This window comes from Capra hircus, chromosome 19 (assembly GCF_001704415.2).
Source record: "Capra hircus breed San Clemente chromosome 19, ASM170441v1, whole genome shotgun sequence".
Lineage (NCBI taxonomy): Eukaryota > Metazoa > Chordata > Mammalia > Artiodactyla > Bovidae > Capra > Capra hircus.
In genome coordinates this window covers 29043890-29115978 of record NC_030826.1, presented here as the reverse complement: position 1 = coordinate 29115978, position 72089 = coordinate 29043890, and the positions used below count along the sequence as shown (strand labels likewise).

The window sequence follows — 72089 nt, the reverse complement described above, 5'->3', positions numbered from 1 at the left end:
CTCCTGAGAAACCTATATGCAGGTCAGGAAGCAACAGTTAGAACTGGACATGGAACAACAGACTGATTCCAAATAGGGACAGGAGTATATCAAGGCTGTATGTTGTTACCCTGCTTATTTAACTTATATGCAGAGCACATCATGAGAAACGCTGGGCTGGATAAAGCACAAGATGAAATCAAAATTGTCGGGAGAAACATCAATAACCTCAGATGTGCAGATAAAGCACCCTTATGGCAGAAAGCAAAGAAGAACTAAAGAGCCTCTTGATGAAAGTGAAAGAGGAGAGTGAAAAAGTTGGCCTAAAACTCAGCATTCAGAAAACTAAGATGATGGCATCCGGTTCCATCACTTCATGGAAAATAGACACAGCTACCCTGACAGACTATTTTCGGGGGGCTCCAAAACCACTGCAGATGGTGACTGCAGCCATGAAATTAAAAGACACTTGCTTCTTGGAAGAAAAGTTATGACCAACCTAGACAGCTTATTAAAAAGCAGAGACATTACTTTGCCAGCAAAGGTCCATCTAGTCAAAGCTCTGATTTTTCCAGTAGTCATGTATGGATGTAGGTTGGACTATAAAGAAAGCTGAGTGCCGAAGAATTGATGCTTTTGAACTGTGGTGGAGAAGACTCTTGAGAGTCCCTTGGACTGCAAGGAGATCCAACCACTCCATCCTAAAGGAAATCAGTCCTGAATGTTCACTGGAAGGACTGATGCTGAAGCTGAAACTCCAATCCTTTGGCCACATAATGCAAAGAACTGACTCATTCTAAAAGACTCTGATGCTGGGAAAGATTGAGGGGAGGAGAGGAAGGGGACGACAGAGGACGAGATGGCTGGATGGCATCACAGACTCAATGGGCATGGGTTTGGGTGGACTCTGGGAGCTGGTTATGGGCAGGGAGGCCTGGCGTGCTGCAGTCCATGGGGTCGCAAAGAGTCAGACACAAATGAGCAACTGAACTGAACTGAACTGAGAGGGCCAGCCCTCAACAGAGAATAAGGAAGAATGCGTGGGTGCATGCTTAATCACTCAGTGTGTGCCATTCTCTACCACTGCATGGACTGCAGCCCTCCATGCTCGCTATCCATGGGATCTTCCAGGCAAGAAACCTGAGTGGTGCCATTTCCCCCTCCAGGGGGTCTTCCTGACCCAGGGATTGAACCCACATCTCCTGCATTGGCAGGTGGATTCCTTACCACTGAGGCACTTGGGAAGCCCTATAGGAAGAGTAAAGCTAGCTTTATAGTAACAGCTGGCATGTAAAACCCTATATCCTTAGCTGCATTTGCAAGACTTTATCTATCTGGCCCGTGACCACTTCTGCCACTTCATTCCTTACTACAGTATTTCTGGCTCCTTTCATTCCTTACCCACTGGCCTTTATTCTATTCCTGTGCAGCCAAGCTCCCCTCCCAAAGAGCTTGCGTTTGTTTCCTCTGCCTGAAATACTGTGCCTGGTTGATATTCTCCTGGCTTGCTCCTTCAATAAATGTCTGCTCGAATATCACATCTTCAGAGAAACCTTCCCTGATTGATCTATTTAGACACCACACAGCCACTGTTTCCTTATCCTAATTTTTCTTTCCGTCAGAGAATTTATCACTAATTGACACTTGATATCTGTTGTCCCCACATACACACACTGGAATAAAATTTCCAGGAAGGCAAACTTTGCCTGTTCTGTTCCCTAGCACTTAAAATCTTCTCAGCGTGCAGTAAGTCCTCAGTGATTGTTTGATGAATAAACAACTGAATGAGTGTTATAGTTTTATTTTTTAATATAAATTTATTTATTTTAATTGGAGGCTAATTACTTTACAATATTGTATTGGTTTTGCCATACATCAACATGAATCCACCACGGGTGTACATGTATTCCTCATCCTGAACCACCCTCCCATCTTCCTCCCCATACTATCCCTCTGGGTCATCCCAGTGCACCAGCCCCAAGCATCATTTTCCATGCATTGAACCTGGACTGGCGATTCCTTTCATATATGATATTATACATGTTTCAATGCCTTTCTCCCAAATCATCCCACCCTCACCCTCTCCCACAGAGTCCAAAAGTCCGTTCTATACATCTGTGTCTCTTTTGCTGTCTCACATACAGGGTTATCGTTACCATCTTTCTGAATTCCATATATATGCGTTAGTATACTGTATTGGTGTTTTTCTTTCTGGCTTACTTCACTGTGTATAATAGGCTCCAGTTTCATCCACCTCATTAGAACTGATTCAAATGTATTCTTTTTATTTTTTTTTATTTTTAAAAAAATCTTTAATTCTTACATGCGTTCCCAAACATGAACCCCCCTCCCACCTCCCTCCCCACAACATCTCTCTGGGTCATCCCCATGCACCAGCCCCAAGCATGCTGCACCCTACGTCAGACATGGACTGGCGATTCAACTCCTACATGACAGTATACATGTTAGATATGTATTCTTTTTAATGGCTGAGTAATACTCTGTTGTGTATATGTACCACAGCTTACTTATCCATTTGTCTGCTGATGGACATCTAGGTTGCTTCCATGTCCAGGCTACTATAAACAGTGCTGCGATGGACATTGGGGTACACGTGTTTCTTTCAATTCTGGTTTCCTCGGTGTGTTCGCTCAGCAGTGGGATTGCTGGGTCATAAGGCAGTTCTAGTTCCAGTCTTTAAGGAATCTCCTATAGTTTTAAAATTAGCAGTTCCACATGTGATTTTTATCACTATCCTGGCTTGGTGACAGATCTCAGCTGGTTCCATTCAACCTCATCTTTACTATCATACCCTCAACAACCTTTTGGGTAGGGTGATAAATTTATCTGAGTTTGCCAAGGACTGTCCTGATTTTAAAACTGAAAGTCTCAGGAATCTCTTCAAATCCAAGCAAATTAGGAAGAGGGTCACCCTGCTTGGAAGTATCCAGGCTTCATCTTCCTTCTTTTGATTTATTGTTGTGTGTGGTGTTGAGGGGCAAGGGGTAACTTGAATGTTCTGAGGGGATTCCTTGGTGGTCCAGTGGCTGGGATTCTGCACTTCCACTGAAGGGGATGTGGGTTTGATCCTTGTTCGGGTAACTAAGATCCTGTATGCTGCACAGAAGAGCGAAAAAAAGAAAAAGATGTTTTGTGCCATCTGAACAAGAAATTGGGTGGGATGGCAGGGCCGGATGAATAACAGTCAGGCTGTGGTCAGCTGGTGAGCCTTACCAAACAACAACAAAAAAGACACGGAAGAACAACATAGAAGACATTGTCTCGACTTCCAGAGCCCACTGGCACTGTCAGGGGTTGGTACAATCTCTAGAGAAAGCTCCTGGCTTCTGAGTCTCAGGCTTTCCTGTTGACATGGTCTCACCCACTCTGTGTCCCTTTCAAAAACCAGCCTATGATGCATTCATTAACTCAGTTGTCACAAGAAGCCCATGAGTTAGGTATTATTATTAGCCCCATTTTACAGACAAGGAAACTGAGGCCCAGAAGAGTAGAATAAGTTTTGTCTTATTGCCCAAATTCACATAGTTTAAAAGGTGACGTCAGGATGTGAACCCCAGCATTCTGATTCTCAAAGTCCACTCTAAGTGACTAAATTATTATGCAGATTTTAACAATGTAAATATACATTTGGGCTGTGCCCAGCAAAGTTTTTGATCACGGTTTAGAAAAATATTTTTATTATAGAATAAAATGGTATGAAATTTGAAGAAATAAGTTATTAATCATGAACAACAAGGTTCTACTGTATAGCACAGGGAACTATATTCAATCCTGTGATAAAAATAACAGAAAAGAACATGAAAAAGAATGTATGTATCACTGAATTGTGCTGCTGTACAGCAGAAATTAACACACTGTAAATCCAGTATAATTTCGATCAAATAAAAACTTTAAAAAGTAATCAATCACGCTTTCCTTTGTTCTAATGAGGCTTTAAGCAACCGAAGTAATCAAAGCACAACATAAAAGGTCAAATGATGAAGACTTTAACTCTCACAGCCATCAGTGAAAGTCATGAGGCCAGATTGAGGGAGGTCTTCAGTTTACTGGGCAAACTCATTGGTAGAATCTCTTCTCTGGACACAGCATTCCCAGGTTAGGAACACATGCTCTCCAGGATGTTTTCGGAGAAGGATGCCTGGTTTGTGTGTAATTCTGAGAAGCGTGTATAATTCTGAGAACGTTAGTGCCTTACAGGATCTTGCAAAGCCAGAAGCAGCTGTCTTGTAGTGAAAACACAAACTGGACTTGTTCTAGTTCCCACTCTGCCACTTACTAGCTGTAGGACTAGTCACTTAATCTTGCCAAGCCTCAGTTTTCCCACCTGTAGAACTGATAAATCTATGTTCTCATTGACTAAAGGAAAATCAATTGAAACAATTCTCTGGATAATCTTCTATCAACTTTTTGTTTTGCAAAATTGAAGTGCATAAATGCTATAGCAGTGCAGAAGGTTGTTTTTGCACTGGGCTTCCCAGGTGGCACCAGTGGTAAAGAACCTGTCTGCCAATGCAGCAGACGTGAGCTTGATCCCTGGGTCAGGAAGATCCCCTGGAGAAGGAAATGGCAACCCACTAGAGTATTCTTGCCTGGAAAATTCCATGGACAGAGGAGCCTGGTGGGCTACAGTCCTTGGGGTCGCAAAGAGTTGGGCACAACTGAGCGCACACACACACACTGGATAATCTCCTATCAGCTTTTTCTTTGCAAAACTGAACTGCATAAATGCTAGCAGTGCAGAAGATTATGTGTTGCACTTGAAAGTGTTCTGAACTAGCACTCTTGAATCTGAGAGTTAAATGGGAAAGGTTCTGTTTAATTAATTAAGATTAATTAGGTAACCTGTCCGGAACCTCAATTTCTGATTCTGTAATGTCAGGGTTCGATTAGGTAATAATATTCAAGGCAATATTCTAGTTCTGCAAGCTACTATTCTCACTCAGTGTTTTTAATTAGGTGATTAAATATAAATTTGTATCCTTCACAAATGTACCTGTCCTGTGACTTTGGCCCAGAAATTTCAGTTCCTGGCAGCAGGGGAACTTCTCGCTGCTTTGTGAAATTTCATCTGTTACACAAGCTTTTAGATGGTTGTGAGGGGTGAGGGTGATCCTCCTATTAGGACAATTAATTGCCCTTTCTTCTCAAGTAGCCCTCCAAGCAATGACCTTGATTACACTTGCTTTCTGGGCCTGTCTAGTTGGCCCTGCTATCACTTTCTCCATCCAAATCATTTCCTCTGAATGCACCTCCTATAGTGATTGGTGGAGAGATTTGCTCCCAGGGAAATCAGGAAAACTTTTTCCTCCGCCTTGACACCTGTCGCCCCTTAATCCTCGCCTTCAGTGCTTCCACCCCCACCATCCTGCTGACATTCATGTCAGGATCACCTCTGTGACTGACCCAATGCCCTCTTCATCATCCTCCTTTTCTCCCTCTTGCCTATAGAGCCTTTTATTACATCCTCTCTCTTGAAAATACCACTTCCCTTGAGTTATTTTGACACAAATAAAGTCCCCGTCACTTTAGAGTTGACAGAATGATTTTGTAACAAGACTGGAGAAAACCCTCATGAACAGATGAGTCTTGAAGTTGGGAGAGATGGAACGATGCCATGGGTGTGAGCTACGGACTACTACTCCAATTTAAAAAATAAATTCATATTTCCCCCTTCAGTATTGCTCCTGGGCTGGTGTCATGCCCCTAGATTTCTAGGCTGCTGTGAAGGCTGGATGAAAGGCAGGATTCTCTGATTCCATTTCCCTCCTCCAACCCAGCGTCATCAAAGTCCTGTTGGTCCTTCCTTCAGGGTATCCCTTGGGTTTTCTCTTTCCTTTTACATTTCATTTCTGTCCTACTGAATCAAGGCCCTCTTTCTTTTCCACTCTGATTATTTTTTTATATTCAATGGAAATAGATATTGCTTGCTTGCTAAGCCACTTCAGTCATGTTCGACTCTTTGCAACCCTATAGACTGTAGCCCCACAGGCTCCTGTGTTCATGAGATTCTCCAGGCAAGAATACTGGAGTGGTTTGCCATTTCCTTCTCAAGGCAAATAGATATTACTTGTATGTTTAATATGGACCTCCCAGGTGGCACTAGTGATTAAAAAAAACCCACCTGCCAATGCAGGAAACATAAGGGACATGGGTTCAATCCCTGGGTCAGGAAGATCCCCTAAAGAAGATAATGGCAACCCACTCCAGTATTCTTGCCTGGAGAATCCCATGGACAGGGGAACCTGGCAGGCTACAGTCCATAGGATCACAAAGAGTCAGACACAACTGAAATGACTTAACACACATGTATATTTAATAAATATATTGAGTGGATTTTAAGATATTAATATAATGTGGGGTAGGGCCTCAAAAAATAAGTCTTGAGCTCAGAGAGATCTTATATTGGCAAACATATTCTTTTCACCTCCTAGGGTTCTCTCTCTCTCTCTCTCTCTCTCTCTCTCTCTCTCTCTTTTTTTTCTTGCCAGGCCTAAGTGTGTGTATGTACGTGTGTGTGTATGTATTTACATTTCTGCTTAAAAACCTTGAAACGTTCTCCAGTCATCTCAGAATAACGTCCTGATTCCTTCCAGGGGCATCAGGAGCCCACCAGAGACAAGCCCAGCCCACTTCTCCAGCCTCATTTCCGTGTTGCCCCCAACCCTTCCCTCTAGGCTAGCCCAGTCCACTTTCCTGAAACACCTTCCTGAAATCTTGCTTCTAACCACAGTCCCTGCGATCCCCCACAGTCCCTAAGCCTGAAACCTCCTCCCTGTGCTCTCAAAATCTCCCTCCTCTAAGAGAGAGTAGAGGATAGAAGAAAAAGTCAGGCTTTGGAACCAGACACCAGGGATGCCACCTCTGGCTCCATTGTGTACAAGCTGCGGGGCCTTTTGGTCAATCACTTAACCCCCTTAGGCCTGTTTTCCATGTGGACAACGGAAATAATAATGATTATTATTAGTACTTAATAATATAAGTAATATAACCCCCTAAGGCTTGCAGAGAAAAATAAACATAATAAAACATACAAAATTTGTGACCCTATGGACTGTAGCCCACCAAGTTCCTCTGTCCATGGGATTCTCCAGGTAAGAATACTGGAGTGGGTAGCCATTCCCTTCTCCAGGAGATCTTCCTGACCCAAGGATTGAACCTGGGTCTTCAGCATTACAGGTAGATTCTTTACCATCTGAGTTATCAGGGAAGCCCCTGTAAATTGGAAAGAATTATAAAAAGCATTATTATCATCATCTCCACAGTCACCAGCCCCTTCAGAGCTCTCCTCTCTTCCAAAGTGGTATCATATCATTAGTAAGAACTCTGATAATATTTTACATACACAACGCACCTTATGGGTTTCAAACACCTTGTCCAATCACCTAATCCACTGGGCATCCCACTCATCTTGGCACTAAAGTTTACCTTGGAAAAATAAATTGTATTTTTTGTGTCTCTGTACTCTCTTCCCATGTCCATTACCAACCACCTCCTTTGAGGCAGAGTCCCTATTTCATGTCTCCATTCCTCAGTATGCCAGCACTCAAAAGTGCTGGGCTTGCAAAAGTGAAAGGTTATAGGCATTGGCTCTAAAGCCAGAGAGGATTTGAATCCCATTTCTGCCACTTGCTGGTTGCGTGGCCTCAGGCAGGTTACTGAAACTCTCAATGGCCCAATTTCTTCAGCCATAAAATGGGGATGATGTTAGCACCTACCTCCCAAAACTATTACAAAGCCTAAGTGAGCCAATATGGATAAAGCCTGGGTGCGTGGTGAGTTCTTAATAAATATAAACTCTTACTCTTAAGTGAGACTCAGTCTGATTCCATTCTTTTCCACTTTATCACTCCAACCCTCTTTCAACACAGATTCCCCATGAATCGTCTTGATTGGTTTATTCACAGGAACAACATTTACTGAGCATCTGCTACATACAAAAGAGGCTGTCCCTTGAATTAAAGCAGCTGTGTGTTTGCCTGATCACTCTCTGTTGCTTTGTTCTGGGCCAAATGTTGCTAAGAAACAGAGACAAGTCTATGGACTGCAGTCTTTAGCATTCTGTTCTCGTTTTCTTGAGCAGGGAGTAAGATGGTGTTCCAACAGCACATCACTAGTTACAAGAAAGTTCTTCGTGGTTCTTTACTGGTAGGCTTCTCAGATTCCTTACCATGCTAATATTTATGGTGAATTTCCAATAGCAGGGAATAGAATTGGCCACATTTCCCGAACTCATTTAACCACAGAACCTTTTATTTCACAGTTTCTCTCAGAATCAGCATTCTGTCAAATCTGCTTTAGAAAATGCTATTGTGGAAGTTTTATTCCTATCTGCTTCTTCCTCTGCCTACAGTTTCATCTTCACTAATGCACGCTGTCATTTGGAAATGCCTTGTTTACGTGAGACTACCCGCTGGAAAACTAGAGAAATTTTTTTTTTTTAATTTAAGAATAGTTGATTTGGGCTTCCCCGGTGGCTCAGGAGTAAAGAATCCACCTGCAATGCAGGAGTCGCAGGAGATGCAGGTTCGATCCCTGGGTTGGAGGAGGGCATGGCCATTCACTCCAATATTCGTGCCTGGAGAATCCCATGGGCAGAGGAGAGTGGCGGGCTACAGTTCACAGGGTTGCAAAGAGTCAGACGCAGCTGAAGCGGCTTAGCACGCAGGCACACATAGCTGATTTACAATATTGCGTTAGTATGGGCTATATGGCAAAGTGATTCAGTTATTTTTTTTCAGATTACATTCCATTATAGGTTATTACAAAATATTGAATATAATTCAGTACACATCGATCATATACAACATAAACAAGTCAGACTGTATTACTGTAAATGGCTCTAACTTCTAATATGTATGGTTATTCCTACATATTCAAGCATCACTTCCGTCTCAGCCAAAAAAAAACCTATGCAAACATAAGAGTTGTCACACAGACTATGTATTTTCATTAGAACTTCTAGAACTTTACATTTTTTTTTAATTTAAGCCTGCTTTTAATTTTATAATGGGGCTTCCCAGATGGCTCAGTGGTGAAGAATCCGCCTGCCGATGCAGGACACACAGGAGATGCAGGTTCAATTCCTAGGTCAGGAAGATCCCCTTAAGAAGGAAGTGGCAACTCACTCCAGAGTGCTTGCCTGGGAAATCCTATGGACAGAGGAGTCTGATGGGCTATCGTCCATGGGGTCACAAACAGTTGGATATGACTGAGAGACTAAGCACAACACAGCAGAAATCATCATATTAAGTTGAAGTAAGCCAGACAAATATCATGTGATATGGCATATATATGAAACCTAAAAAAAAAAAATTGATACATATGAACTTATATACAAAACAGAAATAGACCCACAAACATAGGAAACAAATTTATGGTTACCAAAGGGGGAAATGGAGGGAGAAAAGAATAAATTAGGAATCTGGGATTAACAGATACACACTACTATATAGAAAATAGATAAACAACAAGGACCTAGTATATAGCGCAAGGAACTATACTCAATATTTTGTAATATAAGGGAAACAGATTTGAAATATAAATACACGTGTGTATACATATATGTATATATATATACATATATATATAACTGAAACACTTTGTTATATACCTGAAACTAATGCAATATTGTAAATCAACTATACCTCAATTTTTTCAATGTTAAGAAAAAAGAATGGGTGTGTTAAATGGCCAATATTATGTTTTCCGGAAATTTCTGAGAAGAGGCACACACTGCCTCATGTTTACAGTCCTTGGTAAAGGAGACGTAGTTAGTATCCATGCTATTGATCACCCATTGCTTGACAATTCATCCTGTGTCTCTGCCCTTCACTGACCTTCTCAACACACTCTGCCCCAGTTCCACTCAGTCCCTAGTACTCTCTAAGTCTCAAAGATCTGTGTCCAGCATCAAAATCCCTACGCAGCTGACTTGGCATTACACAGCCTCCGCTGGTCATTTATCCAAGTAACTTAACAAGAGTGAGAGATCAGTGCTACGACGCATTTACATCTAACAAGTAAATGGTGATCCCCAAATATAGCCAAGCTAGAGCGCTGGGCTTGCAGATTTGGGGGTATAAAGGGAGCCCCGGGGGTCACGTTTCTGAAACCGCTTTGACCGCAGCATCGTGAGGTAAGTGCTCACAAGTGCCCACTTTTTTGCTCCATGTCACTCTGACTATTCCTGATTAGGTTATGTGGAAAGAAGAAGAGAAAGCAATACAGTAGCCTTTGCTGAGGACCTAGTGCAAGGAAATGTGTTAAGGGCAGTACAGAAGACAAGATGACAAAGCCTTTCAAGAAGCTTCTACAAGGAGTAAAAAAACAAGAATATGAGCAATTATGAGACCAAAAAAATTACCTTGCAGGATATGAAGCTGAATACAATGCATACTTACCCCTCTAATTGTTTGGGTCAATATTATAACATGCAGTCAGCAAATGAACCTGCTAATTTGTGATATCTCTTCTGCAATTGCCTTGAACTATTATTTGAAATTTTTGTGATCATTTAAACACTTTTCTTATGTCAGGATTTCTGGAAGATAATTGTGGGAAGAAATCCTCTCATGCATTTTATCCATCTCAGAATGCATCTTCAGTCTGCTTATGAATGACTGGTTTCCAGATTGCTCTTGCATGGTGTGGCCGGCGGACCTTGGGCTGGGTCATGTCTGACCCTGCAGGAGCATCTCTCAGAAGGGACTTGTGAGGCTTTGATTTCTGGCCACCATCTTCACCAGAAAGCCTCCTGTCATACATTCACAGAGCTAAGAGGAGTCTTGAGATTTTCTGGTCTGTCTCATTTGACAGAAGGGAACCAAAGCCCAAATAAATTACAACAGCTACTTTACAGAACTGGCATTAGAAACCTAAGGTTCGGCCTCCAAGTCTGGTTTCTTTTGAACTGAGGGTTCAAAATAAAATACTTAATCATTTAATTATTGCTGGAAAATGTGGGAGAATTCTAGGATATAGCTAGAAATCTTTCAAAGACTCATAAAAGATAAAAGGAGGCAACCAAAGTAGTAAAGCCAGTGTTGAAATGTCTTTTTCTACCTAAATGGTATTTCATGACGTGATTCCCTGATTCTATAGAAGTACTCTATGGTAAATGGGAAGTTGAAGTCAGATTTTATATGGAAAATTACTCAGACTCTTATGATACCTCGAGATCTTCATGCAGGTTATAAACTTGTGAACTGAGGTTAGTCCCAAATAAGTTATCAGCTGACGTACCTTCATCTTCTCCAACGGAATATAGGATATTTAAGAGAGTGCCCTTCCTAGACCTCTTAAAGAAGTCTTGCCTATAATTCACAACTTTTCTCCCATTGCCAAAGAACTCAACTAACTGATGTAAAGATTCAGGTAATAGTCTGGATGATTCTTCCTCTTCCTTTCTTCCCTGACCCCTCACAGCCCCCTACACTCAGCCAGAAGCATCATCTCTGTAAGTCCCCTAACATTTCATTTAGACTCTTACAGAATTTGCATTATTCTTCCTTGTTTAAGGATTTATTTGAGCACTTCTCTTACCCCTTACTATATTTTGCATTCTTTTAGAGACGAGACTGTCTTTATCCTTTTTTATACCTGCTTAAGGCGCTAACTCCTGGAGAAGGAAAAGGCAACCTACTCCAGTATTCTTGCCTAGGAAATTCCATGGACAGAGGAGCCTGGGTGGGCTACAGTCCATGGACTTGCAAGAGTCAGACATGACTTAGCGACTAAACCACCAAGGAGCTAACACGGTACTTGGCACACACAGAAGATACTCAGAAAGAATTATTAATTAATATTGTATTTAACCAATTATTTAAAGAATAAAGAACTTAACCAAAAGGAAAATGGAAAATGTATTTCCATCCCACACCATCTACTGTGTACCCATTTAAAAGTAGCTAAACTTAGAACAAGCACAGTTTCTAGATTTATTTAAACTCTTTGTAGTTCATTTTTCTTTGTTTTTGTTTGGTTTTGATTTCTGGAACCACCACCCAAGAAGACACTTCATTTCTGAAGGACACTGACCATTGCTTTGGGAACCAAAAAGGTAAGAGTTACTATCTCGATTGGGAATACAGTAATTGATTGAAATTAGCAAACATTTTATACATTGTCATCCTTGTCGCACTCATAAGAAGATAAAAATGGTGAAATTAAAATCAGTTGCTTAGGTATTTCTAAAGGCAGATTACAAATGTGCAAATTGTATCTAAGGACGAATGGCTTCCCAAATTTGCCCATCACACTGAGAATAACAAAATACACTGCAGAACTCTGACATGTAAGCTCCAGGCCAATATACTTAGTTGGCCATGAGCATGATGTTCACAGGCTCAAGATTCAGTCTTCACCCAAATCTAACTTTGCTGTTTTTTGAGCAGGGTCCACACCCCTGAGTCCACTCAGCTATGCCTTTACTCACAAATAATGTTGAGAGAATAAGGAGAAATGGATTCACCCTTATGTCCACTATAGTAATAAAAACACTTCCCCCTTCAAAATCTGCATTTTTTTGGAGGTAATGCTAGATGAATCAGGACCAAGGAAAGCAAAGCATAATTAAGTCATGACCACACCGCTGTTGACAGGATACAGTAGCTGAGAAATCCCCAGGAGAAGGATGTAAGTTGAGATCAGTGTCATGTACACTGACAGCAGAAAGAGGGGGTGGGGAGCAGTAAAAAGGTGATGATGGAGGTTAGGTAGACCGGAATGACTGTCTCCATTGGAAGACCCTGAAGGCTGGAACAGAGTGGAGGGTTGAAGGGACACAGCTGTGTAGGCTTGGAAGTAGGTCAAGCTCTTAAAACCGAGGAGAAGCTAATTAGGGGACTTTCTGGGGGTAGAGCCTCCAGGGACACCGCAAGTCATGCCAAGGGAGTCGGATCAGGCCTAACAAGGCTAAGTTTATCAGCCAAGCATAAATGGTTTTAGCCCTGGGCCCCAGAGTACAGTTGTATAAATATGGGGACAAGATCTGACTTAGCAACCACACGTAGGCAGCGGATTGAGGGGCTTTGCTGGACAGTGACTAGTGAGTCAGCAGTGTGATGCGACTGCCAGAAGGCAGTCACAACCTCGGGCATAACACCTAGGTCAGGAGAGGTGAGGGCACATGCTGACGGAGAATGACATGTGATCTGGATGCCACACCGCAAGAGATTAACAGGAGTGAGTTCACCGTGACTGTAAAGGAGGTGCCAAAGCAGCAGAAGATGGAGATAGCCCTGGGCTTATTTAGCCTGGAAAAGAAGAAGCTAAGGGGAACCCAGAGCAGCCAGCAAATTGGTGTAGAGTTGTCTTCTAGGAAGACGATTTGAATTCTTTTTGTTGTTACCAAGAACAGGAATGAGGACGGAACATCCTGAAGTCACAGAAACCCAGATTTTAGTTTAAAGCAAGAAAAATCTTTAGCCTGAGAAACCTTTCCCAAATGACTTTCAAAAGTTTCCAAAATTTTTCCAAAATGGAAAATAGTCATCCTGGAAGGTGTTTGAGTAGCCTGGACAACACATTTGCCAGAATATCACTGAGACAACTCATGCATCATCTACACAGTGAAATGAAAAGATACTGGATTTTCAGTCACAGTTGGAGTTGTGGGTGGAAAAAGAGAAATCTCCACCTCAGCACTGGTCATGACCTGAATCCCAGATGGAAAGTCCTGTTTTTCTAGGAGGCCTAAAGACAGCTTGATCACAAGCTAAGCTTGACCACCCGCCTTCAGACTTCATTCTTATACAATCATCACAAAGTTTGCTATATTCACGTAATACCAGTACTATCAATTCATTTAGTATTTTGACTCATTTCCTTTTTTTTTCTTAGATGTGTTTTTCAAAGCTACCTTATATGCTTGCTATGAAAGTGTGAACCATCTATATGAGTGTCAGCTGAGATATTTAGATATTCACAGTCTCAAACTGTACTCCATACCTGCTGAATCACAATATCCATGTCAACAAGACTCCCCAGGTGGATTCCTACACACCAAAGAAGAGACACACTGCTTTCTATCACTGTATAAACAGATACTTCACAGTCATATTACCCTATGTTTTTTCTTCAGTGTCATATCTTTTTGCATTTTCATACTGTTCATGGGGTTCTCAAGACAAGAATACTGAAGTGGTTTGCCATTTCCTTCTCCAGTGGACCACATTTTGTCAGAACTCTCCACCATGACCCATCCATCTTGGGTGGCCCTACACAGCATGGCTCACAGTTTCATTGAGTTAGACAAGGCTGTGGTCCATGTAATGAGTCAGTTCTTCTGATGCAAAGAACTGACTCATTGGAAAAGACCCTGATGCTGGGAAAGATTAAAGGCAGCGGGGAGAAGGGGGCAGCAGAGGGTGAGATGGTTGGATGGCATCACTGACTTGATAGACATGAGTTTGAGCAAGCTCTGGGAGTTAGTGATGGACAGGGAAGCCTGGCAAGCTGCAATCCATGTGTTCACAAAGAGTCAGACACGACTGAACTGACTGACTAACTGATTGACCCTATTTTATAAGTTCTAATTTTCTTCACATTTTTCACAGAATATTATCGCTACACTTGGGATATATCTTAGAAGCAATGAAAAAGGTATCATAATAGACAAGGTTTTATCCTATATTTATGGGATGTAAAATTTTTCATGGTATTGTAGATTTTGATAGAATAAGATAATAAACTTTAAAATAAACATCACTATTAAAATTAAGAAATAGTTGCCTAAATCACTTTGTGTATGACCATTGATTAGGACTATGCCATGGTTTTAGAAGAGCAAAATAATGTTTCCAAACATCACTGTGTTTAAGGCCCCTGGGAAAAATTCGGTTTCCTCAGTCTCAACCACAGAGATTCTGTGGCAGGTGATTTTGATATGGATCAACTTTCAACACTTTGGGTCAAGCAGCCACATGAGATTCCTTCATGCTCTGGTGCAACTATTCTCAAAATGTTACCCATGGGGACTTCCCTGGTGGCCCAGTGGTTAACAGTCTGCCTGCCAATGTAGTGGACATGGGTTAGATCCCTGGTCCAGGAAACTCCCACAACCGCAGAACAACTAAACCCATGCACCGCAACTACCCAGTCAAGCTCTAGGGTCCATGCACTGCAACTACTGAAGCCCAAGCACCCAGAGCCTGTGCTCCACAACAAGGGAAGCTACCGCGATGAGAAACCCGTACTCCACAACCGGAGAGTAGCCTCCCACTCATGGCAACTGGGGAAAAGCACTTGCACAGCAACAAAGACACGTCATGGCCAATTCATTAATTAATTAATTAAAAAAAAATTGACCCATGGATCCTTAGAGATCCCTAAGAACTTTTCAAGAGGTACATGAGGTCAAAAAAAATTTAATATAATACCCAGACACCATTTGCCTTCTTCACTGTGTGGACTTAATGACGCAAAAGAAAGGATGGATAAAAGTTCTAGGGCTTTATTACAAATCAAGACATGGCACCAAGCTGGGCTAGTAGTCACAGAAATCTTCACTGCCATATATTGACACTGAAAAAATAAATTTTTTATTTCAAAAGCCAATTTCATTGAAAAAATGACAAATTTTGCAGCAGTGGAAATCATTGGTTTTGTTACATCTCAACTTTATCCACGTCTTTATAATATTCTATGTAATGGAACGGGAAGTCCACGTGAAAAACTCCCCTGCTGCACACTGGACTCTGAGGGTTGTCTTGAGGAAAAGCACATGTGCAGTTGTCTCAGCTGCAAGATGAACCAGCCACTTGATTCATGAAGCATCGTTTTTACTAGAAAGAATGACTAGTGGACAAGCTATGGTTTCCCAGACTTGGATATTTGGCAGACATTTTCTCAAAACACAGTGAAGTGTGCTTATCCAAGTTCAAGGAAAACAAGTGACAGTATTTGTTACTAATGATAGAGTTGAGCTTTCAAGCAAAAATTAAAATTTTGGAAGACTTGTGTCTACCACCATTAGCTTGACAACATCCTAATATTTGAATTTCCTAATAAGATCAGTGCTGATATTAATGACTGTGACTTTTTATATTGTGTAATGAAATATGTTGATATTTGGAAGTGTTGTAGAATTCAGTGAACAAGATTTCTCAAATGATCAATGTATGATGTTTATACATAGGTAAAAGTTTCATTCAAAGTTCAACACAGACCAACAGATTATAAGGTAACAGGTACCAAATGTTTGTTGATGTGGTTTCAGATTCTATGTTGCAACTAGCCTTTAAGAAACTACCACAGAAATTATGTGTAAGTTTTGGTACAGTATCTAGAAAGAATATCCACAATCATTTGAAAGGACAATTAAAATGCTCTTTCTTCTTCCAAATTACATAATTGTGATAATTTTTACTAGGAATTATCAACATTCAGTCATTCTTCTCAGACACCTTTAAGATTTGGGAATGACACCGAGATCATGAGGCTCAAATATGATATGGAATTAAGGAAGCATTTCCTGAGTTCTCTTTTACTGGGCTCAGCTTAGATTCCTCTAATTGGTTCAGACTTCCACATCTGGAGCTGGACTTAGAGCCGTTCCAAAATCAACACTCAGAGTTGAAAGCAACCCCTCAAAAATTTTTCTTGGAGTAAAATATCCCTTTTAGCTTACCCCCACCTGTCTGCTCTAGGCCCCTAAACCTGGGCCTAGATTCCGCAGGAACTGGGTTAATCCCAGGAGCTTTGGAATCTGGCCCCTGTTTGAATAGAGATAATAGGCTGGGCCCCTCTGAGTCAAGAGCCCCTCAGCCCCAGCCTCAGCAGCCCTGGTCTCCCCAGCCCCTGCAGCCATGAGTTCTGATGCGGAGATGGCCATTTTCGGAGAAGCAGCTCCCTACCTGCGGAAATCGGAGAAGGAAAGAATCGAAGCTCAGAACCGCCCTTTCGACTCCAAGAAAGCCTGCTTTGCAGTGGATGATAAGGAATTGTACGTGAAGGGTATGATCCAGGCCAGGGAAAACAACAAAGTCATAGTCAAGACCCTCGATGACCGGGTAAGTGTTGATCTCAGACGTTCTTGCTAACGTGGGCATCCTCCTTCATCCTCTGGAGTAGAATATTAGAAATTGCATGCTGATCCATAGCAACCTGATAACAGAACAAGACTCCCATTGATCTACTTTATGGTGACATGGCAGGTGAAAACTGCCTTGACACACAGCTTTGCCCCTGTCTCTTCCTTTCTCCAAGGACTTGAACTTTGAGAGTTTTTGTGATGTTTGCTCTGGGGAAAGGGGAAGGTGGTGGTGAAAGAGGTTGGACTATTGAAGGGAGAGATAGATGAAGACTGCTGCTGGATGGGTGAATATTCCACACAGAACTCTCTAGGCTGCAGTGTGACTTAGAGAGGGAGCTCCGGAGGCAATGCCCAGTTTACTACAGAGAATTACAGAGCACCGTTCAAGGTGGCTGAGATGGTAAAGAATCTGCCTGCAATACAGGAGACCCAGGTTCGATCCCTGGATTGAGAAGATCCCTTGGAGAAGGGAATGGCTACCTTCTCAGTTTTCTTGCCTGGAGAATTCCATAAAGAGGAGCCTGGCAAGCACATGTGTCCATGGGATTACACAGAGTCAGACATGACTGAGTGACTAACACTTTCACTATTTAGTTCAGTACTTACTGGACAACTACCACATCTAGGTCACAGTGTCCATCACTTTGCAAAGATGAGAAAATCTCAGTAACCATTTCCCCAAAGTTTATCATCCAGGATAGATATCAAGGGTACATGATGGGTACAAATCGCAGTCCACAAATCCAAGCATACAGAACAGGTGATTACTGTTGTTGTTTGACTTAACCTCTGATGTTAGTCTCTTTAAAAAGGGCCAGAAATAAATTTTCTTGAGTTACTATTGGGGTACACTCCCAAGAGTTGTGCCACATTTTCAGTAATAGCATATTGGGTCTCACTGTCCCCCTAAAGGATCTGCTAAGAGGTAAGCCCTGAATCTTCAAGACACAGATTTTTCCATCTCCCATGTGCTACTTTGGGTCTCTCTCTTTAGTGTAGGGCAGTGGGGCAGAAGGGCCTAATTTCCTCTAGAGATGTGGCCTTTACCAGCAAATCTCCTTTTTTCAGTAAAACCCTCAAAGCTCTTCTAGGGATATAGGCTTATGGCAAAGACTAGAAAGGCTTACTGGCTGTTTCTCTTTTACACACTAGTTTCTACCTTTCCTGAGTAATGGAGTGCCAGCTGTATGCTTAAAAGGAGGGAAAAATAGAAAAGGGAAAATTAGGTATTAGTCTCAAAATACTGTTTGGCCATGGACCATACTCCAAGTCCAAATGTTTGAACTATTAGAGCAGAGGTGCAAGGAATTCTGGAAGCCTTGAAAAGACAGGGGAAAGCAGAAGACAGGTCATGGATGAGGTAGCACCTAAGAAGAGCTTTGAAGGTAGCTAGACATAATTTCAGTGTAGATATTCCAGACAAAGGGATCCATGTGAATAGAGATATGGAGGTGGAGATGTATGAAATATTCTGGAAGAGTTCTTTCCAGTATTCCAAGCTTGAGCTCACCGTAGCACTCACAGCAAATGGGGTACATAGAGACAAGCTGCTCTGGCCTTGGCCATCCTGAGTACCCCTGGCCACCCTGAGGTTGAAGGGCTCTACAGCTTTGCACAGGTGTAACCCACTCCTGGAGCAGAATGGCACACTGACTTGGGGGCATCAGACCAGAGCTGGTTACACAGTTTGACCAGACATAGATTCAACAAGAACAAGTATTTATCGACCATCTCTGGGCACAGATATGGTCCATGACGCTATCCATGGTAATGGGGTCATCACACCACAATACCTTACCACTTTCTCCACACTGGTAGCATGGATACTGAACATCAGCTCTCCCACTCATCACCTGCCTTTCCTCTCAATATCCAGACACTCACTCTCAACAGCGAACAGGTGTTCCCCATGAACCCTCCCAAATTTGACAAGATCGAGGACATGGCCATGATGACCCACCTGCACGAGCCCGCTGTGCTGTACAACCTCAAAGAGCGCTACGCAGCCTGGATGATCTACGTGAGTTTGTTCTTGTGGCCCCTGTTCATGCAGGCGGTTAACATTTTGAAAACCAGTATTAATGTTCTCATGAAACAATTACATTCCTTTTTTTTTATGGTGCAGACCTACTCAGGCCTCTTCTGCGTCACCGTCAACCCCTACAAGTGGCTGCCAGTGTACAACCCCGAGGTGGTGGCGGCCTACAGGGGCAAGAAGCGCCAGGAGGCCCCGCCCCACATCTTCTCCATCTCTGACAACGCCTATCAGTTCATGCTGACTGGTAATTTCTTTTTTATCATGTATTTATCTTGGGCTGTGCTGGTCTTCGTTGCTGCACACTGGCCTTCTCTGGTTGCTGCGAGCAGGGGTCATTCTCTAGTTGTGGTGCTCAGGCTTCTCATGACGGAGGCTTCTCACCAACTCCAGTATGATCGCATCTTTAAAGGCATCTGCAATGACCCCATTTCCAAATAAGTATTGGAATACATTTTGAAGTATTAAGGGTTGGGGCCTCAACCTATGAATTTTGCAGTTCAACCTATTGTGAATGGGAAACCATTGTCACTGCCCACAAGTAAGAGGGAAAGGAAAAAGAAAACTGCAGTGACAACAAAGAAGCATCCACAAGTCTAATTATTAATAGAGGCTATGGCTTCTTACAAGTTCTGAGTCCGCGACTTGCGTTTTTGTTGCTGCTGTTGTTAGAAAGGGAGATAAGAAAGTGCTAGGGAGGAGATAAAGATCTGTGAACGTGAAGAACTTTCACACCGTGGGACTCACTGTTCACGTCCCACGCTGCCCACATTACACATCCTACGTTTGGGAAATCTGCACAAATTGTCTCAAAGAAGATTGTGTACGTTTAGTTGCTCAGAGATGTCTGACTTTTTGTGACCCCATGGACTGTGGCTTGCCAGACTCCTCTGTCCACGGGATTTCCCCGGCAAGAATACTGGAGTGGGTTGCCAATCCAAGGATCAAACCTACATCTCCTGCTTGGCAGGTGGATTCTTTACTGCTGAGCCACTAGGGAAGCCCTAAAGATTAGATATACCCAAATCATCACACCACTAGTTATGGCAAGCTCAGAACTGGAACTCAGGGGCTCTACCCACCTCTACCCAGTGTTGCCTTATTTGTACATCCTGCCTATTGGTTGGTCAATGATTCTGTTCTGCTTCCCTCTGTATTTCTAGATCGAGACAACCAGTCCATCCTCATCACGTGAGTAACCCATGTCTGCTCTAGGATGACTTGGAAGAGAGCCATCCATCCCTTCCACTCTCCTTTATCTCACTTACTTTTTTAAAAAATATGTTTTATTCAAGAATAGTTGATTTACAATCTTGTATTAACTTCTCCTGTACAACAAAATGATTCAGGTATATATGTGTATATATTCTTATATATATTAAGAATGTATACTATATATGTGTATATAGTCTTACAGATACAATTCTTATATATGTAATTGTATATCTACAATATATTTTCATATTTTTCCATCATGCTTTGTCACAGAATATTGAATATTGTTCCCTGTGCTGTACAGTAGGACCCAGGTGCTTATCCATCCACATATAATAGTCTGCATCTTCTAATCCAGAACTTCCAGTCCATCCACCTTTCATCTCCCCTCTCCTGTTGGGCCTCTTTCCACCCATGGCTCTGTTCTCTGTGTCTGCATATCTCACCTTTAAATCAACAGTGGAGAATCTGGAGCTGGGAAGACGGTGAATACCAAGCGTGTCATCCAGTACTTTGCAACAATTGCAGTCACTGGAGACAAGAAGAAGGAGCAGCAGCCAGGCAAGATGCAGGTGAGCAGCCTCCTGCCCCTGGAAGGCTTCTGGAATAAGTACAACTTAACTCTTGGGTGAGCACTAGGTGTTTGCAGGGCTCTGTGCTCAGCAGAGATGCACAGTAAGAGGTCTTGCCTGGGAGTACTCAGGGGACAAGATAAGAAATGGCTCCACCTCGTGGACTCAGGCTCTAGCACAGGCCCCATCAGCAACAGCCCAATGACCTTGACCATCTCCACATCCTCCTCTGGAGAAGGAGTGATTTAAGACAGAGGTTCTCAGAGGATTGCTAGGCTCCCGGCCCAGAATTTCTGCTTGAAAATCCTATCTCACCTTCACAGTCCTGGCAGGTTGAATTTCTCTCACGTCCCCACTGTTCATGCCGCTGGTCTAGGGACCGCACTTTGAGAACCACTGGGCTGGACAATAGTTTCCAGAGAGCCAGAAAGATAAGCAATCATGTGTGGAAGGGGGAGGGTGAAAATTCTGCTTTCCATAAGAGGGCTTTTAAATAATAATTCTCATGAAATATTTTATGCAACTTAAAAATATTTTTAAGAACCACTGTTTCTATCATATGGGTCACTTTCGTTGCTCACAGTCTAAATTCTACTTCTGAACCCAAATATCTATATAAATGGATCCTGGTGCAAACAGTAACACAGGTCTGTACTCTAAAAATCTGTATTTTACAGTGAAATGTTGTCAGAGAAAAAAGGCAGTCTGGGAAATCGAGATGGAGTGGATAGCACTCCAAACAGGGATCTGGTGTGGCCAGAGTCAGTGTGATGCTGTGCTGAAACCCTCTCTGGAATGAGACCTTGAAGCCTCCTTCAGCAGAGTAGCGATGGGCTTCTAGGTACTTCCACATTCTGCACCGGCCACCAACCTGGACTGCGTGACATCTCTCCCTAATCCCTTCCCAGAGCAAGCATACTTTTGAGTCACCAAGAAATTACTTTGGGAGATATCCAAAGTCCTCCCTTTTCCTCTTCTCTTATTTTTAGGGAACCCTGGAAGATCAGATCATCCAGGCCAATCCCCTCCTGGAGGCTTTTGGAAATGCCAAGACTGTGAGGAATGACAACTCCTCGAGATTTGTAAGACTCATTCCAACTGTCAACAGCCCCCAGAAACCAAACCCTCTCCTCCAGTGCTGGATGTGAAAAAATAGCCACACAAACTAGGATATTCTTGGCCTTCTACCCCCAAGTGATTCAGATCAAGTTGCCCAACTGGGATATTCTGATACACTTCCAAGAACATGCTGGCTTGTTCCAGCACAGGGAGGATTTAGCTATCCTTCCCTAACTAATCAACATCACCTTAGAGCATCCCGGGGCTTCCCAGGTGGCACTAGTGGTAAAGAATCCACCTGACAATGCAGGAGACGTAAGAGAAGTGGGTTCGATCCCTGGGTTGACAAGATCCCCTGGAGGAAGGCACAGCAGCCCACTCCAGTATGCTTTCCTGGAGAATCCCATGAACAGAGGAGCATGGCAGTCTACAGTCCATGGAGGTCACAAAGAGTCAGACACAGCTAAAGCTACTTAGCACGCACATACACACACAAGAGCATCCTGAAGTCACAATGACTCAAATTCCACAAGTACAGAGCAATTCCTTTATGCAAAAATTGGTCTTTTGGAGTGGAATCATTTTAAAATGCAGAAGTCCATTGAGCAACATCCACTGACTTACTAGCCATGAAAACCTTAGTGTGAAGTTAGTTAGCAGAATTGACCTCCTCCAAGTCAGGAGGAGGAAAAAGCTGGTGAAGGCAGCAGAACTCAAAAATTGCGGAAAAGTTTAAATCGAAGGCTGTGTCCCATCCTTCAACATTTCACTTAGGATTAGCTCAACCGAAGAGGCATTTGCCTCCGACATTGGCAAATAAACAGATATCCAGGCTTCTATCGAATTTCACTGGCCAGAGGAGCAAGTGCCCAGAGGCACTTCCATTAAGGAGCTAAAACTCCTGAGAACCCAACACATAATTCACATAAAACTTGGCTGATCCTTCATTAGCTCTGCTTTAGGCTTCATTCAGAAAATACTGAGAATATCACTAAGTACAGTAGATTCCAGCGTCTGTGGGTGAACAAGCAAGGCAGTAATTTTGCCCTCGAATCTACTCACAGAATGGTAGAGACCAATTAAAAGAACGATGTAAGGAGGGAATATGCACACATATACACACACAAACATGCACACACACATATATATATACTATATGTAATTTCACCTCTGACTACCCCAAACTGAGTGAACCCAGGTGCTGAGTGGGTCTTTAGGGAGCCAGCTCCTCCTTGGAGCCAGGTTTGCCTGTAGTAAACAGTAAGGGGATTATGAGGCAAGAAATCTCAGAAGTAGCACCCAGAGGCAAAAAAGAAGTCAGTTATTCCAACCAGGTTATCAATGCAAAGATGTTATGGAGAGTTTGAGCAAGACAGAGACCAAGGAGGCAGTCAGGTGAGAGGTGGTCCCAAGAGAGAGTTGAGAGGGAGCTCACGGGCATCCCCAGAGCTAAAGGGACAGAGCCATGGGCTTTGGGCAGAGCTATCTGAGGCTCGGCTGAGCTGGTGTGGGGACCAGACGCCAAGCAAATGGAGAGAAGGAAGTGCTCGGGCTTCTGGCATCACCCTTGCTGAGCCTACATGTCCCACCATCCACCGTCATACCTGACAGAGGCTGCAACAGTACCATGCAAATAGAATAGCCACGTGTCAGTCTCTCAGTCGTTCTCTTTGCGACCCCTTGGACTATAGCCCATCAGGCTTCTCTGTCCGTGGAATTCTCCAGGCAAGAATACTGGAGTGGGTGGCCCTTCCCTTCTGCAAGGGATCTTCCAGACCCAGGGATCGAACCCAGGTCTCCCTCATTGCGGGAGATTCAGATTCTTCACTGTCTGAGCCACCAGGGAAGCCCAGAATAACCATGGTGTTTGTCAATCTGTCGTTGGACAGGGGAAGTTCATTCGGATTCACTTTGGAGCCACAGGAAAGCTGGCGTCAGCAGACATTGAAACCTGTGAGTCTGAACACACACCTTGAATTTGGCCCCAGGGTCATCTCCTGGGGAACATAAAAATCACATTGCTTTTTTTACCTTAGATCTCTTAGAAAAATCCAGGGTGACATTTCAATTATCCAGTGAGAGAAGCTATCATATTTTTTACCAAATCATGTCCAACAAGAAGCCAGAACTCATCGGTAAGTTTCCTTGGTTACCATTCTCATCTTCCAAACCAGTCTCATTGGAAAAATCCCAGAGTCAGTTGTGCATAAGATGCTAAAGGGATCTTCCTGCTCCACAGACCTGCTTCTCATTTCAACCAACCCCTTTGACTTCCCCTTCGTGAGCCAGGGAGAGGTCACCGTGGCCAGTATCGACGACAGTGAGGAGCTGCTGGCCACTGATGTAAGTATTCTGTGTGTTTATTTACTTAAGTGAGGAACTGTTGAATTTATGAACTGGGAGGTATCCATGATCTCACAAAGAAGCTGGGACAGGAGGATGCTCAGTGATTAGACGCAAGATCTTGGAGAATTTGTACAGATGGCACCCCGCCCCCACTCCAGAAAACTCCAGAAATGGGAATAACAGAAAGTTCTCCAAAACAGGCCTTCAGTTCCATTCTGCAGCCTTTCAGAGTATAACGTTTGCATGGATAATGGATAAGATATTGATCAAAGTCTTCAGGACACAAGACCATCTACATGGTTCTTTAAGAAAATCTAGAAAATACAGAAAAGTCTAAAGCAGGAAAATTCAGCCCCACTCTGCAGTAGCTGCCCCATTCCCCCGCCTACCTGCCCTCGGGTTCACAGGAAGCACCCCTGTCAGGCCTCTGGCCTTTAGCCTTGGGGAACATCTCCAGAGTCAAATATAACTAAGTGCATTGAGCACTTAGATGTGCTAGGAACTGAAAATAGAGCTTTGCCTGCATCATCTCCTTTAAGCATCAACAAAACCTCTAGGATTGGCCCCACTGTTGCCCCCATTTCATAAAGGTAGAAGCTGAGTCTTGGGGGAAAAAACTCACAATTTGCCTAAAGACAGTTTGTAAACAACAGTCTGAACCCAGATCTGCCCAACCCTGAACTTACATTTTTAAATAAATACATCTCAGTGCAGTACATCTCTACCCTTGAGTGGCTCCACCTTCTCAGAAGCTGTAAGAGCTTCTGGAGAAGGGTCTCATCCAATGCCCCAGGGGCCCTGTCCAGGGCCCAGCTCCCTGGCCTTCATTTTCTGCCATTTCCAGGTGATGCTGATTGTTTTAAGGCAAGGAGAAAATGCTCATGATCAAATAAACTTCAGTCACCGTCAGTCTGGCTATTGTACATTTTTAACCAGGTTTCCTCACCAGGTTTCTCCAGCCTTTGGCACCTGGGGAGGAAGCCTAGTGACTGACACAGGGCTTCTCAGCACCCCGCCACCTCCCGAAAGTCCCTCCTGTTGTGCTGGCCACTCAGTCATGTCCTCCTCTCTGTGATTCCATGGACTGTAGCCCACCAGGCTCCTTTATCCATACGATTTTCCAGGCAAGAATCCTGCAGTGGGTGGCCATTCCCTTTTCCAGGTGATCTTCCCGACCCAGGGATCAAACCCGGGGCTCCTGCAATGCAGGTGGATTCTTTACCGTCTGAGCCACCAGAGAAGCCAAGGCCCTCCTAAGGAATTCTAAAAATTCCCAAAGTAATATCTCAGGTCCTCACAGGCGACCCCAGCCTGTTGCTCCCCCCTCCCAAGGAGAGTCTTCGGGGCAGTGGTTTACCTATGGCCAGAATGGAGAGGGACAGGTGTCTCCAAAAGACTGCATTCTCCAGTAATGCTTTCACCAGCGCCCTTTTAGCATTTTGCGAAAGTTCTTTCTCTCTTTATCTGTAGCCACCCACTCCTAGGACACAGACATGCACCAGTTGCCTCAGAATCTCCCCTCCCTCCGTTTCTGATGCAGACTCTCCCTCCCTCACAAGGGGCTGCCACCCCGGAGCGCCTCCCTCTGCAATACCATCCTACTGACACAGACCCGGCCTGTACCATCAGCTCCCCAGACACATCCAGACCTGTTTCAAATCCATCCCTGCACATTGCTGTAAACTCCATCACCAACTCCCGGAGTCCACCCAAACCCATGTCCATTGAGTCGGTGATGCCATCCAGCCATCTCATCCTCTGTGGTCCCCTTAGCCTCCTGCCTTCAATCTTTCCCAGCATCAGGGTCTTTTCAAATGAGTCAGTTCTTCACATCAGGTGGCCAATATTGGAGTTTCAGCTTCAACATCAGTCCTTCCAATGAACATTCAGAACTGATTTCCTTTAGTATTGACCGGTTGGATCTCCTTGTAGTCCAAGGGGCTCTCAAGAGTCTTCTCCAACATCACAGTTCAAAAGCATCAATTCTTCAGCACTCAGCTTTCTTTGGAGTCCAACTCTCACATCTATACATGACTACTGGAAAAACCATAGCTTTGACTAGATGAACCTTTGTTGGCAAAGTAATGTCTCTGATTTTTAATATGCTGTCTAGGTTGGTCAGAACTTTTCTTCCAAGGAGTAAGTGTCTTTTAATTTCATGGCTGCACTCACCATCTGCACTCATTTTGGTGCCCCAAAATAAGTCTGTCATTGTTTCCAGTTTCCCCATCTATTTGCCATAAAGTGATGGGACCAGATGCCATGATCTTAGTTTTCTGAATGTTGAGCTTTAAGCCAACTTTTTCGCTCTCCTCTTTCACGTTCTTCAAGAGGCTCTTTAGTTCTTCTTCACTTTCTGCCACAAGTGTGGTGTTATTTGCATATCTGAGGTTATTGATATTTCTCCCAGTAATCTTGATTCCAGCTTGTGTTTCACCCAGCCCAGTGTTTCTCATGATGTACTCTGCATATAAGTTAAATAAGCAGGGTGACAATATACAGCCTTGACGTACTCCTTTCCCTATTTGGAACCAGTCTGTTGTTCCATGTCCAGTTCTCAATCTTGCTTCCTGACCTGCATACAATTTTCTCAGGAGGCAGGTCAGGTGGTTTGGTATATCCATCTCTTGAAGAATTTTCCACAGTTTGTTGTGATCCACAGAGTCAAAGGCTTTGGCATAGTCAACAAAGCAGAAGTAGATGTTTTCTGGAACTCTCTTACTTTTTTGATGATACAATGGATGTTGGCAATTTGATCTCTGGTTCCTCTGCCTTTTCTAAAACAAGCTTGAACATTTGTAAGTTCATGGTTCACATACTGTTGAAGCCTGGCTTGGAGAATTTTGAGAATTACTTTACTAGCATGTGAGACGAATGTAATTGTGTGGTAGTTTGAGCATTCTTTGGCATTGCCTTTCTTTGGGATTGGAATGAAAACTGATCTTTTCCAGTCCTGTTCTCAGCCATTGATGAGTTTTCCAAATTTGCTGGCGTATTGAGTGCAGCTCTTTCACAGCATCATCTTTTAGGATTTGGAATAGCTCAACTGGAATTCTATCACCTCCACTAGCTTTGTTCATAGTGATGCTTCCTAAGGCCCACTTGACTTCACATTCCAGGATGTCTGGCTCTAGGTGAGTGATCACACCATCATGATTATCTGGGTCATGGAGATCTTTTTTGTATAGTTCTTCTGTGTATTCTTGCCACCTCTTCTTAATATCTTCTGCTTCTATTAGGTCCATACCATTTCTGTCCTTTATTGTGCCCATCTTTGCATGAAATGTTCCCTGCTATCTCTAATTTTCTTGGAAAGATCTCTAGTCTTTCCCTTTCTATTGTTTTCCCCTATTTCTTTGCATTGATCCCTGAGGAAGGCTTTCTTATCTCTCCTTGCTATTCTTTGGAACTCTGCATTCAAATGGGTATATCTTTCCTTTCCTCCTTTGCCTTTCACTTCTTTTCTTTTCACAGCTATTTGTAAGGCCTCCTCAGACAACATTTTGCCTTTTTGGATTTCTTTTTCTTGGGGATGGTCTTGATCACTGCCTCCTGTACAATGTCATGAACCTCCATCCATAGTTATTCAGGCCCTCTGTCTAGCAAATCTAATCCCTTTAATCTATTTGTCTCTTCTGCTGTATAATCATAAGGGATTTGATTTAGGTCATACCTGAGTGGTCTAATGGTTTTCCCTACTTTCTTCAATTTAAGTCTGAATTTGGCAATAAGGGGTTCATGATCTGAGCCACAGTCAGCTCCCAGTCTTGTTTTTGCTGAGTCTATAGAGTTTCTCCATCTTTGGCTGCAAAGAATATAATCCATCTGATTTTGGTGTTGACCATCTGTTGATGTCCATGTGTAGAGTTTGTTGGAAGAGGGTGTTTACTATGACCAATGTGTTCTGTTGGCAAAACTCTATTAGCCTTTGCCCTGCTTCATTCTGTATTCCAAGGCCAAATTTGCCCGTTACTCCAGGTATCTCTTGACTTCCTACTTTTGCATTCCAGTCCCCTATAATGAAAAGGACATCTTTTTGGAGCGTTAGTTCTAGAAGGTCTTGTAGGTCTTCATAGAACCATTCAGCTTCAGGTTCTTCAGCATTATTGGTCAGGGCATAGCCTTAGATTACTGTGATATTGAATGGTTTGCCTTGAAAATGAACAGAGATCATTCTATTATTTTTGAGATTGCATCCAAGTACTGCATTTTGGGCTCTTTTGTTGACTATGAGGGCTGCTTCATTTCTTATAAGGGATTCTTGCCCACAGTAGTACATATAATGGTCATCTGAGTTAAATTCACCCATTCCAGTCTGTTTTAATTCGCTGATTCCTAAAATGTCAATGTTCACTCTTGCCATCTCCTGTTTGACCACTTCCAATTTGCCTTGATTCATGGACCTAACATTCCAGGTTCCTATGCAATATTGCTCTTTATACCATCAGACTGTACTTCCATCACCAGTCACATCCACAAATGAGTGTTGTTTTTGCTTTGGGTCCATCTCTTCATTCTTTTTGGAGTTATTTCTCAGCTGATCTCCAATAGCATATTGGGCTACTATTCATGGAGTTCTCAAGGCAAGAATACTGAAGTGGTTTGCCATTCCCTTCTCCAGTGGACCATGTTTTGTCAGAACTCTCCACCATGACCTGTCCGTCTTGGGTGGCCCTACATGGCATGGCTCATAGTTTCATTGAGTTAGACAAGGCTGTGGTCCATGTGATCAGATTGGTTAGTTTTCTGTGATTGTGGTTTTCATTCTGTCTGTCCTCTGATGGAGAAGGAAAAGAGGCTTATGGAAGCTTCCTGATGGGAGAGACTGAGGGGGAAACTGGGTCTTCACCTAGAAATCTGGAAAAATCTGTGCATCTATAAGGTTTTCATAGGGACTTAGTGAGATAACATAGGGATGGTGTTGTTCACTTTAAAAAATAGTCACAGTCTAAAATGTTATGTTTTATTAGGCAGGAATTTTTAGGACTTCAAGCCCAGGAGGCAGCATCTCAAATAACCTGAGACAACTGCTCGAAGGAGGCTGGGGGGTGGGGTAGGGTGGATGGTGGGGGGAGGGGTAATGGGGGAGGTTGCGGGGGGGAGTCAGGTTATAGAGAAGCTTTGCAACAAAGGTCAGGTAGTCTGAATATGAAAAGATGATTGTTAATTTTTAAAAAGCAGATATCCAAATTTAAGGAATGTAGGGCTTTTCTATGTATGGGAAGATGCAAGAGTCTGGACTCACTGAAATCTTTCCTTTCATAAGCACCTCAGCTCTCTGGAGCCAGTATCCTGTATTTTCACATCCTGAGTTTCCTTAGAGCTTACTGGCTCGTGAAGGAGGGCTGCCGTCGCTGATATCAGGACTGTGATATCTTTTGCTTACTGATACCACAGGAAACATTCCATTTATCAGTGCCTAGTGCCCTCCCAAGCTCCTTTCACATTTGAAAAATTGCATTTTCCCTTCCAGTTCTAATAGTCTATGATGCCATGTCATTGCTATTCTGAACAACAGTGGAATTCCTAGATGGCAACGCCAAGCTCACAAGCTCTTGGATAGCATCCATGAGCATGCCTCCTCCCAGAATCACACAATTGTTCCCAATGGCCTCATCCAGAAAACAGCCCCAAAGCTATGCACAATGGGACAGGACTCAAATCAGTGCTCACTGGATGGAAGCAAACAGATAATTCACATTTTCTTCCCATAATCTCCACCCACAGACACAAACACGGTCAATGAAAGAAATGGTTTTTAGCCCCTATTTACCATACGCCACCTGTCATCCACTTATTTGGGTAATGCCGTCTCATGCGCTCTACAAAATGCCAGGAAAGAGCTGCACTGGGATCCCTGAGGCCTGCTGTGATGGCTGTCCTTGTCTCTAATTCCCAGAATGCCATCGACATCCTGGGCTTCAGCTCAGAGGAGAAGGTCGGGATCTACAAGCTGACGGGCGCCGTGATGCACTACGGGAACATGAAGTTCAAGCAGAAGCAGCGGGAGGAGCAGGCAGAGCCGGACGGCACAGAAGGTATCACACATGAGGTTCAAGTCTCCACCTGGTTCACATGTGCACCGGGTCATGGGAGATAAACGTGGTGTTCATGTCAAGAGCTGCTCTTGGAAAACTGCACAAACTGAGTTTGGGTTGTCCATATGGTTACTGTCACTGTCCCCCACTTGACAAATGACAAGACGAGGCATAAAGGGGGATTCCCAGGTGGTTCAGTGGTTAAAAAAAATCCACTTGCCCATGCAGGAGACCAAAGAGACACAGGTTTGACCCCTGGGAGGGGAGATGCCCTGCAGAAGGACATGGCAACCCACTCCAGTATTCTTGCCTGGAAAATTCAATGGACGGAGGAGCCTGGAGAGCTAGAGTTCATGGAGTCTCAGAGTCGGACACAACTGAGCATGAGCACATGAAGGAGCAAAGCCCAAATCTGAACCCAGGCTCTTTGCCACCAAACTATTCCACAACTCTTGGAAACGAGACATGTGAACCATTTTGAAGGTAAAACAAGCAGGACTTGGTGCATGTCTCAACACAGCATGTCAGGAGTGAGAAAAATAATGTATCTCCCCAAGCTTTTAAGTTTAAGTAATCAGAAGAATCAGAGAAGGCAATGGCAACCCACTCCAGTACTCTTGCCTGGAAAATCCCAGGGACGGCGGAGCCTGGTGGGCTGCTGTCTATGGGGTCGCACAGAGTCGGACACGACTGACATGAATTAGCAGCAGCAGCAGCAGCAGCAATCAAAATAATGGTAGGATCCATGTAAATGAGCAAAAGAAGAAGGGATAATTTGAGCGAAGAGTAAAACACACAGTTGGTCTCTTAGTAAGTCCTTAACAAACACTGCCCTGAGTTTTTATTAACTTGACTCCCCAACTAGCAATGAGGTGATGGTCCCAACCAAGGAGGAGCTTGGGAACCAGCATGCTTCTACTTCTCAATGAGCTCAAAGCAAGAGCCCAGGCTCATTCCAAAGTCCACCGAACTAGTGAACTTTGTGAAACTGCCAGTATTCAACTGAACTTGACCATCTCCAAATACTTGCAGGCAACGTTTTGTACTTCTCTCTCAAGTATTTGCATGGCACCTTGAGCTTCCCTGGTGGCTCAAACAGTGAAGAATCTGCCTGCAATGCAGGAGACCTGGGTCTGATCCCTGGGTCTGATCCCTGGGTCAGGAAGACTCCCTGGAGAAGAGAATGGCAACCCACTCCAGTATTCTTGTCTGGAGAATTCCATGGACAGAGGAGCCTGATGGGCTATAGTCTATGGGGCTGTAAAGAGTCAGACACGACTGATGATTATTAACACTTTTATTTATTTAACTATTATTAAAAATTAGGAACATGTTCAACTTATATTAATTGTCCAAATGGTGCTTCCTTTCCCTATACACCATGTTGTATTATCAGATTCCAACAGTACTAAGTAGCTATATGTTTTTTGTTGAAATTTAAATTTCACGTTTGTCAAAATTGACCTATTACTAAAGACTATCTATTATAGAAAGCAAAATGAAAGTTCTTGAAAACCCAGGACCCCGAACTATGGGGTCAAAACTCCAGTGCAGACCTGGGACTTGTAGGAAAACATAAAAACGTCCAAAAGGATTATAGACAATATTTCTTGGAGGACCCAAGTCCCGACTGGATGTTTTAGCAGCTGCTGGCTGTGTGACACCGCTTCTTCTTTCCTTTCAGTGGCTGACAAGGCTGGGTACCTGATGGGTCTGAATTCCGCAGAAATGCTGAAAGGCCTGTGCTGTCCAAGGGTGAAAGTTGGAAACGAATATGTCACGAAAGGGCAAAACGTCCAGCAGGTAAGTGGAAATGCTCTGAGTCCAATCAACTCGAGTGTTTTTCTATTTTCAATCTCATCCTGAAGTTCTTTCAGTTGCAGGGATCAGAAAAACATACGCAACTGGCTACAGCATGGAAAAGGAATTCATTCTTCAGGCTCAGGGTAACTTAAGGAGAGCCTTGGTGCTATGAGGGCCTGGGACCAGGGAGTGAAGAGCCCTCTGGAGCCAGGCAGCCTCCTTCTCAGGGACTCTAGACTGTCCTCTCTCTCCTGCTTTGTGTTCTCACTAGGCGGATGAGCTTTCCTTTCCTCCCCTACCCGTGACCACCCCAGACCTCCCAAGTTTATATCTTCGTGGTTCCATCCTCATCATGAGACCAGCATCTTTTTGATCCCAGTTCCAAATTCTCAGGAGAGACACTCTGTTTAACCCAACTTGGAGCAAATGACCAAATCTGGTTCAATTAGGTGTGGCCAGGGCTAGAGTCATATGTTATACCCATGCTTGGTAGAAAACAAGCTTTGTAAATGGAATTGATCTCATGAACTGAGAAAATGTCTTGAGATAGATTTAGTGTTAGGTTAAACTGTATGAAATTGCCAGTGTCCTGCTGCCTTTGACTTTCAAGGCATCCACTTTGTAGGTTTCATAAAAATACTAATTTGAGGGTTGAGTGGATGACCCTTTTTCAAGGTGACCAATTCGGTGGGTGCTCTGGCCAAAGCCGTCTATGAGAGGTTGTTCCTGTGGATGGTCACCCGCATCAACCAGCAGCTGGACACGAAGCAGCCCAGGCAGTACTTCATCGGGGTATTGGACATCGCTGGCTTTGAGATCTTTGATGTGAGTTGTTTGGATAAATGATAGACCTCAAAGGGCCCTTCTGCTTTGTGTCTGCTCTGTTGAATCACCCCTGGATTTTCCAGACTCACTTAAATTATTTGGCATCTAAAACATCCAGTTCAACAGCCTGGAGCAGCTGTGCATCAACTTCACCAACGAGAAACTGCAACAGTTTTTCAACCACCACATGTTCGTGCTGGAGCAGGAGGAGTACAAGAAGGAAGGCATCGAGTGGGAGTTCATCGACTTCGGGATGGACCTGGCCGCCTGCATCGAGCTCATCGAGAAGGTAAGAAACACTGCTCCCCGGGGCAGCTGCTCATCAGCTGGGCCACCCCTTCTTTGCTCTAACTCTTCTCTGCCAACAGACTGGCTCCCTAAACCTATGTCCCCAGGCTCTGAACCTTCAGAGAGCCGAATTCCCAGTGCAGAAAGGGTAAACGTTTGGCAAGCTCCCAGAATCTGTTCAGACAATTAAAGAGGTATGTGAGTGATCCAGATCCAAGGGCTCAGTGATCCCCAAGAATGTGAATGAAGCCCGTAGGTGACTCGGCATTTCATACATACTTGAATTGTCCAAGGAGGAGGGACCATGAAGCAGTGGGCTTCCTGGAGGAATGTCACTATGAAAACAGGATGATATCAACTTTTTAAAAAGGAATTCCCATCACATTTTGAGCACTGGTTGTGCTGGAAGCTTGTCTTCCTAAGGTGGCTACTGAAAAACCCAGATTTTATTGCTTAAAATATTACTCCTATGATTTTTATGTCTATGTATGGAAGGAAATGGCAACCCAATAGTCTTGCCTGGAGAATTCCATGGACAAAGGAACCTGGCAGGCTACAGTCCATGGGGTCGCAAAGAGTCGGACACAACTCAGCGACTGTCACTCACTCACTCATGCAACTTAACGTTTTTTGTAAATTTGTTTATAAAAGGGAGTAAGTTGGGGAAATATAGCTTTTTTTTTCCTTCCTATATAGGGAAAAACTTGGTTCTTCCCTACTGTGTGTTTCTCTTCTATGAATTTGCTTTACTCCTCACACAGAGCACTTCGTTTTTATATTTCTGGTCACCAAACATATGGAGGTTTTTCCTCATGACAGCAAGCAATCCTCTGCAACATTAACTGGTCATCCTACAGTTTAACTCAGTTCTGGCACTCTCTACCCAGAGACGCCAAGTTCAAGCAGTAGGTCCCCAGGTGTCCTATAACGTCTCACCTCCTTGGCTATAAATCAAAGTTTCTCACAACCCTGTCCTCAGGTTTAATTAATTTACTAGAGGGGTTCACAGAGCTCCGGAAAACAGTTACATTTACCAGCTTATTAAAGGATTTGACAAAGAAAACAGATGAGGGACTTCCCTGGTGGCCCAGTGGTTAAGACTCTGTGCTTCCAATCCTGGGTACCCGGGTTTGATCCCTGGCTGGGGAACTAAGATCCCACGTGCCATATATTGTGGCCAAAAGAATAAAATTAAAAGTAAATAATTTTTAAAATTTTTTAAAGGATTCAGATGAACAGCCAGATGAAGAGACATATGGGACGGGATCTGGGAGGGTCCCAGATGCAAGCGCTTCTGTCCCCAAAGGTTGAATTGTGTCACCCTCCCAGTGTGGACATGTTTGCCAACCTGGAAGTTCTCAGAATCACCTACAACTAGGATTTTATGGAGGCCTCCTCATGTAGGCACAATCATTCATTAGCTGCATTTCCAGCCCCTCTCCCCTCTCTGGTGGATGGGGGAGGGGATGAAAATCCCAAGCTTCTCATCATGGCTTGGCCTTTCTGGTGACCAGCCCTCAGCCAGGGGCCCCCACCCCAGAGTCACCTCGAGAAAACGATAGATGCTCCAGCACTCTTATCACTAGGACATTTTACAAAGCCTTTAGAAGCTCTTTGCCAGGAAGCAGGGGCAGAGACCAGTATCTATATTTTCTATTATCTCACAAAGAGCTGTACTTACATACGTGCAATTTCATTCCATGCTTTTTTGTTCAGCAAACATTAAATAAGCACGTACTATGCTGCTGTGCTTAATGTCAAGCACTATTCTGTCATAGCACCAAGCAGATCGACAGCCTTGTTCTCGCAGCACAGACATCCCAGTGTTCCTAGTAACAGTGACAGCACCAAAGAAGTCGCCCTTGGCTCCTACCGAAGATGGAGTCACTGGGGATGTACTAGTGGACACTGAGGATCGTCTATTATCCTCCCTCCAGCCTATGGGCATCTTCTCCATCCTGGAAGAGGAGTGCATGTTCCCCAAGGCCACGGACACCTCCTTCAAGAACAAGCTGTATGACCAGCACCTGGGCAAGTCCAACAACTTCCAGAAGCCCAAACCTGCCAAGGGCAAGGCTGAGGCCCACTTCTCCCTGGTGCACTACGCGGGCACTGTGGACTACAACATTGCCGGCTGGCTGGACAAGAACAAGGACCCCCTGAATGAGACGGTGGTCGGGCTGTACCAGAAGTCTTCACTGAAGCTGCTGTCCTTTCTTTTTTCCAACTATGCTGGTGCAGAAGCAGGTGACATCCTTTTTTAAAATCCCCCTTGGTGGAAACTATGTAATCACTCACAGCTCATGAAGAACCAGTAATTGGACATGAGCTTCAGGATGACTTTGATTTGCCTGTTTCTGTTTTTCTTTCTCCTACTTCTATTCTTCCTCTTCCTTAAGAGATTTAGTTATAATCATATGACCCACAATTCTACTCCTGGGTATACATCCCCCCCCAAAAACCCCCACTAATTTGAAAAGATATATGCACCCCAATGTTTATAGCAGCATTATTACCATTGCCAAGGTATGGAAGCAACCTGTGTCTACCACCAGATAAATAGATAAAGAAGACATGGTAATGTCTTGTGTGTGTGTATACGCACATATAATGGAATATTACTCAGCCATAGAAAAGAATGAAACGTTGCCATTGCAGCAACAAGGACGGAGTCGGGGGGCCTTACGCTAAGAGGAGTAAGTCAGACAGAGAAAGACAAATACTGTATGATACCACTGATCTGTGGAATCTTAAAAAACCAAAATCATAGAAACAGAGGTCGGATTTGTGGTTGCCAGAGGTGGGAGGTGAGAGCTGGGGAAAAATTGGGTGAAGGGGGTTAAAAGGTGCATACTTACGATTATAACATAAATAAGTTCTGTGGTTGCAATGTACAGTGTAGCAACGATGGTTAATAACGCTGTGTTGTGTATTTGAAAGCTGCTAAGAGAGTAGATTTTAAAAGCACTTAACACAAGAGAAAAGCTAATTACGGAGGTGATAGACGTTAAGCAGCAGTGATCATTCTGCAGTATATACGAATATCAAATCATTCCTTTTGATTCACACCTTAAATTTATACAATGTTATATGTCAGTTACAGCTCAATAAAATGGATGGGGGGTGGGTAGGAAGGCCACCACTGTGTCCTCAGGACTCACCAGACACACCCTCTGTGTCTGTCTCCAGGCGACTCCGGGGCAAGCAAGAAGGGCGGGAAGAAGAAGGGCTCCTCTTTCCAGACCGTGTCCGCTGTGTTCAGGGTTTGTTTTTTCACACCTTCCTCATTCAGTTGTTTTTCTGCCCAGTGAAACAGCGTTTGGAAAGGTAAATGTGCTTCTTCTGGTTTGTGTCCCAGGAAAATTTAAACAAGTTGATGACCAATTTAAGGAGCACTCACCCTCACTTTGTGCGATGTCTGATTCCCAATGAGACTAAGACACCTGGTGAGTGAGAATCCGCCAGAACAGGACTCCCTGAAACATAAGCAAAATCCCGTGGGGGGTGTGCACATGTGTGTGTGTGTGTCGGCGAGTCTGTGTGCACGTGCGTGTGTGCCTCCCTGAGGATGGGGTCATGATAGCCTTTATCTCTTTCCCGTCTATGAAATAGGGCTCCCAGATTTAACAAATCAAAAATATGAGACCCCTCCCCATTAAATTCAAATTTCAGATGAGACAGTGAAAAGTTTCTTAGTATAAATATGACCCATGCAATATTTGGGATATACTTACACTGAAATAATTATTTTACTGTTTCTCTGAAATTCAAGTTCAACTGGGTGTCGTTTATTTCACCTATATCCCTACTAAGAAATTATTTCCAAAATATTATGTATTGGGTTGGCCAGAAAGTTTGTTCAAGGATTCCATAAGATGTTACATACGAACTCTTTGGCCAACCCATCATCAACTCAAAGGACATAAATTTGAGCAAACTCTGGGAGATAGTGAAGGACAGAGAAGCCTGGCGTGCTGCAGTCCGTGGGGTCACAAGGAGTCGGACATGACTGGGTGACTGAACATCAACCACAGCACATAGATAGGTACATTATATTCATAACTCTCATAAGGTTCTTAAAAACTCCTCCCTCCCCCCACAGAATGAAGAGCCACTATATTTGCCAAATAATCAACTTAGGTCTTCCATAATAAAAGCAGAATCAATAACAACTGTTTTCTGAGCCCACTACAGTCTCATTATTATGTTATGTATTATAACATTATTATGTTACTGCTTATAACAGTTCACTGCAAGGTAATGTGCTTACCTCCATTTCATAAGTGAGAAAATCGAGAATCAGAGACCAGTGCAGGAGACCTTTAACCATCCCCAGTCTTGGATTCACAAATATTCCTGGAGTAGGGCTGAGTTTCAGGGCTCTTTGTCACAAAGAAAAGACCAGACCGTCACATACACTGTGGCTATGGGGCAGCCCCACTGATCAGCTAAGCTGTTCCATCCCAAAGGCTGGGCTTCGGCATCAAGTCCTGCTTCAGCAACATTACAGGAAAGCAGATGATGCAGGAAAGCAGCCCAGCTGCACCTGTGACTGCTCAGGGGCCCGCAGCCAAGTCCTTTCGCTTTCTGGTCTATAAAAGGAGGCTTGAATGGCATTTTATTGACTCATTCACTTGGTTATTTACTCATTTATTTACTGAGTGAAAGTGATAGTCACTCAGTTGTGTCCAACTCTTTACAGCCCCATGGACTATTATAGCCTGCCAGGCTCCTCCGTCCATGGAATTCTCCATTCAAGAATACTGGAGTAGGTAGCCATTCCCTTCTCCAGGGGATCTTCCCGACCCAGGGATCAAATCCAGGTCTCCTGCATTGCAGGCAAATTCTTTACTCTATGAGCCACCCAGGAAACCCTATTAGTGAGCACTTATAAATGTTGACTTATTTTGTAAATATTAACCCCCTTCACCCTCCTTAGAGGGTTGTTGTGAGAATTAAATAAGCCAGTACATGTACAGCACTTAAAACAGGACCAGTCATAAGAGAAAAAATTGTAACTGTGTATGGTGATGGGGGCTAGCTGGACTTCTTGCAGCAATCATTTCATAATTATATACAAATATGGTTGTACACGTGAAACTAATAAAATGTTATGTGTCAGTGATACCTCAATTTTTAAAAAATGCTAGTAGATAGCACTACAGCAGTAGTTGTAGGTGAATTTAAATAAACTCTGTCAGTTCATGATTGATGAGGCAGACAAAAATATGTAAGAGTGTATGCAATATAATAAATTATATGGTCAACCTCGCCAAAATATCAAACACAGTAATGACAGAGGAGGCTTCTTCTTTGCATATTCTCATGAAACCCTTACACCTGATTATTTATTAGGCCCCCAAGGAAAATAACAAAAACAAAACAATATAGGGCAAAACACATTATGAACACTGCAAATGTTGGCTGTCAATTATAGTAATAATAAAAACTGTTGTTATTATGAGAATAATAATGATGAGAGACATTTCTAGATCAAGACAACCATTCTGTCCTCACCAGAGTCAAGAGCAATGAACAGGGCAAAGATTAATATTTTGGCTTTTAGTCCCATGGTTGTGGGGTGCTAGAGTCTCCCCAGGATGTTGAGATTATTTCTACTGGCACCAAACCTTCCCATTTGAGTCTGGGTATCCAGGAGTCTCGTGGTACCCAGACCATCAGAGAAAACAGTGTAAAAGCCGCTAACAGGCCCTGGGCTCCTCTCTCCCCAGGCGTGATGGACCACCACCTGGTCCTGCACCAGCTGCGCTGTAACGGGGTCCTGGAGGGCATCCGTATCTGCAGGAAGGGCTTCCCCAGCCGGATCCTCTATGCCGACTTCAAACAGCGGTAGGTCGCCTGCCTTTGCCGCTCTCTCCTTTGGAGGGTACCTTCTGCATCCCCCAAAGGCACTCCTGCAGCTGGGTGTTGCGTGAGCTCCCAAGGTTTCCATAGGATTCTTCTGCTGAGGCGACGAGCCTTTGCACAGAGCAAGGGCTAGACCAGCCCAAAATAATCCCAGGATCAGAGCCCAGACTACTCGAGGCTGACTGGGACTCCAGACCAGAGTTTCTCAACCCCTGCACTGTGGACATTTGGGGCTAGACAATCCTTCATCGTGAGGACTGTCCTGTGTGTCACATGATTTTAGCAGCACCCCTGGCCTCGACCCACACCGCTTCAATCTCAGATAGTGCCCAATGTTCCCCAGTTGAGATTCCCTGCCCTAGACCAACACTCTCCTCCCGACTGCCATCCGGGCCCACAAGTCCCGGCCTTGCCCATGGGGACAGGTGAGAAGAGGACACTCTAGAATGACCACTAGCCTGCAGGTCACAGCTGATTTCAAGGCTCTTTTAAGTCAGATAAGAGTCATCTCCTCTGAAAGCACCATCCCAGCCATGCACTCAGCTGGCCTTGCTTCCATATGTTTCTCTCCCTCCTGCCACAACCCGCTTGCCTAAAATCAACTCCTAGATTCCCCTCTGCCAGACTAGTCACTGTATAATAGTCCATTTCCATGGCTGGAGCAGGAGAAGGTTCTGGAAGGCCTGGTCTCAGGCACAGAGCCTTTCGCAGGAGTTGATTCCATTGGGAAATTTTGCCCCTCAACTGAAAGCTCCACCCTCCCCAGAACTGCCCAGATGGTGGGGAAATGTAAGTAGGTGCCAGTCCTGACCTGGCCTGCAGTGCAGGTGAGGCGTCTCCTCGGCTCCCACGTGCTGGGCCCGCTGCTGGCATGGCCTCGTCCCCTCCGCCACAGTGGCTCCCTGGATTCTACCTCCCAGACTCCACCCTGGGTACAAGGGACACCACCTCCTCCTGTCCCAGAGAGACAGGGCTGGGACCCCGCTGGGCTCCATGGCCCCAGGGCCTGAGCGGGGAGGAGCAGGAAACAGCAGCCCTCAGGAAGCAGCGGGGCCAGCACCCTCCCGGCTGCACCCAGGGCTGTGTCACCAGAGGCTCTTCTCCAGACCACTCACACCCAGGCCCCAGGCTGACCCCTCCCCCTCCCTCGTCAGGTACCGGATCCTCAATGCCAGTGCCATCCCAGAAGGGCAGTTCATCGACAGCAAAAATGCTTCCGAGAAGCTTCTGAACTCCATCGAAGTGGACCGGGAGCAGTATAGGTTCGGCCACACCAAGGTGAGCACAGGTGGGGCAGGGACGACCCCCACCCCAGGTAACCCCCAGGTCAGTGGGGTTAACCTCCAAACCCTCTTTTGAACTGTGGTGTTAGAGAAGACTCTTGAGAGTGCCTTGGACTGCAAGGAGATCCTACCAGTCAATTATAAAAGAAATCAGTCCTAAATATTCATTGGAAGGACTGATGCTAAAGCTGAAGCTCCAATACTTTGGCACTTGATGCAAAGAACTAACTCATTGGAAGAGACCCTGATGCTGGGAAAGATTGAAGGCAGGAGGAGAAGGGGATGACAGAGGATGAGATGGTTAGTTGGCATCACCAACTCGATGGACATGAGTTTGAGCAAGCTCCAGGAGTTGGTGATGGACAGGAAGGGCTGGCGTCCTGCAGTCCATGGAATTGCAAAGAATCAGACACAACTGAGCAGCTGAACTGAACTGGGCTGCTTGTGAGCTGATGGGAGGAAAGGTGTCTCTTTCCTGTTCCGGGAAGCCTGACGGTCCCTTGCCCAGAAGCCCAGGCCAAGAGAACTCTGTCCAGGAATAGGTAGCTCTCTCTATGCTGATTTTAAGTGTCTAGAGGCTTAATTGGAAATTCCAGCCCCAGCCCTAGCAGCTATAGAAGAAATCAACAGGAGCAGAGAGTGAGTGCCCCTAAAGGGGAGAAGGAGCCCAAGAGATCAGAGAACACAGAATTCCGGGGACCGTGAGGTCCTAAGAAGAATTATCACCAATAAAAATGATCACCATTATTGAGCACGTGTGCACTGAGACCTGTGACATGCCTTCTATACACATTTTACCTAATCTTTCAGATCATCTGATGGTGATAAGGGTGGTACTTATCTCATGGGGTTATTGGGAGGCTCCCAGAGGACAAGAGACTTGTTCAAGGTTGCATGGAGAGTGGGTGACAAAGGCCAGCTGCAAATCCTGGCCTGACTCCAAAGCTCCGTGTCCTAAAAGGGGCCAGGGGACCATCAACCCCATTAGGGAAAAGCCTGCAGCCCCCACAGGTGCCCTGGTCCCGGGAACATCACAGAGGCAGAGGAAGCCCTACAGGTGTGGGCAGTGCAGAGAGGGGCCTCAAGGGTGGGACCCACCTCCTCAGCTGGGCGGAGAGATTGGAGGATGAGGATGGGGAGGCAGAGCCATCTGTGAGTCCCTCCTGGTCTGCATGTGTGATTACATTTCTGCCCTATCCTTGCTTCCTGCATGTGAACTCCAGCAGAATCTGTCTGCCTGGGCCAGCGGGGCCTGGAATGTACCTTGGAACAGGACACAGAGGGGCTCCTGCAGAGAACACAGCCTCCAAAAACTGAGTCCAGCGAGCCAGATGGCTGCTGGTCCCAAGTCAGGGCTCCAAAGGCGAGGGCTGGGGCTAGACAGAGATAGCCCGCCTTGGGCGCGCAGGCTGAGGGTGAAGCAGGGCCCGCCTCTCCTTTCACACAGGTATTCTTCAAAGCTGGGCTCCTGGGCCTCTTGGAGGAGATGAGGGATGAGAAGCTGGTGACCCTGATGACACGTACACAGGCCTTATGCCGGGGCTACCTGATGCGGGTGGAGTTCAAGAAGATGATGGAGAGAAGGTGATGCAAGCCGTCGCCTCCCTGCCCTCCTCCCTGGAGCTGACCTTCGCTTCATGCTTTAGTCTTAAGATGTTCACTTATTTGTCCCACATTTGCTGAGCCACGGTTCTGTGCTGGGGCCTCTGCTTGACACTGGGGATGCAGAAATGTGCCCTGGCCTCCAGGAGCCCACAGAGGAGTGGGAGGCAGACACCCGCTCGGCTAGTTTTCACGCCTGTGACAAGCGTAGTGTCAGTTGTATTCAGGGCCAGGTGGACAGACTGGGGGCTGGGGTTGGCATGAAAGGGCAGCAAAAAAGAAAGAGCTTTCCAAAGGAGGCTTTGCATGGCTGGAGGAAGGGTGGCCTGAGGGTTGCGGGGAGCAAAAGCAGGTCACTTGACTGGAGCAAGGAGAGGCTGGCAGTGGAGGTCCCCACCTGTCATCTTGAAGAGCCCAGGTTAAATCTCCCACTTGATGGGGAGCCATGGAGGAGATGAGTGAGAGGATCAGATTTGTTTCAATAGCTCAGACAGGTCACCTGGGGGACTTTCCTGGCAAGCCAGTGGTTAAGACTCCACGCTTCCACTGCAGGAGACACAGGTTCGATCCCTGTTCCAGGAAGTAAGATCCCACTTGCCGCACGGCAGGGCCATGAAACAGAAAACACACATACTCAAAGAGGCCACTGGCAGCCGCAAGAAGAGCAGGCCTGAAGGCGCAAGAGGGGCCAAGGCCAGGCTGCAGGGAAGCCCAGACAGAAGACGACAGGACCCGATTAGGACGCAGATGATGGGGGAGAGAGGACGGAAGGGACTGGATGAGGCTCGAGGGGCCTTTGTCCTTCAGTAATTCAACAGGAGGAGCAGCAGTACTGTGGGCCAGTCCTGTGTGGGGTTCACTGGGACCCCTTCTCCCTGATACCCTGTATTCCCCGTCCTTCACTACCTCCCGGAGTTTGCTCAGACTGACAACCTTAGGGTGAGCATTTTCAGTAGGGTGGTGGAGGTGGAAGCCAGGTGGATGGAACCTCTCTCACCTCCCAAATTTGCACGTGCTGTTTGCTCTCCTCTTCGTTTGCAGAACAGACTCTGGGGCTCATGGGATGGGTTACAGCCAAGCTGCACCTCCTTCCCACCTGACCGATAAGGGTGAAGGTCTTGGGGCCCACGGGGGCAGGGTGGTGGAGACTGCACCTTGCTGTGGTCCATTAACCCCAGTCCTAACCATACACAGGGACTCCATCTTCTGCATCCAGTACAACATCCGATCTTTTATGAACGTCAAGCACTGGCCCTGGATGAACCTGTTCTTCAAGATCAAGCCCCTGCTGAAGAGTGCGGAGGCTGAGAAGGAGATAGCCACCATGAAGGAAGACTTTGAGAGAGCCAAGGAAGAACTGGCCAGATCTGAGGCTCGCCGAAAGGAGCTGGAGGAGAAAATGGTGTCCCTGCTGCAGGAAAAGAATGACCTCCAGTTGCAGGTCCAGTCTGTAAGTATCTCCCCAAGGCCAGGAGGATCCGTCAGAGTTTATGCAAGAGATAGTGGTGCCACCCAGTGGGCTTGTGGGGTATTACATCACTACCCTGCTTGTAAAAGGAGGCCAGCCCGGGCTTGTGAACTCAATACACCGCAAAAGACATCTGCAAAGTGAATTTCTGCTGACTTTATTTCTCCCTGTCTTCTACAGCAGAGTCAGATGTATTTTTGCTGTGGGCATGAGGGGGATGTGTTTGTCATAATAAAAAATCTGTCAGTGATGTACCAAGTCTTTTTAAAAATCATGTAACTAAATCACTGGGAGTTCCCTGGTGGCCTAGTGGTTAGGATTCCAGGTTTTCACTACCGTGGCCTAGGTTCAATTCCTGGTCAGGGAACTAAGATCCTGTAGGCTGAGTGGTTCAGCCAAAAAATTTAAAGATAAAAACATTTTTTAAAAATTAAAGATATGCATATTTTCAAAGATATAGGGAAAATAAAGCTGTATATCTAGTCCATAACACTCTGGCAGCATAATGGTCTCATTCCACAGAGTCAAGACATTTAGTGTTTGCTCTTTTTAGTAAGCTCCCAATACATTTACCTTTTGCTTAAGTGTACAGCACCTCCTCCTCCCCTTCCACTTTCCCAAGCACGGGGAGCACAACAACAAGTTTTAGAACCAGATATCTGGGTTTGCATCCCAGATCCTCCACTTGGCAGCTGTGTGACCTCAGGCAGGTGACTTATCTTCTTTGTGCCTTAGTTTTATCAACTGTGAAATGGACACAGCAATAGCCTCTCACCTCTTAGGGTAGCTGGGAGGCTCAGATGAGTTCATGCATGTAACACAGGACATGTTCAGTAAACACAGAAGGCTATTCTTGCCAGACTCTTTTCATCCATTACCTTGAAATGCGTGTCCAGTTCTCACAACACTGAGAAGTACGAGAGGATATAATCAGTTTACATTTAACAACATAATCAGCTAATCGTGGTCACTCCAAGAGACTCATTGTAGATCCTTCTGGGGAATGTACATATTTAATCACTTGTTTCTATTTGGGGTTTTTCTTTTCTGTGGCTTAAGGAAGCAGGCCTCAGGAGTCATAAAAAGCACTTTGCTATGGAGAGTTTTAAAAGGTGGTCAAGTTTGGGAAATATTAGTTAGCATGTGAAAGCACAGAGTGGATGAGTTGATCTTCAACTTGTGCAGGAGGAAGAGGGAGATGGCCGGGCATCCAAATGTGACAAATTTGCAGAGGCTTTATGAATGCTACGTGTGCCTTTGCTTGAGAATTTCTATTAAGTAGATGACACCATTAGTGGCTAAAAAAAAAGTATTTGGATGATATACATGAGTACGTGCATGCATGTGGGCACACACGTGCACATATGTGTGTATGTGTGTGTGTGGCGATGATCCATTCCTTGACTTGGGTCCAGATAATGGGCTTTCGGAGGGTAAAGCCCTTCCCTCTGGGGTTGGTCAAGAGGCTGATTAAAGGACAACAGTCTGTAAATAACACGGTCCTATTGTATAGCACAAGGAACTGTATTCAACATCCTGTGATGAACTAAAACGGAAAAGACTATGAAAAAGAATGTGAATCTGTGTATAAATGAATCACTTGGCTGCACAGCAGGAACTAACACAACACTGTAAATCAACTATCCTTCAAAAAATAAATTAGAACAAACAATGATCTGTCTGGTTTTTAGGAAACAGAAAACCTGATGGATGCCGAGGAGCGGTGTGAGGGACTCATCAAAAGCAAGATTCAGCTGGAGGCCAAAGTGAAGGAGCTGAACGAGAGGCTGGAAGAGGAGGAGGAGATGAATTCTGAACTGGTTGCCAAGAAGAGGAACCTGGAAGACAAATGCTCCTCCCTCAAAAGAGACATCGATGACCTGGAGCTGACCCTGACCAAAGTGGAGAAAGAGAAGCATGCCACGGAGAACAAGGTGGGCATCCCCACCCCTCCTCCCAGGAGACAGGTGGGGAAGTAACTGCCTGGAAGTGGGAGGGGAATGAACCACCTCCGCCCTGTTCTTAAACCTGTGGGCTCTTCCCTCGCTCCTGCTACCTGCCTGGTCACACCACAAGCTTCTAGCCCCAACCCTTCCTCCACAATGCAAGAGATCCTTCAAGAGAAGCCCTTGGCACAGGGAAGCCAAGAAACGTGCCCACAGAGCCAGGCAGATGATCGGGGAGGCAGGTGGTGAAGGAAGCAGAAAACTGGACCACACCAAGGACTGGCAGGGAGGTTAGAGGATCAGGGACCCTCATGCATTACTGGTAAAAGGTAGACTAATGCAGCCTATGGAAAAGCCATCTGGAAATTCTTAGCTGAGTTAAGAATCCACACATCCTTCAACCCAGTGGTTCTGCTTCTGGGTATACAGACCAAGGAGTTCTCCTGCCAGGTCCATAAGGGGACATGTATGAGGAGGCTCACGGCAGCATTTCTTGTGGTGGGGGGGATGGATGCTGGAGGCAGGATCAGGGTCCACCTGGGGGGATGGAGAGGCGAAATGTGGAGGACACACAACAGGCTGTACACACAGCCACCAGGACAACGAGATGGATGTGAAAGGCCTAGTGCTGAGTGTGGGGATAAAGGAGGAAAATGAAACATATAACATGAAACAGTTTATGCAGACTAAAATTACATGCACACAAAATAACACTTCACAAAAATACATGGAAAATACAGTCCGTGATTCACAGCATCTTTGCGGCCAGGGAGGCAGAGACGGCTCAAGGCGACGTCGAATGGACAACTGGGTGTTGATAGGAAGGTGACAGGGAAGGGGCAGGGACTGTGGCAAACTGGAGAGCACTTGCCCTGCCCCCAGGTGGCATCCAGGGCCCAGTGCCAGCCAGTGGTTGCCAGGTGGGGATGTGAACGCTGCATGGCCAGAGCTTCTGATTTTCCTCGAGAAATCAGACATCCAGATTTTAGGTGAAATCTCATTTTTTCCACCAGTGTTTACAACTTATTCAAAAGTTGTAAACTATTATGTGGCCAGATTTGGCCCGTAGGTCAGGAATTAACGACCTCTGATCTGGAAGAGTGTTGCACATGGGAAAAGCTCAATTGAATGCTTTAAAGCTCCACGGTTGGTGCCCTTGCCCTGCTTCCTGACACAGGGGACTCCCCGTTCTGGATTTTCTTGCATAGCACCTCCTGCCTATTCCTCTTCCCCTTCCTGCCTCATTCTAAACCCTGGCCAGCTAATAAACAAATTCCCATGGATATAATCTGATGAGTACAGGTTGATATGTTGTTTTTTGGAGGCAGCATATTTGCATGAATAATGTCCTTCTGTGTACCAAATGATGTCCTCTTTAAAAAAAAATTATCCTAAAGGGCCCTGTGATAGGCCAGTGAGGACTGAAAAACACCAGGGGCTGCCAATTTCAGGATGATGCAGCCAACATCATGGGCACCTGCTGGAGAGGCAAAGAAGTAGTAACCAAAAAAGAGAAAGTCAAAGAAAAAAAAAATCAATAGCCTTTGCTGGAAGCTTCTTAATTGTTTGAACTGGTTTCAACTAGTGATATACTCTCTTAGGTAAAGAATCTTTCAGAAGAAATGACAGCACTTGAAGAAAACATCTCCAAACTGACCAGAGAGAAGAAATCTCTGCAGGAAGCCCACCAGCAAACACTGGATGATCTTCAGGTTGAAGAAGACAAAGTCAATGGTCTGATCAAAATAAACGCCAAGCTGGAGCAGCAAACAGATGACGTGAGGAGATTTCATTGCTATGCCCTAACACTGATGACTTGCAGAGGCAAAGACAAGATGAGGTCTACACAGGATGCAGGGTTGAGGCTTCCGACTCTGGGGTCAGAACCTCTGGAGTTCAGATCTCAGCCCCTTCCAAATAAATGTGGAATGCTGAGTGAGTCACTGAAACTCGTGAAGCCCCGGTTTCCACCTTGTGAAATGGGAATTCAATTAGCTTTAGCTGCAAGAGTTTTCATGGAAAGCGTAGCACACAGAGCGTGTTCAGTAAAATGTTAGCTGCAAATATCACCGCCACCATCGTCATCACTGTCATCCTCACCGTCATCCTCACCCTCAGCATCACCAGCATCATCACCACCACCATCATTGCTACCATCATCACCATCGTCATCACTACCACCATCACCACAATCATCACCATCACCACCATCATCACCACTATTATCCCATCACCATCACTGTCATCACCAGCATCATCACCATCAGCAGCAGCATCACTATCATCCATTATTAGCATCCACTTGTAGGTCCTTCGGTTCCAACAGCTCCAATCCTATTCTAACTTTGTTAAAAATGAGTTCCCTTGGTGGCCTGAAAAATTACCATCCATCCCCTCCCTACCCCCACGTCATGTTACACTTTTGTTCTTGATATAAGAGCCAGGTTTGAAGCTTAAGGTTTCACTCCCAATCGTGGCTAGAATGTTTCCAGATTGCCGCAGTTGTCCTGAGGCCAAAGCAGGTGTCCTCCTCCCCAACAACTCCTTTCCCTCACTGCCCACCTCCCCTCCCCATACACATTCTTTGACTAAATCTCCCCACAGCTGCATGGTGCAGGTAGGGGAGAAGGTTGATAGTATATAATCTAGACCTTCCCAGGCACAGCTGGGGCAGTGCCCTCCCACAGGTGCCCCATTCTGTCTGGGTAAGAGTATGCATCCCCCAGCACCATGTTTCCATCGTGGGGCATGGGATAGGCCAAATGGGCATCAGCTGAAAGAGGCACTGGGAGGCCTCGGGGGGATCCAGCCTTTGCCAGAGGAGAGAAGAGGGAGGAGGCAGGGGGCCATGCTCCCTCCCGGGGCAGAGGTGAGGGCTCACACCTGCGGGATCCCTGGGACACTGCCCTTGGCTAAGAGGCAAGCTCAGTTCCCAGCAAACCTCAACCCTGCCCCCACTGTGTCTTCCCAGCTGGAGGGCTGCTTAGAGCAGGAGAAGAAACTGCGGGCTGACCTGGAGCGAGCAAAGAGGAAGCTGGAAGGAGACCTGAAGATGTGCCAGGAATCGATCATGGACCTAGAAAACGACAAGCAGCAAGTGGAGGAGAAACTCAAGAAGTAGCTCTTTCATGCTCACCTGTGTTTGAGCCCGAAAGCTAACTTCTGCCTTTGAAGGGCTCATAATTCAGGTATTTTAAATATATATATGTATCTATTTGCAGGAAGGAGTTTGAAATCAGTCAGCTACAGACCAAAATTGAAGACGAACAAGTTCACAGTCTGCAGCTACAAAAGAAGATTAAAGAGCTGCAGGTAACGTGTGGACACCTTCCCCACCAACTGGAAATCCCTCTATCAGCGACCCCTCCTTGCTCTTTCCCCTAGGTTTCTCTTTTTAAAATATTTATATATTTGGCTGCACTGGGTATTAGTTGCAGCAAATGAAATCTTGCATTGCATCGTGTGGGCTTAGTTGCCCTACAGCATGTGGGATCTTAGTTCCAGGACCAGGGATTGAACCTGAGTCCTCTGCATTGCAAGGCACATGCTTAACCATTGGACCACCAAGGAAGTCTCATCCCCAGGTTTCTTTTGCTGCTTTTTTGTCTTAGTCCTGTTGGAGCTTGAGAGAATCTCCTTCCCTTTTTTTGAAGTTAATATTCAAATTGTCTAAGTTGCATATAAATAGATTTTCTTGAAGATAATTAAAATTACCCATAGTGGCAACCCACTCCAATACTCTTGCCTTGAAAATCCCATGGTCAGAGGAGCCTGGCAGGCTGCAGTCCAGGGGGTTGTGAAGAGTCAGACACGACTGAGCGACTTCACTTTCACTTTTCACTTTCATGCATTGGAGAAGGAAATGGCAACCCACTCCAGTGTTCTTGCCTGGAAAATCCCAGGGACTGAAGAGCCTGGTGGCCTGCCATCTATGGGGTTGCACAGAGTCGGACACGACTGAAGCGACTTAGCAGCAGCCGCAACAGCATAAACTAAATATTATTGATAAGGGTGCTCTAAGCACCACCCCGAAGTCCAGGGTCCTTCCACCTTCTCAGAAATCCACGGCATCCTCTGGATCTTTTGTACACATGGATCTATGTACATAGACACAAAAATATATAGGAGATGTGTACATGGATCTATGTACATAGACACAAAAATATATATATAGGAGATGCATGCATGCACGCTAAGTCACTTCAGTCATGTTGACTCTTTGCAACCACATAGACTGTAGCCTGCCAGGTTCCTATATCCATGGGATTCTCCAGGCAGAATACTGGAATGGATCTGCAATGGATTGCCATGCCCTCCTCCAGGAGAGCTTCCTAAAAGGAACAAGAATATTAAATAAATATGTATATATATAAACTTCTACATAATACATATGTATATGGGGACTTCCCTAGCAGTCCAGTGGTTAGGAGTCAGTGCTTCTACTGCTGTGGGCCCATGTGTGATGCCTGGTCAGGGAACTAAGATTATCCAAGCCACGCAGCATGGCCAAATATATATATACGCACTTAAAATATTTTATAGAGACTATCATTATGCGAGTTGCTCTCTTCATGTAGCAATGCATCCTGCAGAGCTGTCCATGGTAGACCTGAGTGGACATCTTACTACTTTGTGGTCCCCTGGACCACGGGCTGATCTGACCATTCCCCTACTGATGGGCACTTAGATTGTGGCCAAGTTTTCTTCCAAGGATTTAACGTTATAATGTATTCTTGACCTTATGAAGCCCACCCCCAATCCTCCCCACCATGTCCTCCCCAAAGTGGGGCTGTTGCCCAACCCTCCATGACCTTGCTGACCCAGTGACCCTTCCAGGCCCGCACTGAAGAACTGGAGGAGGAGGTGGAAGCAGAACACACGCTCAGAGGCAAGATTGAGAAGCAGCGCGCGGACCTCTCCCGGGAACTGGAGGAGATCAGCGAGCGGCTGGAAGAAGCCAGCGGGGCCACTTCGGTCCAGATCGAGATGAACAAGAAGCGGGAGGCAGAGTTCCAGAAACTGCGCAGGGACCTGGAGGAGGCCACCCTGCAGCACGAGGCCACGGCGGCCGCTCTTCGCAAGAAGCACGCGGACAGTGTGGCCGAGCTGGGGGAGCAGATCGACAACCTGCAGAGGGTCAAGCAGAAGCTGGAGAAGGAGAAGAGCGAGCTGAAGATGGAGATCGATGACATGGCCAGCAACATCGAGACTGTCTCCAAGTCAAAGGTACCTGATGCTTTTGCTCTCTGCAAAGGCGAGGCAGCATCCACCTGCTGGGTGAGCGGGTACAGTTCCATGCCTGCAACTCACTGCATGTTCTGAACGGTAACACTCTCTCCACTTCCATCTGCTCCTGGCTCCCCAAATTCATTCAGGTCACCAGAGCCCTGATCCAAAGATCTGCTACAACTCAAGATCTCATTATTCATCTAGTCTTTCCCAAATGTTTCCAATCCATCTCCCATTTTCTTTCTTTCTTTCTTGATTTGTGTGTACATGCCTGCTAAGTCGCTTCAGTTGCATCTAACTCTTGTGACCCTATGGACTGTAGTCCGCCAGGCTCCTCTGTCCATGGGATTCTCCAGGCAAGAATACTGGAGTGGGTTGCCATGTCCTCCTCCAGGGGATTTCTCAGCCCAGGCATCGAACCCAGGTCTCTTACATCTCCTGTAGATGGGTTGTTTTTTTTTTTTTTTTACTACTAGCGCCACCTGGGAAGCCCATTTATTTATTTGCTTATTATTTATTTGGCTGTGTCAAGTCTTAGCTGTGACACACAAAGTCTTTTGTTGTGATGCTCAGACTCTCTAGTTGCAGCGCATGGGTTTAATTCAATTCCTCCACAGCATGTAAGAGCTTAGTTCCTGGACCAGGGATCAAACCCGAGTCCCCTCCACTGCAAGGCAGATTCTTCAAGGTGGCAACCCCACTTTGAAGCTAAACTATCAAGTGATTTGATACTAGGAACCCAGGATCCATTTTTCCTATTCATGTTGGCTTTTTTTTTTTTTCAAGAGTAATGTGGAAAGGATGTGCCGGACTGTGGAAGACCAGTTTAATGAGCTCAAGGCCAAGGATGACCAACAGACACAGTTAATCCATGACCTGAACATGCAGAAGGCAAGGCTGCAGACCCAAAATGGTGAGGATGGGCAGGGCCCTGGGGTCCCGCTGCACTGTGGAAGAGGGTGGTCCAAACCCTGACGTGGGCCCACATCTGTTTGCCAGGGGAGCTGAGCCACCAAGTGGAAGAGAAGGCCGCTCTGATCTCACAGCTAACCAAAGGCAAGCAGGTCCTCACCCAGCAGCTGGAGGATCTTAAGAGGCAGCTGGAGGAAGAAACCAAGGTAAGGATGGGTGCCTCCGTCTAGAAAGGTAGAGTCGGGTGGGACCTGAGAAGCCGTGGAGCTGGTTGAGGGCAGTGCTGTGTCATGAAGTCTGGTGCTGCTCCTCTCTTCCTTGCAGTAGGACAGGAACAAGTTCTTGGAGGTTCCAGAACCTTGGCATTGGCTCTCCTTCTTCAGAGCTAGAAAATTCGACCAGGGTGCTCCATCCTCGGAGCCCCTCTGTCCCCCAGTGGAGGGGCTGATGCTCCCCTCCCCAGGCAGGGGCATCCCCTCCCCCACCACGGTGCTAGCTGGGCCATCTCTGCCTCCGTGCGTCTTCCCACTCTGCCCAGGAATCATTCCACCCCCTTGAAACGCTCTCCTCTCTCTCCTCCATCACTCTTTGTGTATCACCAGCTACAACACCTACATTTAAGAACCCCCTCCTCCAAAGGGCTGGGTGGTTTGGGAGCACCCTTGGGGCATTTGCATAAATGTTAACACCATTATCATGTGCTTGATGTTAATATCAAGATATTTATAATTCACATCCCCCAACTAATCTGTCAGCTCCTAGAGGGCAAGAATTATTTTTCCCCACTGTAGTAGTTAAGAGTAGTTACAGCACACAGTAGAACAGTGCACACAGTAGGTGCTTAGTAAATGTTGTTGATGTGTGTTCGAGAACTAAAACAGAAAAGCAAGTGTGCCCCAAACTGCATATATGTAGTTCTGGGGTTGCCCTGTGCCAGCTAAAACTTACAGCGGGCTCTTCTGGAATTCCAGCAAACTCCATCTGCCTCGCCTAAAACACAAGAAAAGTGCTGTATTTGTCTCCCATCTTTCTAGCATATGGCTGGGGTTCCTGCGAGACTTGCAGGGCAGAGGGAGTGGAGAGAATCAGAGCCTGAGAAGGCCCCTTCCAGGAGCAAGGCTGTCCTTTGGCAGGATACAGAGGGAGCTAAGCTTTCCTTTCTGGGAAAAGTTTGTTGTTTATTTGTGTCTTTGTTGTTATTGTTCAGCTGCTAAGTTGTGTTTACTCTCTGAGACCCCAAGGACTGTAGTCCATCAGGCTACATGGGTTCCATGGGGTTCTCCTGGCAAGAATACTGGAGTGGTTGCCATTTCCTTCTCCAATCTGTGCCTTTAAAAGGATGCAAATACATGAGTTACTGCACTGGGCCAACCAGAAAGTGGTCTGTGACCGTTATGATGAGAGCACCAATGTCCTCCCGACCAGGTAGAAGTGAGTGATGGAGGCCTCAGACATGTCCCCCTTCTGCTTGGGAAGCGGTGGCAGAGCCGTGGAAACTGCACAGCTCATGTCAGAATTCCCGGGTGGGGACACAGCCCCCTGATGACACCAGAATATACGTTTGGGGTTTTCATGGTCACAGTATTCCGAAACACTGCCTTAAGTAGTGAGAAGATTAATCCCTTTCTGATTCTTCTCCAATTATTCTGATTAAATAAGGAAAAGGTCTCAATTTGGATGTTGTTGTTTAGTCACTGAGTCGTGTCTGACTACTTTGTGATCTCATGTGACCCCACCAGGCTGCTTAGTCCGTGCATTGCATTTATTTGGTTACCTTCTGTTTACGGCAAGTGTTAATGATTTTCCACTTAAATGTAATAGTCTACTTTTTAAAAAGCGAAGTAAATAAAACAGGAGCTATGCTGCTCCAGCTAAGTTTGTGAAGGCAGCAAGTGAATGACTCAAGTTGGGAAACACTGGTTGAAACAAAATTTCTTACCCTGGAAAATGACCAAACGGTTTTGCAATTTGTCACCACGGTGATGCCGCAGGCCAAGAGCGCCCTGGCCCACGCCCTGCAGTCCGCCCGCCACGACTGCGACCTGCTGCGTGAACAGTACGAGGAGGAGCAGGAGGGCAAGGCCGAGCTGCAGAGGGCGCTGTCCAAGGCCAACAGTGAGGTGGCCCAGTGGAGGACCAAGTACGAGACGGACGCCATCCAGCGCACGGAGGAGCTGGAGGAGGCCAAGTAGGGGCTCCCAGGTTACGCTAGGAGAGATGACCTTAAGACACAAGGAAGAGACAGGGGACAGGCCCTGTCTTCCTCCCTAGGCCTTCAAGTTTTCCTAAGCATACAGACTGGGTCTCCATGCCCTTCCCCCTGAGTCCTGTCCATTCATTCCACCTGGTCCCCTTGGCAACTCCTAGGTGACTGCTTTACCACCAAACGTTTTGGGATTCTTCAGGTGATACTTAGATCCTATCCAATCATCAAACTCTAAGGCCTTGGTCTTAACAAATTCCAGTCCTTTTTAGAAGGCTCCATTCCCTCCTGATCTGACAGTTACTTCTGAAAGAGTCCACCTTTCCCAGCAACAGTAGGTCTGATCCTCTTAGGAAGAAACTGGCCCAGAGGCTCCAGGAAGCAGAGGAAAACACAGAGGCTGTGAGCTCCAAGTGCGCGTCCTTGGAGAAAACCAAGCAGAGACTCCAGGGAGAGGTGGATGATCTGATGCTGGATTTGGAGCGGGCCAACGCTGCCTGCGCCTGCCTGGACAAGAAGCAGAGGAACTTCGATAAGGTCCTTCCCCATCACTCGATGCAAGAGATGTGTGAATGCATACATCCTTTGGGGTAGGGGGAGGTGCACAGAGCGTCAAGTCCGGAGTGGAGACTTTGGGGCTTTGCACTGTCTCTTGATTTTTGTGACAGTCCCTCTGGAAGGAATTTTATTTTTCATCAAAGTTAATTCAGATTACTTTGAGACCACCATATCTTTCAGGATACAGCAGATCTCTATAGAGATATCAGAGTTTGGAACCCCTGAGTTTGGGGAATCCCCCTGTTTCTTTGGTCTCTAAAGGTGGGAGGGTCCCACTTTGGCATTGCTGACATGACTCACTGTTAACATGACTCAGTTCCTAGCCTTCTCGGCTCCTCACGGGTCCCTCTGTCACCTCCTAGGTCTTCTCAGAGTGGAAACAAAAACTGGATGAGAGTCAAGCTGAGTTGGAAGCAGCTCAGAAAGAGTCCAGGTCTCATAGCACTGAAGTCTTCAAGATGCGCAATGCCTACGAGGAGGTGGTGGATCAGTTAGAGACACTGAGACGAGAGAATAAAAACCTGCAAGGTGGGCACTGCCCATTGCAGGGGTAAGAAGCCCCCAGCTCTCTCCCCCAACTCACAGGGAGTCCCCCCACTTCTCTTCCAGCCACCTCTCCCCCACTTAGCCACAGCTGCCTCCTTCTCACTGCCCCTCAAAATCCTTGCATCTCCTCAGTGACCCCAAGACCCAAACTCCACCAATGGAAGGCATAGTGGCAGCCAAGCCTCGTTCTCAAGAACAGATGGCCTGTGGGCTGCCAAGCTCCCTACACTGCTAGAGAACAGATCTTCCGTGGATTCTGTCTCTGCGTGGCTTTGTGTCCTCGGTTCTGACACTAAATCCCTTAGAGTCTCAGACTCCTGATCTACAAAATTAGACCAGACCCAGTGCCCCTGAATGCCCCTTCTATTTCCAAGACTGTGATTCTATGCACACTCTCCATGATTTCCTCCCTGGTCCTCTCCATCGATCAAATAGAACCTGTGGAAATAGCCTAAATCAAGCCTGTCCTTTGCAGAAGAGATTTCCGACTTAACCATGCAGATTGCGGAAACAAACAAGAATCTTCAGGAAGTAGAGAAGACCAAGAAGCAGGTGGAGCAAGAGAAGTCAGACCTCCAGGCTGCCCTGGAAGAGGTGGAGGTAAGTGCCTGGGACGTGATGGAGAAGCACAGAGCACTTCGGAAGGGGAACTAGACCATGCTCCCTGGGTGCCCTTCCTGCCAGGAGCCCACCTGGCAGGAAGTTCTGTTGGAAAGAACATTCAGCTGCCCGCACCCCACAGTGGGGGTGGGGAGGGCAGCTGTGTCCTGCTGCTTCGTCTCCTCCAAGTCCTCCAGTCCACCGTATAAAATTTTCCCTATTGAATAAATAAACCTGTCTTTATGTCCTCAACATCTCAGAAAGCAAGAACTCCATCACCAAACATCCTGAAAGCCAGGTCCGAATGCCTTAGCTTCAGCAAAGAGCTATGCACAGTCATATTTGGCCACTGGGAATTCCATGTGGCCCAAAGAGTGCAATGTCCTGATTTAATCATCCACGGTGGCCAGTGCGGACCAGATGGTTGAGACGTTTCCAGGGAAATTTCCACGACTCAGGGTTAACAGGAGAGCAATTTCTCTTTCTCTGTCTTTCAAGAGACGAGGTAGGCTCCTGATTTATGGTCACTATTTTTTTTTACAAAGACACAGTAATCAAATTTTTACTAATTCAAAGCGATGCTCTGTCCTCAAGACATAAGGCTGTTTGTTTATAACAAAGTTTCAGTTCTAGTTTCAGCACTAGTCACAATTTGGGAGCGAACCGTTTGACCTCTTTGAGCATTGTTCTAGTCATTTGTAAAACGAGTGTAACAGCACCCGTTTTATCACGACGGGGATGAAAAACCTCGTTCCAGAAGGTGGCTGCCCCAGCACTCCCAGTCTCTCCTTTGCTTTTATCAGGGTTCCTTGGAGCATGAAGAGAGCAAGATTTTGCGTGTCCAGCTAGAGCTGAACCAGGTGAAATCTGAACTCGACCGCAGGCTCACTGAGAAGGATGAAGAAATCGAGCAGCTGAAAAGAAGCAGTCAGCGGGCGGCAGAGGCCACGCAGAGCGTACTGGATGCTGAGATCCGGAGCAGGAATGATGCTCTGAGGCTGAAGAAGAAGATGGAGGGAGACCTCAATGAGATGGAGATTCAGCTGGGCCATTCCAACCGCCAGATGGCCGAGACCCAGAAACACCTGCGCTCAGTCCAGGGCCAGCTCAAGGTGAGTGGGCGGCCCATGGGGGAACTGGCGGGACCTCAGCCTGCCCTGGGCTCCCGTCTCACCCCTGGCTTCCCTGTGAAGGACTCCCAGCTGCACCTGGATGATGCCCTGAGGAGCAACGAGGATCTCAAGGAGCAGCTGGCCATGGTGGAGCGCAGGAACGGCCTCTTGCAGGAGGAGCTGGAGGAGATGAAGGTGGCCTTGGAGCAGGCAGAGCGGACCCGCAAGCTGTCGGAGCAGGAGCTGCTGGACGCCAGTGACCGCGTGCAGCTTCTTCACTCCCAGGTGAGTCCGTTCTTGCTGCACTCGGGGTCCACCCTAGGCGGGATCCAGGCTCTGTGGAATGGAGTTTCCACCACTCCTCCCAGGCTAGTGGTCAAGACCAACTTTCATTTGGCTTAGTTCTTGGGATAACATTGCCTCTAGATGGAAGATGGCTGAGCTTTCTTTTATCCGAAGATAAAGAAGGACGAATTATTGCATAAAGGGGCTGGAGAAGGCTGCACAGATGCAGTAACATTTAAGCTGCAAGCTTAGATAATTAGGGCTTCTGTGTGGCTCAGACAGTAAAATATCTGCCTGCAATGCGGGAGACCTGGGTTCCATCCCTCGGTCAGGAAGATCCCCCGGAGAAGAGAATGGCAACCCACTCCAGTATTCTTGCCTGGAGAAGTCAATGGACAGAGGAGCCTGGTGGGCTACAGCTCATGGAATTACAAAGAGTCAGACATGACTAAGCAACTAACACATACACACACTTAGATAATTAGGATCGTCTTTTGAAATGATTATTTTTAAGAAAGTTACAAAATTCCTTGTTTTATTTATTTATTTTTGGCCATCCCACATGGCATGTGGGTTCTTAGTTCCCCAAGAAAGTGAAAGTGAAAGTCACTCGGTTGTGTCCGACTCTTTGCCACCCAATGGACTGTGCAGTCCATGGAATTCTCCAGGCCATAATACTGGAGTGGGTAGCCGTTCCCTTCTCCAGGGGATCTTCCCAACCCAGGGATGGAACCCAGGTCTCACACGTGGCAGGCAGATTCTTTACCAGTTAAGCCACCAAGAGAAACCCCAACCAGGGATCAAACGCTTGCCCCCTGCAGTGGAAGCTCAAAGCCCTAATCATTGGACCATCAGGGAATTCCAAAAGAAATTCCTTGCTTTAAAAACTAGAGAATACAAGCCAAAAAAACAGAAAACTACCAACCATATTGTTAGCATTTGGGGATCGTTTATTCTAGACTCTTATTTCTATACATAAATATGATTTTTTTAGTAAATGTCATCCGTCTTTTTGCAACTTTTTTTCATTTAACAATGTCATAAGCACATTTGTATATTTTAAAATATTTTCCATGATACAGTTTTTTTAATGGCAGAAAAGTGGTCCATTTTAGTTGTGTATTGTGACACTTTTATATAATGAGTCTTCTATGCTTTGGTATTTTTAGATTGCTCTCAATAAAAATGTTTATGATTAGAAGATTGCTATGACAAACTTCTTCATATACATCCATGATTACTATTTCCTTAATATTCCTAGAAGTAAATAAACTCCTGGAAGCCCAATTTCATGGTCAAAACAGTTAAAGCATTTATATGCTATAAATTGCTCTTTAACAAAGTTGTCCCAATTTTTATTCCCATTGGGAAAATATGTGAGAGTGCTTAGCAATTATTTGTTTTAATCTTCACTAACATTTACGCTTGAAAATGCCTCACTTTAAAATTTCATATTTCTTTGATTACTAATGAGGTAGAACATTTTGTCATATTTATTGGTTATTTGTATTTCGTCTGGTGTGTCTTAGCTATTTGTACTTTTGCCCTTTTTTTCTTAATGGTTTACCTTTTTTACATATTAAGGAAGGAAATATTTTTTCAGCAATGCACACTGCAAATGCTTTCTCATTTGTCATCACATTTACAACCCTATGTATAATGTTTGGATCATCAGAATTATTTTTCATTTCATATAGTGAAATCAACCATTTCCTTGTTCCAACACCATTAATTAAATAATCTATCCTTCCTCAAATATTTGAAGACCTACCTTCATTGTTTATTCAGTTATTTTACCTACAATTCTTGAATCTGATTTGGGACTTTCGGTCTGATCAAGAATGAGAATCTTTTTTAATATTTTTCACCCACGTGAAAAAGCAGAACCGGAACACCCTCAGCATTAGACTTCCTTCCCCACCCGACTTTCTCCCTTCCAATCACTGTAAGTGTCCATATGCAGCCTGAACCTCTGGTATCTAATTTTTCTTGTAGAACACGAGCCTGATAAATACCAAGAAAAAACTGGAAGCTGACATAGCCCAATGCCAGGCAGAGGTGGAGAACTCTCTCCAGGAGTCCAAAAATGCGGAGGAGAAGGCCAAGAAAGCCATCACAGACGTGAGCTGCGTTCTTTCCTCTCAGAGATGCTGTCTGGAGACAAGAAAGGGGCTTCTAAGCCAGGGCCTGGCGAGTAGGTCTCCTCTCCTGAGCCCTGCAGTCACTCAGTGGTGGTTTCCTGGAGAGATATAGAGGAGATGGGAGGCTCAGCAGAGGCCGAGTGGGAGGGGAGCTGAGGGAGGGAGGACCAGCCTCGCAGCATCCTCCATGTGCCCGGGGAGGAGGGCGGGTGGCCCACAGACGCTTCCTGTGAACCGCAGGCGGCCATGATGGCCGAGGAGCTGAAGAAGGAGCAGGACACCAGCGCCCACCTGGAGCGGATGAAGAAGAACCTGGAGCAGACGGTCAAGGACCTGCAGCACCGCCTGGACGAGGCTGAGCAGCTGGCCCTGAAGGGCGGGAAGAAGCAGATCCAGAAGCTGGAGAATCGGGTAGGGGGGCCAGAGGGGACTCTCATTCCCAGAGTGACAGAGGTTCAGCTGCCTCTGGCAGAACCACAGTCCCGAAACTTCGATGGCAGGAAAGTGGGCACTGAGTCAATTGCAGGTGCTGTTTGAGGACCTCGTGTGAAGCTCCCTGCGAGCCAGATGTCCCTCCCGCTCCTCCCTCTCTGCCCTACACCCCAAGACATATACAGAGCCACTTCAGAAAGGGTATCCTTCAATACCCGTAGTGTAACGACACACCACATGCTCACATTCTATCTCTATTTAGATTCAGATCTATATTAACTGGGGGGGGGGGGGGAATACTTTGCAGTCGTAAGATTACACGTTTGGGTGTAATTCATCAAGCTGCACTTTGATAAGGGGCTTCTCTGGTGGCTCAGTGGTAAAGAATCCAACTGCCAGTGCAGGAGACTCAGGTTAGATCCCTGGGCTGGGAAGATCTCCTGGAGAAGGAAATGGCAACCCACTCCAGTATTCTTGCCCGGAGAATGCCACGGACGGAGGAGCCTGGCAGACTACAGTCCGTGGGGTCGCAAAGAGTTGGACGTGATTTGGTGACTAAACAAAAAGAAGCACTTTCATAAACAACGGCCCATCCTACGTGAAATCTGCCGCTTTGGCTTCCGTTCCCAGGTCTCATTCCCTTCCTGGATTTCCTCATGTCGATTTCCTACTGTCAAAATACATCTTGCGATTCTGGTATCTTTCTCACTGCATCCAAAATGCAGGGCTATTGGCGCTTCCCGCAGGCTAACTCTTCAGCAGCTTGCAATCCACACGCAGAACAGTATTGCTTTGTCTTGGTCTGGGAGCATATTTTGTAGTTTTCTGTTTCTTTCCTGATGATTCCCTCTGTTTCCTGTACCCTTTGCTTTTCGCTTTCGACCTGGGATAGTTCTTTTTATTTGCTTTTTAAACCGGGCTGCATTACCTGTTGGCAGTTTGGAGGAGGCCTTGGAGAAGGAGGTGAAACTGTCTCTGTTGTCCCTGAGAAAAGGGACATGAAAGAGGCAGACAGGATGAAGAGGTGGCGAGGAGAAGAAAACCACTTCTCCCACAAGAAAGACCCAAATGCATTCTTGATGCCAGCCTCCCAAAGATGTGGTCACTACACCTGTACGCTTTAAATGTGAAGCCACTTTTTAGCTCAAAACTACAAGGACACAGACACACGAGTATCGAAAGTAAACACCAGGGAAGTTAGAGTTCCCCCCAGGATTCTGAAATGCTTGTTTTTAAGTATTCCCAGTCTTCTTCTATTAAAACAAACTTGGGCTCGGCCTTCCCATGGACCCCTCCCTGGCGGGAGGAATTAGATCCCCTGCCACCCTCCCTGGTTCTTTGATTCTGGGTTGGCAGGGAACCCTCCACCAGCCCCCCATGGCGTGGTAAGCCACCTAGCCTGTTCTCCAATCCAATACTTAAAGCCGCCCAGAGGGAATTCCTAGGGAAGCAAATGTTTCATAGAACCTGATGGGAGACAGCTTCCTGGGGCTGGTGGGGAGAGGGGGCGGGTCTTTTCTTCTCCAGTGTTCAGAATTGCCGGTTCTACTGGTGGATTTCAAGGTTGATTCAGGGAGCCTGCAGGCCCAAAGCTGCCCTCTCTGTGGCCACTGGGATTCCCAAGGACTGGCTGCCACCACCACCACGGGGCCCCCTCTGGATTGAGCAATCAGGCCACAGTGGTGACCTGCGCTCTCAGTGGCTATCCTACTCCCTCACAGCTTCAGGAAAGGCAGACACAGCTATGAAATCAATAATACCTGTGCAATCTCATGGGCAGAGGAGCCCGGGAGGCTGCAGTCCATGGGGTCGCCAAGAGTTGGACACAACTGAGTGACTTCATTTTCACTTTTCACTTTCATGCACTGGAGAAGGAAATGGCAACCCACTCCAGTGTTCTTGCCTGGAGAATCCCAGGGACAACGGAGCCTGGTGGGCTGCCGTCTATGGGGTTGCACAGAGTCGGACACGACTGAAGCACTTAGCAGCAGCAGCAGCAGCAGCAGCGCTATATCATCAAAAGATAGACTTTGTCTTGTTCGATCCCCACATTCGAGATAGGTTGACAGGCATTATCGCTATTCTAAATACACAGAAATTCAAAACTTTCCCTAGCAGTTCAGTGGTTAGGACTCCACACTTCCAATGTAAGGGGCATGCATTCAATCCTTGATAGGGAACTAAGATCCCACAGGTCATGCAGTGCAGACAAAAAAATTTTTTTAATAAATAGATAAACAAAAACTCATACTCAGTGATGACAACTGACTTCCTTTGGATTCATCAGCTGGACCTGGGGCTTAAACACACCTTCAGTTCTCTCGGGCCCACTTTCTCTCTGTGACCCCTGCAACTGCCTTCCTCAATCAGGAATCCAGGCTCCCACGACAGCCCTCACCCAGCTGCATGGCCCCCGAGGAAGGGGCATCTTTTGCAAAGCTCCATCCACTAGCCAAGCCACGTGCACCTGGGGCTGCTTCTGCCCAAAGAGGGCATCTTGTCATTTGCACAAAAGCACAGCACGGACTAGTAGCGGCCTTGAGAATAAAATGTGTTCTGAGCCTGAGGAGGAGACAGCTTTGCACAAATGAACTTAGAGGATCTTGAGTTCACCCTAAAAACAACCAGCATGCAAGTGTTGAGAAAAGCCTGGGAGATGTGGCCTGACCCCTGTGCTCTCTGCTGGGTGCAGGTACGGGAGTTAGAAAGTGAGCTGGATGCTGAGCAGAAGAGGGGGGCCGAGGCTCTGAAGGGCGCCCACAGATACGAGCGAAAGGTCAAGGAGATGACTTACCAGGTAGGCAGTAACTCTCCTGAAACCCCAACGGGCACCCCCTGGATCCCACCTGCAGAAGCAGCAGAGAATGGGTCTGGCATGGACCTTGTGTTTGCAGGCAGAGGAGGACCGCAAGAACATCCTCAGGCTCCAGGACTTGGTGGACAAGCTGCAGGCCAAAGTGAAAGCTTACAAGAGGCAGGCAGAGGAGGCTGTGAGTATGGGGTCCATCCAGTCTCATAGGGTCCACGGCAGCTGAGGCCTGAGTTTTCATTTGCAGGCTATAAACACAAGCTCAGGACACCTGCCCTCTCCCTCCCCTAATCTCCTCTCCCTCCCATATTGTCCTCCACCTCTCCCTAGTTTCCTCCCCCTCCCCCAGGCCCCACCAGTCCTGGCCCATACCCCTCCATCCCTCCACTCTGCCTTGACCCACCTGGCTTTATCCCACCCACCCTGCCTCATTGCACTGCCCCTGACTCACTCAGAACTCCCTGCCCCTGTGAGCTGACCTCAAATACCTGGTCTTAATTCATGTCGTCCCATCTTAGCCCTGGCCCTGGCCCCCACCACCTCCATCCTTCCTCGGCCTCCCTAACTCCCACTCCCCAGTTCATGCTTTCGGATCTACCCTTGAGCAAACAGTGGAATCAACAGGGAGGAAATGGTTTGGGCTGAAATGAGCACTTCCCAAATACCCTCTGGGGACCCAAGGTCTGAAGGACTTTAATAGCAGAAAGCTGGGATGGCGGGGAGGAGAAGGGTGGGGTCTTTCTCTTTGATAGATGAGAAATCCTTTAGGAAAAACTCTGGGTTCCACAAAGTTGGAAGGTTGCTTTACTTCAAGGGTTTCTCAGATTTTGCAGATGACGTGGGATGGACCTCATAGTGGAAGAGGTGTTCTGAATTGTAGCATTTCTCACCCTTGATGGAACATGGCATCTCTTTTTAGTAAACAGAGCATCTCACAGGACTTGCATCCTGAGACAGAATCTGGGGGAGCCTGCTCCAGATAAATGACTGAAGATGAGGCTTCTCTCCCTGCCCTTTGTCTTCCCTGCTCAAGAGACTGGGGCTTCCGTCCTGACCTCTGGGAAGCAGGTCTGGACTGGTTAAATAGGGGGAGGATTACCACAGCTGCAGCAGGACTGGCCAGGGCCCAGCAGGCCACTTTCATCAGAAACCCTTGGATGGTCCTCAACCAGACCCAGCCTGGCCACGGGCAGCCGGCATTGGGAGCAGGCACAGGGCAGGAGCAAGCACGGGGCAGGGGGCCGTGGACCGTGGGTCTCTGACACCTCCATGTGCCTTGGAAGACTTGGTCTCCTCTAAAGAGCTCTGAGGGGTGGGGATGGCATACAGGAGGGGCACAGGGGAACAGACAAGCATCCTAGGGGAAAAGTGACGTGTTAATCACTCTGTCATGCCCAACTCTTTGCAACCCCATGGACTATAGCCCACTCCTCTGTCCATGGGATTTTCCAGGCAACAATACTAGAGTGAGTTGCCTTTCCCTTCTCCACGGGATCTTCCCCACCCAGAGACTGAGCCTGGATCTCCTGCATTGCAGGCGGATTCTTTATCATCTGATCCACTGGGGAAGCCCAGGAAGCCCTATCCTGGGGGCAGTGGACCTCCCAGGTGACTGAGCGGTGCACAAGGTCAGGAGCCGTGGGCATCATCCTCACTGCTGGAGAGTTCAGCTCTCCCTCCTCTGACCTCAGGGACTTGGGGCCCAAGCTTTCCTGGTACCCCCGTTCCCACAGAGGCTGTCAGGGACCCAGGGCCTCAGAGCCAGAGGGAGGGCCTTCCTCAGCCTCCTGCCCCCTCGGCCTTCCCTTCAGGAGGAGCAGGCCAACACGCAGCTGTCCAGGTGCCGAAGGGTCCAGCATGAGCTGGAGGAGGCCGAGGAACGCGCCGACATCGCCGAGTCCCAGGTCAACAAGCTGCGGGCCAAGAGCCGAGATGTGGGAGCCCAGGTGAGAGCAGACTCCCTGCTCCAGACACCCTGAGACTCAGGACCAGGCAGCAGCTGCAGAGCTCAGAGGGTGCTTGTCAGTGTCCCTGCCTGGCTGCCAGCCACGCATGCCTTCACTGATGTACTGCTTTAGCCAGGTCCCCGGGGTTCCAGGCTCACAGGAGCAGTGAGGGGCCAGAGCCAGATGCCCTACTATCCCTGCCCCTCCCTCCTGTTGCAAAAGGCGGTGCCCAAGAAGCTCCTGCTTTGGGGGGGATTCGCCCCATCTCCAGGGGCTCAGCTGGTTTGCTTTTACAATGTAAAAAGGGAGGCAAAGCCACGTCTTAATGTTTTCCTGAGACTCCAGCCTCTCCAGTTGCCCCACTTGAACACGAGGCCTGGCCTCACCTTTGCTTTGACTCATTTTCTGACTCATTTCCTGTGTACGATTCTTTTTCTCCCCCAGAAGATGGAAGAATGAGCCCCTCCCGATGCCTGTTGCCATGGGACACCTTGGGAAAGCAGAGGGAAGGTGTCCTGAGAAATAAATTCTCCTGGCAACTCAGATCTCCAGCTCTGCTATGTTTATTATCACTGTCCGTTCTTCCTCCGTGGGGTGGTTCTCAGATTCTTGCCAGGTCTATTGTATAAACCATAAAGAAAGAGATGTGAACGTGGACCCTCCTGGCCCTGAGTAGGAAAGAAGGAAAATCAACTCACTGCAAGATAGACCACCAGCTCCCCAGCAGTTAAAAATAACTTTCAGATACCTGTGGGCCATTCTCTACCAGGAATTCATTATTTTTTCCAGCTCAGTTCCCCTGAATTTACCACAGGGAAACTGGACCCAGATGGATTAAGCACTCTGTAGCTATCCAGGTTGGAGGAGCCCAGACCCCCAAGATCCCAGACCTCCCTGGCTAGACCCCCCGGCAAGATCCCAGGGCTCTTCTCCCAAGCACCTCTGCTTTTCCATCCCATCTCTCCTGGGGCAGTGTCTCCACTCCTCTCACGCCACCCACAGCTCCCAGAACATCTTCAGAGGTAGTAGGCGCTCCTGAACACAGGACTCATTCCTAGGAGGACAGTTCCTTCCAGAAGGACTGCCCATAAGCTGGTCTGCAAGCCCTGCTTGTTCCTCCTTCCCATTTTCCTCCATGTGCACGGTTCCTCTCCACAGTGCTCTGGCCAAGGTTTAAGAGTGTGGCTAGTCTTATGGTCGCTCCCAGAGCCCCCTGACTCTGATTAAGTTGGATTTCTTGCCCTGAAAGGATAGAAATGCAGCAGCATGAACAAGGACAAGATCAGGAGGCAAGACTAAATCCGAGCCTCAGACGGAGCACTTAGTAGCAATAGCTGTGTGGCCCGGGTTGGCCATGTACATTCTCTGAACCTGAGTTGCCTCAATGGTCAGACTGAGTTGTGTGATCAGGGGCATGGACTTTGGGTTCCATCAAACCTGGATGGAATCCCAATATTATCACATACCAACTGTGTTGCCTTGAGCAACTTAAGACTAACTCCCTGGGCCTCATTTTCCTTATTCTGTAAGGCAGAGATAACAATAAAAATCATAGCTTCTCTGGGACAGATGGAGGGTTGGGATGATGGCAAGGGGTGCAGAGTTTCTGGCTTACTATGTACCAGGCACTACAACGCACTCTCCTCCGACATCTTAGACAGTCCCTTCTCTCTGGCCTCTAGATCCCTCTTTGCATCTCATCACCAGCTCACCCCTCGTGCCTTTGACACAGGGATTGGCAGCGGTGGTGGGAGGAAATGATTCTGAGGTCAGGTGACCTCAGATGTCTGACATCACCATCCCCACCATCACCATCACCATCATCACCATCCTTACCATCATCACCATCATCATCACCATCCTTACCATCATCACCATCCTCATCATCACTATCATCACCATCATCACCATCCTTACCATCATCATCACTATCATCACCATCCTTGGCACCATAATGCCTAAACTTAGGGACTGAAAAGGTCCATTAAAAAAATGATCTCCTTCAATCTTCTCAATTTCATGCATAAGGAAACCAATGTCATTCTCAAAGTCCCCAGACATCAGATCCTAGTCCTACAGTCCTGCCACCCCACTGCACCACCCTCCCAATTAGAATGATAATACAATTTCAGCTACACAGAACTATTCTATAAGATGCTGAGGATCCACGTGCCCCATTTTCGTCTTTTCCACAAGGGTCTCCCAACAATCCTGTCGGGAGGTCAGGCAGGTATTAACACCCCCATTTTCTAGCAGATGGGCTGCGGCTTTTCTGATGTTGAGACGGAGCTGAGCTGGAAGCCCTTCAGACTCACCATACTGCAGAGTCTCACACGGTGGCCTTTCCCTGTGTATGTGGTGAAAGCCCTGGGGCTGACCTTCTGGGTCCCAGTTCCACCCTACCACTCACAGCTGTGCGATTTGGAACAAGTTACTTCATGACTTTGAGCCTTTGCTGCCTCACGTGTAAAATGGGATGTAATGATGTGCTTTAGAGGGTTATTCTAGGAAGTAACTAAGAATATGCAAGAAATGCCCTTGCTCTGGAGCCAGACACACAGTTTGTACTCTGGTAATGTGTGTTCATACTGGGCAGGGGTGACGCATGGCCTCAGAGTGTGGGTGGAATGTAAGACAGGGGATCAGAGGGGGCTGGGATTTGGCTGTGTCTCCATGGGGATTCCTCTGGTTTAAGGAGCTAATATACCATGCACTTGAGGGGCATCAAGAAAATTTCCTGTGGAATCACTTCTTTCTGACATTCCAAAAAAAGCAGATATGAATTCTATCTGCTCCAACACTCCCCAGTTCACCTAGAGCTGCCTAGCGTCTCTGCATTCACCTCACCCTGGTCCCCCAGATCTCTAGCACGTCACACTTTCCAGAAGGCCTTGGGAAAGTCAGGGAGTGTCTCTGAGCCTCAACGTGGAGCAGGAAGTCCCGGAATTTCCTACGTCAGGATGGAACTGTTGAAAGATTCACACCTGAGGCATGTAAGAGATTTTCCTAGCATCGCCCAAATTGGAGATGTTTTACTAACAAGAATGATAATGACATTGTTGGCTGCTGCTGCTGCTGTTATTAATTTGAAACCTAGCCACCAAACCTGGGCTTCAAGTTCTGGGGGCTTTGGACAACAGAGCCTACCCTGACCTACAGGCCTCTTCAAAGCAGAGCTCTGCTGCCACCTCCTGGCGGTGGAAAGACAGGCTTTTCATAATGCAAATGACCCACAGGTCTTACCCTTCAAGTCTTAACAATAGACATGCAGAGTCAGAGGTGTCCTTGGGAAACAGGATCATCCCATCCAGGCCCCTGGTTTTGCAGATGAGAAATTCAGATTCGTGATGGGATCTGGTGACCCCCACAGGATGAAGTGTCAGAGCCAAACACCCAACTCTCGGGGCTCCCAGACCAGGGCTCCCCCAACAGAGTGTCCTCGGAAGAGGACCCTGCAGAATCTGAGATGGAGGCCTGGGACTGGCCGGGCTGTGAGTAGGCCCCAGTGATGGCCCTGGCAGCAGAGGGTGGAACCACGGCCAAGGGTCTTCTCCCAGACTTTACTCCCCTTGTCCCAGAAATCGCTGCCAGACTGGAAAAGAAGGGTTGGTCCCCAGCGTAGAAGGCAGTGGGCCTCCACAAACAGCCTCCTGCCCTTAACAGGGTGGGTGACCAGACCCTGGGTGTCTCTGAGATGAAGGTGGCCTGTGGGGGTTCCAAAGGTAAGTCTGTTGGCCCTTCTCCCAGGCCCCAGACAAAGGGAACACCCAGGTCCACAGTGAGATAGTCAGGTCAAGACCTTTGCCATCTGACCCTTCAGACCCCTCCCACTTTTATCTTGTCCCAAAAGAGGTGGAAGAAACAGTGCTTTTCCTTGCCCTCTGGACTTTGGGTGGGTCCAGCCAACAGGGAGCTGAGATAGGAAAGCAGAGGGAAGAGGAGGGAGAGGGCATTTATTCCCTGCACCCTCCCACCCCCCTGCCCTGTCGCCATCTCCACTGAGCAGTCCCCTCACCCTGTTTGTACCTGGAGCTCTGCCTTATCCCCGTGGCCTCCCTGAACCTGCCTGCATCTCCGTGCAGAGTCTCTTCCTCAAACACCCCGCACGTGGTGCTGATCTGGGTGTGGCATCTGCTTCCAGCCAGAGCCCAGCTGGTACACACCCTGCCCTGCACATCTATCTCCCTGCTCCACGGCCCTCCTATGCAGTGGGGTCAGCTGACCACACAGAGCACGGCTGCTTCGTTGCGCCACGTGTACATCTCCAGGCCATAAATCCCATTCTGATCGCTAATGACCCATTCAGTTCCAGTGCACGCTTCAACTCTGGCACAGGCCTCCTGCCAGATCAAGCTTTTAGGATCTCATCCAGGTCTCTGTTTTCACTTAAACCTGGGCTCACACCAATAGCTCTTGAACCCAGGAAGACGCAGTCATTTCCTGCTGAGATCTAAGTGGCATCAGTGGTATCCTGGAAACAGCTCGTACCAGCTCACAAGAGCCAGTTATGAAACTTTTAGGAATTTTGTGAGCCAGTTCTTAAAATTTAAATTTTATAATTTACTTATTATTAAACTTAAATTTTATCATTTTACAATGAGATAAATTACAGCTCTTCCTTGACTTTCATCATAAATTGAAAATACCATTTATTTGGGAATGCATTTGATACATCAAACCTACCAAACCATTATCGTTTAGTTCAGCCTACCTTGAATGTGCTCAGAACACTTAAATTAGTCTACAGCTAGGCAAACTCATCTAACACCGAGCCCGCCTGAGAGTAAAGTGTTGGCTATCTCATGTAATGTATTGAATACGCTACTGAAAGTGAAAAACAGAATGACTGTCTGGGTGCAGAAAGGCTGTAAGTGTATCAGTTGTTTCCCCTCATGACTGCATTGCTGACGGGAGCTGTGGCTGGCTGCCCTGCCCAGCATCAACAGAGGATCAGACTGCATATCTCTAGGCCAGGGAAAAGATCCAAATGCAAAATTCAAAGCACAGTTTCTACTAAATGCATATTGCTTTTCTAAAGTTGAAAAATTGTGAATCGAACCATCAAAAGTCCAGGAGTATCTGTATATTTTATAAAAAAGGTAATAAAATATCAATATGGGGACTTCCCTGGCAGCCCAGTGGTTATGACTCTGTGCTTCCAATGTAGGAGGCATGAGTTCGATCCCTGGTAGGGGAACTATGATCCTGCATGAAGCTCAGTGTAGCCAAAAAAAAAAAATTAAAAATCAATACATAAAGCTGCGAAAGATTGAAGGAGGAGAGGATGGCAGAGGATGAGATGCCCATCACTGACTCAATGGGCATGAATATGAGCAAACTCCAGGAGATAGTGAAGGACAGGGAAGCCTGGTGTGGTGCAGTCCATGAGGCTACAAAGAGTTGGACACGACTTAGCGCCTGAACAACAACATAACTAATCTATTGCATTTTATTACGATTTGTGATTTACAACTAATAGATCTGCGTGATAGACATACTCTCCAGCAGTTTGCTGCTTACCTCTCTTTCTATCTCCACAGTTAGGAATGTCATGGGGGATGCTGAACCTGGCCGAGGTGGAAATATTTACACCACAGAAACTGGCAAACACTTTAGTGCAGGACTTTTTATCTCTTTGCTGGTTAAACGGCTACCAGCATACCACTATGTGGAACCAATGAACCCAAGTAAAGACAAACCTGGAATTTGTATATAGATACTGGAGGATGTACTGGGTGGGTCAAGCCGACCCCCCGTTTCCACCAGTCCTACCAGGCCAGCTGATTCAAGGCAGCAGATTGAGAGGACTTCTCAGAGCCAAGGATTTCCTCCTTCAGAGTATGGGAAGGTGGAGAAGACAGGAAGGAAATGTGGGCCAGGCCATCCTGGTCCCAATTCCACAGCTATCCCCTGGGCGTAGGAACTCATTCTTCTGTGACGGAGAGTCAGCTGCAACGTCTAGGCAAGAACGGAGATTTACTGGTTCACCTAAATGAACGTTTCGAGGGTAGTCAGTCTTCAGGCTGACGGGGCCCTCAGACGTGTCTGTCACTGGATCTAGGATTTCAGACAGTTTCTTACTTTTCTCTTTTCTTTTCTTTCCATCTCTCCATTCTGCTTTCCTCAAAATTAACTCCATTCCCCAGAAGCCTGCTCCTTTGTGATTACAGCATGGCCAGGCTTGTATCCTGTATCTTCCCATCTTATGCTAGTGGCCTAGGAGCATCTTTTTTTCCTGCAAAAGCCGAAGGGCTGGGCTTCCCTGGTTGCTCAGTGGTAAAGAATCCGCCTATCAATGCAAGAGCCACAGGCTCGATCCCTTCTCCGGAAGATCCAACATGCCTCGGAGCAACTAAACGCATGTGCCACAGCCATTGAGTCTGTGCTCCAGAGCCTGGGAGCCGAAACTAGTGATCCCACATGCCACAGCCGCTGAAGCCCTCATGCCCTACAGCCTGTGCTCCACGACAGGAGAAGCCACCGCAACAAGAAGCAGTGCCCCGCAACTGGAGAATAGTGCCCGCTCACTGCAACCAGAGAAAAAGCCAGCCCAGCAACGAAGACACAGCTCAGCCGAAAAATAAAAAAAAATAAACAAATAACTTTTTTTTTAAGCTGAAGGGCTGTTTCTCATTGGCCTGGATGGTCAGGCCTGACGTCAGAAGATGACAGAAGGATGGAGGGTTTTGACTGGTCAGTCCCAAGTCATGATGGTACAGCCGCACCCAAATCCAAAGTCAAGGTTAAGTTCCTACTACAAGGTTAAGTTCCTCCTACAAGGTTAAGTTCCTACTCCCAGAAGAAGCAGTATAGATCACCTCAATTTGCTGCTCATGCCCAGGGCTCACAAGAAAGGGGCCGTGGGGCTTTGCTGAGTCTGATTATCCATTTTGGAATTGGACTGCCTTCCCACAAGGTCACTGTGGGGACAAATCCATACGAGGTGGTCAACCCCCTGGCACAAAGTGGGCTTCTGGAATGCCAGTTGGCATGTCCCCTTCTTCTTTGCTTGTCCCCACAAAAGAGGCACCATGGCCGACACAAGGTTCTCCACAGCAGAGTCTAAACAGGCGCTCTCTCTTGGACCCAGCCGGCACACAGACCCAGCAGATATCCCTCGTCCTTCAACACTCCTGCTTAGAGTGTAACTTCTCATAACATCACATCATTTCCTCCCCCGCCAGTGACCTGAATTCCACGGTGGGCCTCTCACCACCACTGGGAGGAGGAAGAGACTGTAGCTCAGAGGCACTGCCCCGTGGCCTGGGGCTTCCTGTCCCATGAGTCAGGAGGGAGAGGTCTGGGTGGGGCCAGACAAAACATCTGGACCCCGATCAGGACCTGGCTGGGATCTGGACCAGGCTGGTGGCCCTGCTGGGGCGTGACTCCTTCCAGAGAGCAAGCAGACGAGGCTTCCAGCCAGCCTTGGACAGACGGATGGAGGGACTCTCACATACTGGGAGCTGTTATAAGGTCCGGGAGTAAATTAGGGTGATAAATAATAAGGCTTACAAGTGCCTTTCCCTCTGAGGAATTACAAGTTCATCTCAAACCTCAACCGCTCCACTGAGCGCCTCCCAACGTTTGCAGCCTCACGGCCCTCACCCATTCCTCTCCAGGGCCCTTGGGTTTTCATAATCACCCATTTCCTGTCTCTCTCCATCACTAAACTGCCGCCTCTTCAAGAGCCAGCACCCTCTTCATCATCTTAGAATCCTCCAGGGCAGATGAGGCAGTCCACAGAGGTTGCCGGAATGGATCAATGTTCATAACAGCATTTTCATAACAATAAAATACTTGCAGGGCTTGTCAGAATTCTCTTGCTGTCTTTATTACGTGTGTTCTTTTATGGTCTTCTCTGATAAAAGCTTTATTAAATTAATTTTCATTGTACCTCAAAAAAAAAAAATTTGCAGACCTTCCCTGGTGGTTCAGT

At 46.5% G+C, this 72089-nt stretch overlaps 1 protein-coding gene across 1 annotated transcript; it reads left to right on the top strand.

The window, feature by feature from the left end:
- Positions 16806–64665, top strand: MYH13 (myosin heavy chain 13). The gene is made up of 39 exons (XM_018064654.1): positions 16806–17009; positions 18909–19052; positions 19158–19314; positions 20231–20258; positions 20743–20854; positions 21844–21936; positions 23803–23866; positions 23950–24048; positions 24153–24256; positions 30159–30297; positions 31982–32100; positions 32776–32925; positions 33044–33214; positions 35151–35460; positions 36403–36476; positions 36572–36659; positions 38946–39063; positions 40236–40359; positions 41812–41948; positions 43161–43416; positions 45126–45368; positions 46982–47158; positions 48352–48497; positions 48602–48692; positions 50217–50606; positions 51396–51522; positions 51609–51727; positions 53513–53709; positions 54078–54261; positions 54645–54810; positions 55304–55428; positions 56232–56540; positions 56622–56825; positions 58821–58946; positions 59207–59377; positions 62091–62195; positions 62293–62388; positions 64019–64153; positions 64598–64665. The coding sequence occupies exons 1-39, from the start codon at positions 16806–16808 to the stop codon at positions 64610–64612; spliced, it is 5817 nt and encodes a 1938-aa protein (XP_017920143.1). The 3' UTR covers positions 64613–64665.

Bases quoted from the DNA above. Each gene is read 5' to 3' on its own strand.
- MYH13 (XM_018064654.1), top strand. From the start codon at position 16,806: ATGAGTTCTGATGCGGAGATGGCCATTTTCGGAGAAGCAGCTCCCTAC. The intron at 20,855-21,843 runs GTGAGCAGCCTC...TCTTATTTTTAG, and splicing joins AGCAGCCAGGCAAGATGCAG to GGAACCCTGGAAGATCAGAT. The intron at 62,196-62,292 runs GTAGGCAGTAAC...TTGTGTTTGCAG, and splicing joins TCAAGGAGATGACTTACCAG to GCAGAGGAGGACCGCAAGAA.